At 41.4% G+C, this 72,089-nt stretch overlaps 4 protein-coding genes across 4 annotated transcripts; 1 reads left to right on the forward strand and 3 right to left on the reverse strand.

Moving 5' to 3' along the window:
• Positions 1–25,397: 25,397 nt before the first annotated feature.
• Positions 25,398–31,606, reverse strand: LOC119007737 (eukaryotic translation initiation factor 4E-1A-like). Its single transcript, XM_037077593.1, has 7 exons — positions 31,551–31,606; positions 29,592–29,695; positions 29,195–29,290; positions 28,862–28,925; positions 28,230–28,343; positions 26,741–26,880; positions 25,398–25,919 (listed from the first exon to the last, which is right to left on the reverse strand). Exons 1-7 carry the CDS (start codon positions 31,566–31,568, stop codon positions 25,805–25,807), a joined length of 651 nt encoding a protein of 216 aa, XP_036933488.1. The 5' UTR covers positions 31,569–31,606; the 3' UTR covers positions 25,398–25,804.
• Positions 31,607–33,501: 1,895 nt separating this feature from the next.
• LOC119007447 (alcohol dehydrogenase class-3) lies at positions 33,502–38,308 on the reverse strand. Its single transcript, XM_037077147.1, has 9 exons — positions 38,191–38,308; positions 37,605–37,706; positions 36,896–37,037; positions 36,701–36,788; positions 36,280–36,499; positions 34,807–35,067; positions 34,464–34,599; positions 33,855–33,993; positions 33,502–33,711 (listed from the first exon to the last, which is right to left on the reverse strand). Exons 1-9 carry the CDS (start codon positions 38,206–38,208, stop codon positions 33,687–33,689), a joined length of 1,131 nt encoding a protein of 376 aa, XP_036933042.1. The 5' UTR covers positions 38,209–38,308; the 3' UTR covers positions 33,502–33,686.
• A 791-nt stretch (positions 38,309–39,099) lies between these two features.
• On the reverse strand, positions 39,100–42,175 carry gar1 (GAR1 homolog, ribonucleoprotein). The gene is made up of 7 exons (XM_037077148.1): positions 42,055–42,175; positions 41,577–41,794; positions 40,369–40,523; positions 40,177–40,236; positions 39,965–40,076; positions 39,713–39,838; positions 39,100–39,630 (listed from the first exon to the last, which is right to left on the reverse strand). Exons 2-7 carry the CDS (start codon positions 41,776–41,778, stop codon positions 39,620–39,622), a joined length of 666 nt encoding a protein of 221 aa, XP_036933043.1. The 5' UTR covers positions 41,779–41,794; positions 42,055–42,175; the 3' UTR covers positions 39,100–39,619.
• A 36-nt stretch (positions 42,176–42,211) lies between these two features.
• Positions 42,212–48,951, forward strand: LOC119007446 (alcohol dehydrogenase 1-like). The gene is made up of 9 exons (XM_037077146.1): positions 42,212–42,372; positions 42,682–42,783; positions 43,447–43,597; positions 43,705–43,792; positions 44,625–44,844; positions 46,440–46,700; positions 46,777–46,909; positions 47,415–47,550; positions 47,995–48,951. The coding sequence occupies exons 1-9, from the start codon at positions 42,355–42,357 to the stop codon at positions 48,053–48,055; spliced, it is 1,170 nt and encodes a 389-aa protein (XP_036933041.1). The 5' UTR covers positions 42,212–42,354; the 3' UTR covers positions 48,056–48,951.
• The last annotated feature ends 23,138 nt before the right edge of the window (positions 48,952–72,089 follow it).

The raw sequence follows: 72,089 nt of genomic DNA on the forward strand, positions 1-72,089 counted from the left end.
GAGAGTATAAAAGTTCTGTAGTGACAGACAGTGTTGTTCTACTTTGGTGTAAAAAGGGGTCGTGTCTGGCAGAGGGAGAGGCTATTATGGCTCCTTTATGGATTATGAGGCAGGAGTGTGACCCTTATCTCAAGGTGAACGTCGGTAGCTGCCCTTGTCGCAGTCCATCACAACACTGTTCCCTATTACATTACAGGTGATGGCCCTGGCAGCACCTCATTGCAAACAGTATCCATCTTAACAAGTCATTTCATCCGGTAATGATCCTTACAAATCTGATTTCCCTTAAAACAAGTGAAAAATCCGAACAGTAAAGAAAGGTGATTTTATTTTCAGACAATGCAGTTTTTTCCCGCAACAAGAGGCAGCGTCTGGGAAAAAGGCAGATCACTTAGTCTCAGATTCATGAAAAATTCTCAACACAAGGTGCTTCAGACGAGAAACAATTGAGGCTGAACCACCTCACAGATGGATTGATGACTTCTGAAAAGGAGGCGTTGTAAGGCTAATTACTAGAGTGACCTGTTGAGATGGAACACGAGCGCACACACACTGAAGAGTCTTCAGATTATCCGGTTTTCGCAAGGACATGTTTATTCAGAGAAGTAGCACACACACACACACACACACAGATTTTTCAGTTCTCAGATAAACACACTCACACTCACACACACACACACACACACACACACACTCATCAGGTTTAATTAGCAGAATCTCAGAAACCTTCATGATCTGAAAATTATGCGTCTCTGAAGACATTAATTAATATGAGGTATTTTGTAAGTGTGTGACCTTTTTCTTATGCTACATACAGAGACTTGATACGTGTAGGGTCTGTTAATAAAACAGTATGTATTTGATTTGCCACCACAAAGCCTGTATTGTGTTATTTGTAAAAAATGGCCACCTGTCAAATTTATACTGCAAGTAAATGGAGTGCACCAAGGTAGCTGGAGTGTCCACACCTATCATGAGAAACAAGGAGATGTACCTAAAGTTTGAGTCTAGAAGAAACATTAGACAGACCACCTGGAGGAATAAACACCCACAGTCACATGGGATTGTGCTGTGATTCAGAGTATTTTACTGATGGAAGGAGAGCTCAGAGACAGAGAAGAGATCTGATTGCAGCAGCGATCTGCAGAGATGACGATCACTGTCGGGTGTTTATGTTCTGTGATGTTTACTATGGACTGAGGAGAAAATGTAATCTACTTTGTAAATGTAAGGTGCAGAGAAAAGCGGGGAGAAGAAGAGAGAAGTGGAGTCTCTGGTGAGTGCTCAGTTCTGTGATCGGCCTGAATCACCTGCTAGTTTAAAGTTATCTTAAAACAGAGACATTATTTGCAATCCAAACAGTAGCTATAAGCCTCCAAATGTAGAATAAATGCCTTCATGAAATTAAAGCAAAAACATTGTGGCTGATTTTAAACCTGCTGGATCAGTATGCCAGCTCTCATTAGAGCAGGATACTGAGTGTAGGCAGGTTGTTCACTGAAGGTAAACTCCCAGGAAAACTAAGAGTATGTCCAGGTAACAGACAAGACACCTATGAAACTGGAACTCATGAGGTGACGTCGCTCACAGCGCTATTGCTTTTACTTTTAGTCTGCATGTGATGAGAAATCATAAAACACTCACTGGAAATTAGCTTTAAACTATGACCCTCGTTGGCGTTTTCTGCATACTAAGTCCTTTATTTACCATAATATTTATATGGAAACTGTAAAGTCTGTGAATGTATGTTCAGTATTCACTCTTGCAGAACGTTGCAGTGAATCTAAATACTGTTATTATATATGTCCTAACCTCAGTGAAGAACTTTGTTTTATTTGCATATCCAGCGCTGTAATGAAGTCCATCCCTGCCGCACAAAGTTTCACCTGTTTACTGCAGAACAATCTGAAACGATGAAGCTCTAAAACTATGAAAAACTCTGTTGAGCGTGAGTATCCGTCAGTGGTTAACCTTGGTTGACACTTCCTGGGGCTGCTTCACAGGAAAAAGTCTTCAGCAGCATGTCCTGCACTTCTCCAAAACTATGAATCAATTTTTCTTTAGAAAACAAAGCCCCCTGTTTGGACACGGCCGACTGAATTGTGATCTGATGGCAAAATATTTCTTTACTTGTCTAATACTTTACCTTCACTTTTTTACGAGACTGGCTTTAGATATTCAGAGTGGAGTCGCATGGAATGACAATGCAACCGCAGGCCGTAATGGGATTATCAAGAAGGCAGTTAAAAATAAAATAAAAGGTGAAAAAGAGAAAAGGGAACCGACAAGGACGCTGCTGGAGACCAAAGGAAAACATATAAACGTGGAGAACTCTCCACTTACAGTCACAAGATCGAGACGAGCTGTTGGGGGCAGAAACGACTGCATCAGCTTCTCGACACTGCTCAGCTCGTGAGGTAAAAAATTGTTTTGTCATGACATATTATTAAAAAGCTTGTCGGTTATAATGACGGACCATTTGGGACGTTTGGGGTGCAGGGATTGTAACATTTGGTACCAATGGATGAAAACTTGGTACAAGACAGAACAGAGAAGTTGCTGCATCAACAAAACTGCTGCCCTCAAGGCATTTTTTAAATATTTTTTTATTTTTTGACTGTATATTTCTTTATTTGGCTTTTCATAACTTCATAATTTCTTGTGGATTGAACTGTGTACGTTTCAGACGAATCACAGCGGAGGAGCTTCATAGACGTCATCTAGACAAACAAATGTGATCAGGCAATCGATCCGATCGCTTAAGAAAGCCTTACATTCAATTCAACGTCATGTCACATAATTGTTCGACAAGCTTGTAGCATACAGACCAGACAAGCAGCAGAAAAACCCGCCTCAGCACTTCGGAGACCTGACTCGGTTGTGGGCTTTTAATCGACACTGCTCAATTAAAATGTCCCATGTGGATTATGTGCCGAGGTGACACCATGATGGAATGGCAGCACTCTTTAACCCCACAAGCAATGGTTTTCCACATCAATCCTGGAAAACCACGATGTCTGCAGTTTTTGATTGTGGTGCAGTCAGACATAATGCTTTATCGAGTTGTGATGGGATTGCTGATGAATCTGCACCGTAAAATCTTACAATGCCGACTCTGGATCTGGAACCTGATTACAAGGACCGAGTGGTGTTCTTCCAGTCAAAAGGCCAATATTATCGGAAGATGGTGATGATAATAAACCCAGACTATTGAGCCTGATCACTTCTTGTATAGTGATTTCACCTTTTGTTCGTTTGACCTCTTTGCAAGTGATATTTTTCAGGAAAAAAAAAGAAGGAGAAAGAAAGCTGTCTGACGAAATGAAGGGTTTTAGGGTATTATTAGTCCATAGTTAGTGGAACAAATGAGCAGCCAGCATTCGCAATTTATCTCTCAATCAAAATCCTGCTCAGCTCCATCTAAATCCTCAGCCAAGACAGATTTCTATTAATATCATTAAGATTGTGAAGGCAGAAAGTTTCCTCTCTTTTTCACCGTCTAGATAAACCATATACAGTAGTTGCAAAAATCAGATAACAACCCCTATATGCTGAGGAAATAAATAAATAAAAAGGTTTTTGAGTTCAGGTACAGGGCACCTTTGTTTTTACTGCTGTGTGGCTCTGAATTTTAGCAGCTGGCGAGATGTGCTCTGAGGCTTAGCCCCGTTCAAACCAGCTCCAGAGGTCCGGAGAGCAGGCTGTCTATCAGCGCCGGAAAGAGAGCCGGCATAACCTTTTCAGTCCATCACTCGTCTGTGTTGCAGCTTTCTGTCCGGAAAGATAACTGACCACTTCGTTTACCAGTTAAGGTAAAGAGATCTTGCCTTCACTGGTGGTGGAGTGCATTTACGTGAATATCCTGTTGTTCACACTGTTGAGTAGGTGAGATGTTTGTAGGCAGGGTTCCAGCTTTTGCTTTGGATACACATTGTTTTTACTTCTGCACTCTTCACCGACATGTGAAAACTAAAAAGTAATGTTCATTGTCAAAAGTTAATCCAGGAATTGTTGAGAATCCTTCACTGAAAAAGACGAGGCCAGACGAGGTATTTAGCAAGTACGTCAGCCAACTGTATAAGAAGGTGAACACCTTAAACCTGCATTCATTCTAATGGCCAGCAGGGGGCGACTCCACTGGTTTCTAAAGGAAGTACGATTGTATGAAAACTTATGTGAACAACTCACTTGATTTTTAACCTCTGTAAACAGTTTCCTAATGAGGTCACAGTCTAACCTGCTTCTCCTCACTTTCGCCATTATAGCTGTAATACTCACTTAAGCCACTGCAGGTTGCCGCCAAACAACAACCATGAATATGAATTTCACTGACCTCTTATTTTCTACCGATATGGGCTTTTTTCTGAGGAGAACAGGCTCAAAGTGAAGCAAACAAACCTGTTTCCTTGCATGGAAGTTTATGAGAATATGAACCTTCTTCTCACTTGACTCATTTTAGTGAATAGTTTACAGTCTCAATCAGACTTCTTTATAACAGCATGAAGTTAATTCTGTAAATGGGGTTCCATTGATAACAAAAACAAACAGAAAATAAAGCAGGGTATGTTTTAGGGTGTTCTCAGTCAGATCCGATTGCGATATCGTTCCCAGCTCCACCAGCTCATCCAAATCACTCCTGGCTCCAAAAAACAGAATAGTGACGGCACCAATAGATGGCTTCAGAATATGATTATAAACAAATTAAATGAAGTTCACAGAAAGCTCTTGCTTGGTGGGAATACATCGTACAGGGACAACACATCCTCGTAAACGTCAAACCAACATAAAATATACATCATTTACACATGACACTGAAACACATGTTCGTTTTTAGTCATGCATTAAAGCAGCATGGCATGTAGCTAGTGTGCAGCTGCTAAAGGGACAGCGATGGTCCTACAGTGTATTTGAGCAGCGTACCATGAGATAAACGTACAGAGCAGAATGAATTCAATGAAAGCATTCATGAAATAAGTCATGAGGCAAACCGTCCATGTGTCCTCTCCAGCAAATCAATGTGAACGCAACACCTGTATGAAAAGCAATGTGAGGTTGCCACTTCAGAGCAGGTAAAACCACACAAAGGAATTGTTTATTTGCTAATTGCCCGTGGACATTGGAAATTAAACAGTGGGTTGTTAACAGGTTTGGAGGGTGGTACTTCTAAGTCAAGGAGGTAAAAACTAAGCTGCAAAAACATGAATTCTTTCCACGATGTTAGCTGCAAGCCAACAGCTCACAGTCTCAGATGACTGCACACATACAGGCACACATTCTGCATGCTCACCGCCGTAACGGACGTGGTGTAATATTTTAATATCATCAAGCAGCATATTGCAAAAGGTGTCCGCTGTGCTGACGGAACAGAAACGATTCAAGTGTGCAGCAGCGTCAGTGTTGTTCTGAGCAGTGCATGCCCAGTGACAAACATTTTTTTGGACAGAATCACTTCTTCGCATGCTAATTCAACAAATCAAGTTTGTTGTGTTTTTTAATTAAGCGAGTCCGTGTGCTTCCTCTGTCTTTCGTTGGCCGCAGGACAGAAGGAAGCGGTTGAGGAAGGGAAGCAGAGTCTTGAATGCAGATTGAAATCCCCAAACAGAGGCTGCCCTGTGCCTCCGCAGCCGACACGCTTAACCTGAATTGTCTCTCCGTACAGTTTCGGGGACATTAGTCCTGCAGACAAGTCCCACGATAAAGGCTTGAGACAGCCTGCAATGCACACACTGCCAAGAGCTAAGAATGATAGAGTGGTCTGTGTATTCACACTGTCTCTCTCACTAGTATTATATGTTTATTAGTCCGTCTCGAAGCCAGCCTTATAAAACTGGCCAAGGCCCCCCTCTGTCATACAAACCATTTTTCACTCCACGCCGCGGCACCGCTCTTATCGTGTTTCACTTCCCCTTAGAAGAAACAGTCAAAAACATTCAAATTCGCTCTCTTTTTCTGCTGTCAGGCAGCAAAAGGAATAGCTTAGCTCCCAGTTGTTTGAGATATGAGGTCACTGTCGCAATATACTGCAAGTCTTCAGTGTCACTCTATCACAGTTTTTAAAAGAGTAGGTTGCAACCGGCTCTTTTGAGACTAATGTAAGACAGATGCATTGTGAGGGGCTTTTACCTTCACTATCATTGTAGTATTAATGCAGTATATATGTCAGGAGGGGGCCTTATCACTGCAGTATCAATGCAATATAGATGAAGGAGCTGGGACCTCTACCATGGTTCCTACTATGGTATTAATGAAATATAGATGTAGGATTTTATCACGGTTGCCTGCCACTGTAGAGGTAATTAAGCACACATGCAGGATTTGGTTGTGCGTTAATTGGCCTCTGGCTATAGCTGTTGGGAATTGCTTTCAGCAGAGAGTAACACTGAGGCACCACTGAGAAGTCAGCGAGGGTTTTTTAAACACAAATCGATTGTAATTATTGCGAAAACTATGAAAACATCGCCCAAGTTGAGAATATTCTCTTCAAATCGACTAAAGAAATAACGTCTGACCCGGGTCGAATGCCCAGCGAAGAGCCATAAAGCACTGTCACTCTCTAAATGAAAGGAAGGGAAATGATTTATCTTCGCTACATAATCCTGATCACCCACATCATTAGTTATAATAAAATGCTAATACTGTATCATATGTCTTCGAGGGAAACTCATTTGTCAAACATTCATTTGAATAAGACAAGAATCTCTGCATACATTCCTCTAACCTTTTGCAGCGGAAGAGATTATTACTTCCAACACTGCAGCAATACTAGAGCTGATGTAAAGAATAGAGAGACTCTTTATTCACTTCATTCATGTTTCTGAAAGAGTACCGCAAATCTGTTGTCCTTAAATGAAATGTATATCGTTGCTGGTGGTGTGAATACATGAAAACAGAAGAGTGAGAGAGCGCAGTGAAGAATATCCACCACAGTTTTACGGTTCTGAGGGATTCGTTTGTCATGATACAATCCAGGAAATTACATTTTGTAAAACCCCTTCATGACACATGGAAATATAACATACACAGTTATTAATAAACATGTCGATAACAGAACAAGTGCAGTTTGTGAGTTAGCAGCAGGGTGAATGTAAACAGAAGTAGCAGGTGAGGATCCAGTTTGAATCCACCTCTCCTTGTACTGAGTTCTCAGCTCAGAACCCGGTCGACCCTTCGAGTGCAACAACTTGATCTAGGATGTTGAGGCGTACGCGGGTCTACGTGGCCACTGATTTCCTCTCATTTCCCGTTGCTTATCCAGCCTGAGTACAATTTGTCTACCTCGTTTTTCTTCCGACGAGACATTTGCCAGGAGCAGCCTTAAATCCACGCTGGATTAGTTTGGCTCTTATCCTCTCCCCTCAGAAAGAGTTGTTGAAGAGGGGGATCAGAGTGGGGCACGATAATGCTAGCTTGGTTAGCAAGCTAGCAAGTTGGTCTGGTTGGTAAACTAATTAATTCATGATTTTGTCTCGAAATTGTCCCGTAATTGTCTAAAGACCATGTGACGCTGCCTTTACTCCAACAGAGGAGGTTGAATTAAAGTGGATGTCACATAAATAACAGATAGCCTTTGATAGCTCCCTCCAATTTGGACTCGTCTTTATTTTTTCAAGGCGCTTTTCCATCGATCAGCGGCGCAGCTTTGTGTGAAGCTAAACTCAACACGAACGATTATTATTTGCTGCTGTAAGGAAACCCATTGACAGTCATTCCACTGTAAAGAATTGATTTCACAGAATTTCCACGTTTTAAAAGCTGCCGTTGTACTGCCGCTCTTATCCGTTATTTCAGCTCTGCATTCTAAAGTGCTGCTTACAATAATTGAACAATTTGTGCTCGGTAATCAGCAGCGTGTCTGAGAGTGTGGAAGGTTACAGGAGCACAAACCAGAGACATGAGAGAACACGCAAGAGCAGCTAAATTATCCTGGAAGACTTTATGAAAGATAATGTGCTGCATACAGTAAAATCCACAGATTACAAATGTGCACATTCGGTTTACCAGCGTGACACAAACAGAAGAAGAAATCCCCAGTGAAGCAGCCTCCGTCTGTATCAAGCCTCTGGCTCCCCATTTTTAAACCACTCGTGGAAAATGAACAGCCATGATAGGATATATATTGCTGCTTCTGCTGTTGTCAGTCTGGCTGGATGTACAGCCATGTTATCTATTACCTCCTATAAATTCCAATTATCTCCTTCGTCAGATAAGATCACACACACACACTCACGCCCACATGTCAGCAGAGCAATACACACACAAAGCAGGAGGCAACAAGAATTCAGTGTTAGCAATAAAATAATCCCGTCCTTGAATCTAATCTCTACTACCTCGACTGTAGACAAACTCCACTCCAGTGTAATTAAAGCTGATTTAGCATGATTTACACGCTATGGGCAAGATAAAATAAACATGATTAGGTTGGACAAATACTGAGGTCAATATTTTTGAAGGCTTGGAAATTAATAATACATGTGTATGATAAACACTTGCACCGTGGGCTCCAAGCATGGAATGCTAAACAGTTGGGTGGCTGCACCAACCAGGGATCGAGGGCCCCCTGCTGTTATCCACTCAACCTCTTTGTTAATTGCTGAAATATGTCTCTTAAGGCACTTGTAATGTCTGGAAAATGGGACATGAGGTGCTTTGAATTTGCAATATCAATGATTTTCTCTGAGACAGTGTCACTCTTTTCATAATTTATATTGTCATTCTCATTTGGAGCAAACATTTTCCACCCACCATGTCAGTCTTGTTTGTCAAAGGGAATCTGCTCTGATTGTTCTGCATACGTGCAAACACCACAGTCTTCATCACTAATGCTGTAAGACGCTGCACCTTTAAACAAGAGGACAGGAGACAGACAGTAGATACGTGCCAATGGCATGCTTCAAAACTTATGGTAATGATGCAAAATGTGTTCTGCAATTTCTACAATCTGCAGGATCTGGGACATGCTGTGTTTACAGTGATTTCCACCTGAGAAGGACTGGAACCTGAGAAAGAAAGAAAATAATGTCCTGCTCATTGTGAGCTGCTTATCGCAGGCACTCAGCAGTGTCATCCTCTAAAATTAGCTTGTGCTGGCTGAGCACTATCTGGTGAAGATAAAATAAGGGGAGGGGAGGGGGGGGATCAGTTATGCTGCATTATTAATCTTGAGATGTGAAGGGAAAGAAAGAGAAAAAAGAAAAGGGAAGTGTAGAGAGAATTGAATGGAGGGGCAGACGTGGTGTGAGGAAAGGACAAGATAACTTCCCTTTGAACTCCTTTTACAAGCTGGAAAAAAAGAAAGACATTTATCTAAATGAGGTTACCGCTCTCACCTGGCACAGCTGCAGATTTAGATGCCACTTGCTTCGGGTAAAGAGAAGTCGAGGGGATGACTGTCCCCTCGAGGCTGCTGGGAAATCACTGCAGCCAGGGACACACACATGTACGCTGGTTCTGTCTCTCAGACACAATCACACACTGCAGCAGAAACACCGCTGGCTTCTTTTTTATTTTCTGCCCCAAGAGAGATTTCGGATGGCCCCATTGCACCCAATCCCACCTCTTACTCCGGTCGCTGCCACATCGCAGCTCTATATCTATTCTTGAGGTCAAAATTCAATTACATCACAATATAAATGCCTCAATTCGGTACAGCGTTTATTTTGTGATAGGCCGCAGCCTGAAAGTTGATGTGTGGTTGTATTAGACCTTGACTAATAGCGCGGGGTCTGGGGATCAACTTTGCTGTTTTTTTCTCTCTTTCTAACAGAGTACCTGTTATATAAGGCATTTATATCATTTGATATTTTGGTCGTTCAGTAAATAGCTACTTATCCGGAGCAGCTATACAGGAAGTGGTTTCAAATGAGGCTGACTCAACAGACACCTAAGAGCATATAACCACGCACACTCAATTAGTGATGCACATGCATTTGTCTTCCCACAAAAAAAGCATTTGCATTGCAGTCGGGGGAAATAAACCATGTGGGCTCGGTATAAGATATGCAAAACAGTCAGAATTTATAGGGAAAAAACACTTACAGTGTTATATTTACCATGAGAGGTGATGGGGTGATGCTACTGAGCCAAAATGACATTTTCCAAGAGTGAGCCACGTATGGAAATGTCATCACAGGAAACAAGAGAGTCCATCAGTCTTCATCCACAATTTATGAATTCATACATCTGGGCAGGTCAGAAAAAAAAAATGCCAGCGTGGCACTTCATCCACCAGTGATGAAAAGTCCAACCATGATCCAGCGGGGTGGTTCAGGACAGGAGAGGGTTTTCAAGATAAAGCTGCTATAAAAAATGAATGACTATTTGCAACAAACACAGTGGCTCCTGAATCATTCATGGGTCATGTAATGGAAAAGTATGTAGGAACGAGTGACAGAGGAAACCCTTTACCCTGACAAACTTCCCTGGAACAACAAGGGTTGGATGTCATTGAATCCCAGCAAGCACTCAAACCAACATGTTTTCCTTCTTTAAAATGTGATGTGTGTGTGTGTCTACATGTCCTCGTACCTTCCAGTGACTAATCAACATAAGTTGAAAGTTTTGTTGTGTTTAATCATAAAACTGTTTGGTCAAAGTTAAGACTAGAAAACTACTTGCAAAGGTTTAGGCTCTACAACAACTTGGTTAGGTTTCGGAAAATATCATACTTTGGTTTAAAGTAACTACATCACATATCAGTTGCAGTATGAGCGTACCTAAATTATGTATATGACATAATTTAACTAAGTCAGTGAGTTAGAATAACTCATCACTGACGTTCTGATAACAGCGACCTCCCAAGTGAAAGTCTGGTGTTTGTTGGACGCAACCATCCATCTCTGACCGTCTTCCTGTGCAGACTTGTCGACTTCCATTGCCACCAGATGTCGCAACCCAACAAGAAACATACATATGGGTCGTGATAACCGGCTTTTCCAGTCAGAATATATGGTTGTTTCCCTGATGAGGACGGGCCGGTACCAGCTGCCGTGTTCGACTGGTCGGCAGTGAAGACAACACTGTATTAAACTGCCTTCCAAGTAGCTCAGGGATGAAAAGATCGGCAGTAGACAGTGTTATGGCAATGGTGTCCATCTCCTCAGCGTAATTGGATTATGCTGCTGTGTGTATGTTTAATGGATGTGTGGTCGGTACTGTCACTGCTCAAGGTCCTGCTCTATGTAATCTACACTGTAGATCCTCACCGACACGAACACAGAGACACACCACGTGTTTCTCTGCTGGCTTTGAGATGTTGCTCATCTGTTCCGAGGATTCTTATGAATTAGTCTCTTAAACAAAAGGTCACCGCTCTGATTTCATCGCTGTAATGTTTGTCTCCTTCTGTCAATTCTGAACTTCCTACACACAAGCTTAAAGGGATATTCTGCCATAAATTTAATCCATGGTCTAACAAACAGTGACACTGAGTAAGACCCTGCCTCGAGAGATCAAGTTTTCCGACCGCTAGCTTATGTAGTTTTAGCAACCAAACATCTGCTAGCTACACACAACACAACACAACACAACACAACTCACCACTCTCCTGCAGCAGCTTTGCTCGTTGTGGGGAAGCCCTGACAAGTCGATTACCGAGTGCAGTTAGAAATTAATTCCATTCTTTTCCCTGTCAGCTCTCAATAATAACTGTTGTAAACTGGTAGGTAAGACACATATGAACTTTGATTGCATTTCCATGGAGTAATAATCATACATTTTCATCCTTGAGCTGCGGAACTCTACTGCACTCGGTAATCGACTCGTCAGGGCTTCCCCACAACAGGAAGCTGCTGCAGGAGAGTGGTGAGCTGTGTTCTCTTTTCAATAGAAATCCGACTAAGCTAGCAGATGTTTGATGCCTTGAACTACGTGCTGGGACCCTGTTTGTACTGTTGCTGAAGTTTGGTGCTGTTCTGAGCATTATTTGTGGCTTTTTGAAGGAGGTTTCTTGCAGGAGACACAGACTGCAGTCTATTGTTATTGTGCGGTCTTTACTGAAGTTGCTAAAACTATGTAAGCTAGCGGTCAGAAAACTTGATCTCTCGGGGGGTCTCACTCTGTGTCATGGTGTGTTAGACCATGGATTAAATTTATGCCGGAATATCCCTTTAATCAAGATGTAGTTGTCATTAGTTGTCATTTTAAAAGATCGTATGATGGAAATGTTGTTTTTAGATCATGTTTCCCGTCAGAAAGCTTTTTATTGCTCCTCTGTAAAAGTTGCCAAGACCTTGGAAAGAATTTATAAAATAATGTTCCATATAATCTCTTTTATCCGGGTCATTTCTCTGTTTACATCTACTTTCCAAGTAAGCAGAAATAATGCAGTCATCGCTCTGATAACTTTCTGTTTCTAACTTTCTTCAAGGCAAGCCAGTGAAGTGGCTCACTGCTTAAACTTCGGCCATAACGAAATTGCTTTCTTGTTCAGAAAGTGAAAGGATATACTTCAGCTGACCAGAAGCCTAAATGCAAGAGATTAGATTGCCATAAAGATCCCAGCTTCAAAGAGATGAACGCCGCCTCGCCAACACCGAGGACACACAAAGCTCGAGATCCGTCTGAATCGCTCCCTCAATTATCATAGACAAAAAGCTACAGGAGGATTCAAGGTCCTTCCACAATAAAGATGTCAGAATAAGAATAGCTCAAGTCACCAGGAGCAATGAATGGGAGTAGAATTTTCTTTGTGACATTGGTGCTGGAACATGCAATAAATTACTGTCAAAGTAGTCGAAGTACATAAACGTACAACTTCAAGCACAACACAACTTACTGACAGCACCACACACACACACACACACACACACACACACACACACACACACACACACACACACAGCTGCAGCAGTCCTGGGCCCATTTAAATGTGTGTGGGGCGTTTTTCCTCTTCCTGTCGTCCGTTGTGTGCACAAAGGTTTTCTATAATTCTGAAAATATCCTGTAGCTGCGTTCACTTTCTCATTGTTGATGCTGAAACAGGAAATGTTCAAACCCTACACGTAAAAACCAAAATGCTAATGGAAACTGCTTTCATCTACATTAGCATTGCAGTTATTGTTAATAAGCATGTGATGTTAATGTGTTAAACTGCTGGATGGAAGCTTGATCATATACAAACGGTTGTTGTAGTTTTTGAGTCATCCTGATGACAAACCGACCAGCAGACAAACAAAAGGTCACAGGTGAAGGCAGAACCTCCCTGGCAGAGGTGATAACAACAAGTTACTTGTTTTTAACTGCCTTCAGTTTTCCAGGCATGTGGTGGAGACTCCAGGAAGTCTTTTCCCAACTGGTTTCAGTCTTTGTGCAAAGCTAAACGAACTCTTGGCTCTATCTTGAAGCCTAATGGACAGATCATAGTGGTATTTACCTTCTCATGTAACTCTGAGCGAGAAAATGAATGAGCATTTTTACCAAAATGTTGAACTACTCCTTGTAGACCTGACCTTTTCTCTGAGCCAGTGGGAAAAATCCAAGAACAGCGAAGTTGCACAATGTCTACAAGTATTACAGCCCAACATGGCTGCAGATGTGGAGAAAAGAATTTCTGTCTTGTTAATATGATGTTCGTAAAGACATGAAGACAAAATCTACTGTGTTGAGTTGTCACTAACTGTCTGACTAGAGAAACATCAGAGCACCTCTGGTTTTGACTTGAGTTGAAGTTTGATGATGAGATGAAATTCAACATCTGTCACTCCAACACACGTGCGCTGTAGTAAAATGTGCACACTGACACATGAGCCTCTTCTCAAGGTGAAGCTTTAATCCAAAAGGTTTTCACATGTGCAGCAGTTTCATGATGTTAGACTTTGTTTATATCTCATTTCAAATACGAGGTGGCTTTTTCCTTTTAGCAGCAGAGGGAGAAAAATCAATAGGCAGAATAATGATGCTGTTGTCTCTACTGCTTCCACGCCTTTACATTCACTGTCATCAATTTACGACACAGCCTTTAGACCTCAACCTCGGCTTTTATTCATCTGCTCTCTTATTTATTTGTAACAGCTGCAGGTGTGTGGGCGAGAAAACGTGTGTGTGTGCAGCACTTGTGTGTTGTTTGCATGAGTGTGTGTGTGTGTGTGTGTGTGTGTGTGTGTGTGTGTGTGTGTGTGTGTGTGTGTGTGTGTGTGTGTGTGTGTGTGTGTGTGTTATTAGAGTTGCAGAAGCCACAAGGTATAGTACGGACAGGAAGAAGAAGAAGCTGTTGGAAAAGTAGAGAGGTGGTACTGAAAGAGATCACAGAAGAAGGTAAAAGGTTTTTTGTAGTTGTTTTTTCAGGGATTTCCTGACAGGCCGTGTCAGCTCAGCACGGCTGTGAGGAGGAACAACACAGAGAGCTGAGGTTGGTCGGAGAGGTTTGGCTACTGGTCCTTCTGCTCGCCAGCCTGCATAATGATGGGAAAAGAGGAAATGTTCTCACTCCGAGCCGAAGATAAAAGGATTTGTAAGGGTATGTAAGTACAGAAGAGGAGTCGAGAGAGCGATCAATAATTAATTTACTTTCAACAGTCAAGGGCAATTAACACGCTTTTTTGCCCATTACCCGCCTAAAAGGGCCGACTCTGTGGCTCGAGCCCATAATCTCACTGACCATTGTCACAATCGAGGATTACACAGCTAACAAATCGATGCACGCACACACACACACACACACACACACACACACACACTCTCCTCTTAACGGCGGAGACTTGGATTAGAGGCAGTTTTGTATAGTTACAAATGTCGAACATGCAGGATTTTGGAGCATTAACCTCCGTCCTGAAGAACAGGACGGTCGAGCGAGACGCCGTCTGTTTTACAAACCGTGCTGTGCCGCTGTTATCCATCATGAAAATGCAACTGCAAAAGATGTAATGGCATATCAATATCTGATGCAGCCTGAATATGTAGAGCAGAACAGTAAAGGTCTCGGTGGTGGAACCTGGTGCAGACACACGTTTCTGGGAGGTTTTGCTTCTGTTACACCAGAGAGAGAGATTCTTCTGAGAAAAGAAGGTGAGAATTAATGTGTTCGTCCCTTTAAATTGTCGAACTTTAATGTTCTTCATGAACTATCAGAGGAAACCAGTAGATGTTTGACTGTGTTTCTTCTCTCCTTACATGTTCCCCCCCCCGGTGAAAGTGTGTATACATCTGGAATTACAATCCTTCATATTTCAATTATGTCTTAAATTCTGAAATATTTGTCCTCTGAGATCATCATCATCATAAGCTCTCGCAGCCAGTGAATGATTTTCGAGATAGAAGTCTTCACTCCGCTCACTCCACTGCGTTCATCAGCACTTCTCGTATAGAATATGTTGCCAGGGAAACACCATTTACGCATGATGAGCTGACCTCAGAGGCGAGATCAGACTCTGCATAAGAAGCATATTTCAGCAGCGTATCCTGCCCCAGTAGCACCTCATGTAAATGTGTTGCAGAATTTTGTTGGGGGTCTTTTTTTTCCAAACTGGGTCAGAAAGACCCAACTGGTCGAGGGATGCAGGCTCAGAGATGGATGATACCCAAAGCTTTGGGGAATAGATTCAACATAGGCCGGATTGTGGAGCTGTGACACCAGTGATTACTGCTGAACCGGCAGCAGGCAAAGCTCATTTAACTAAGTTACTGCCAGGGGATCTTTCTCCTGCCCAAACTGAACATGTGTACCAAAAATGACGAAAGGGGGGGATGATAGCTTTTTTTTTTTAAAGAAACTTACTCACTTTCACACACTGACGCACACATGGCTGTTTCACCAGATGGGTCAGAGGAAGAAGCTGCCAGGAGCAGGTAGGAGTTCAGTGTCTTGCTCAAGGACAAATCAGCATGGATGGAAACGTTGCTTTGTGGATGACGATACGGATGAATCTCTGTTTATTCGTCCTGTATAATACGAACCTGAGGATGTTTGTTTTACAGCCTGACTCTTACAGTCTCATTCCTTCCCTCAGAGACTAATCAGACTCTGTTACTGTTAATTACTATCTGTTGTAGATGGAGGGAGGCCATTTATTACCGGTGGCTCTCTTTTTAAATAAACAAAAACCGGCGCCATCACATTTCATTACAGTCTTTTGAGGTAGATGTTGAGGACCAAACGTGAAAGTAGATTTGTAGTATTTAAAGACGACTTGTGGTTCTGTGAAAATGTTTAAAATAATTAAGAAAGGATTTAGCAGCAGGCTCAATAAAGAAGCTGCTTATATGCTCCGTTTAGTCGAGATCCCTGAAGGCTTCGCCCTGACCTGCTTTTGATCTGCTGACATTTTGAAGGATGACTCATAGCCTTTTTTTCACTTCGCACTTCACTCGTATGTGATATTTTGTTTCTTTCTGCCTCACAGGTTGTAGCATGATGGTTGTCTGCAGCCTGCTGATTGTGATGTTGCTTTCCCGTCGAGTTCTCTTGACTAATGCATTATTAAATCGATGCAACTGCCATGTCAAGCAGCAGTAAAAAGGGTTCTTGAACAAAAAACAAAATTGTTGATACAAAATGTCAAATTTAGAGTGACCTGATAGACAGATGTGGGTACAGAGTCTCATTCTTGTGATGAAGCACGCAGACAAATAGCAAAATAAAGCGTCTTATTACAACCTGTATTTACGTTTGTTGTGCAGCAGCGACCTCCAGTGGCCGTGGTGATGATTACAGCAGGAAAGGAGGAAGTGAGGAGAAGCAGTTATAGAATTACCGTCATTTTTTGTCTGTTATTTTACGTAGTTTTAACTCAGACCTCAGTGTTCTCCTAAACCTAACCAACCTGCAACCGTATCACGAATGTGGATTTGTTGCATTCTTGTCCTGCACTTTGTATAAAGTTTCATTATTTAGCTTTAGATTTTTTTATGATGATAACTTGTGTTTCTGAAATCAAGTCTAAAAAGGAAAAAAAACCCACTGAACTGCAGCTGGATATTTTTGTCGGTGACAGCAGCGTAGGCGCAGAGGCAGCTGTCTGCCGGTAGATTACATCACTGCCGTAGAGGACGAGCCTACTGTACTCTCACACTACGACTCAGTGAACTGCTAAATAAATTAGCTTACAGTGGTTGCTCACTTCATCGAGCAATGTCATTTTGCAAGCACTGATACACATAGTCCCTTTTTTTTGTGCAGGGTCCAGGCAGCTTACTAGGGCTGCCATCAGTGTGTGGATTACAGACGTATTAGTGTTTGCCATTTTGCAGTCTGTTCACAGAGGAGGCTGAGAAACCTGTGACGGACAACTGTGCCATATTTTAACACACTGGATTTACTTGTGATTAAAAAATATTCAGCGTTTGTCTTCAGGAATCGTGAGAGGCTGTAACACCGTGGAGGCTGACAGTCTCCAGCCATAACTGGTGAATCACCGTCAGCTGCTCATTAGGTTAACACCTTCGGTTTAGTAACAATTCAGGGCGACACTGGTTAAATTCCTGAAAGATCGGGGATCTGGTGCTGCATTCCTGAACATGGTTCTGTTTGAAGCAATTTTGAGTGTCAACACGAGCAACACCCCCTGATCCCCCCGGCGTCGGCTGCTTTTAGCCCCTTCAGCCCACCCGTTTCCAATGAGTCAAGAAAAAGTTTAATTTATTTGCGGAGCCTTTTTCTGTCAAACAAGTTTGTCACAAAGTGGTTTACAGAAGAAAGCGCATCGGTTCAGGTTACATCAGGAGACAAACACAGGGGAGAGCGAGGGAAACACAGTTCACAGGATTTTACATGCAGAGTCAGATCATATATCAATCATCATCGTCACTGTTTGACTTTTGAGTTAAAGGACCAGTGCGCAGGATTTAATGGCATTTTGTCTTTTGCTTCAACCTCCTCTAGGCTGGATGCTCAGAACCTGAGAGGCCCCGTCTAGAGCCGGTGTTTGTTTGTCCTTTCTGGGCTAACATGGCACTCGTATTTCATTTCCCTCCCTGAATCCCCCTAAATTCTACACACTTGTCCTTTAACTTTAGGTGTCTCCAGGACTACCAGTGAAGTCAACTGGCTCTTTCTCAGTGACTGTGCACAGCAGTCCTCCACACTATCGCTGCTCAGCCAACCAGTCACAAATATCAAAAATAGCTCAGCCGGCTGTCTCAGGTAAAGGTTGGAGGATATGACGAGTCCACATGCACACTTACAAATGAACCATTTTCCACTTAAAAGCCTGAATACTAAAGTAGCTATTAGCTAATATTTTTTAAATCATGATACAGAGCTGTGCCAGTTCATTGGTAATTCAGATGCGGTTTGTTTTGTTTTCAGACTCGCATGTCGAAGGTCACCAGATGTGGAAACCCAGCTGCTGATAACAGAACAGGGCCGGTGGACTGCAAAGCAGCAGACTGAAGTCACTCAACAGGTTTATGACAGTAATTAAATAATCAAACCATACAGACGTAATTTAAATATCGCTTGACAGTGATTAATATCGTAATCCATGTTCATGTAAACATCTTTTTATATATGAAATACATTTAAATAAGCATTAGTCACAACTAAAAATGGAACTCAATGCAGCTTCTTGCTTGTTACTCTCGTTTAGAAGCTGTTGGGGAACACGTGTGGGTGTCTGCGTGATATCAACCCGCCTGCTCGTCAAATTAGTGGATTCCTTCGTCTGATTCAGAGAGAAAGATGACAAGATTATTATTGACTCGGGGATACGGTCCGCAGCGCCGCGGATAAGAGCCTACCAACTGAGCCCGGCTTAGACTCCTCAGAGGCAGCCGCTGGTGAGGTGCTGCGAACGAGGAACGGTTAAGTGACACGTCTGTCATGAAACACAGAGGGAATCGGCACCTCCTGCAGATGGAAGGAACTATCTGCAACCTCTTGTGCTGCAGCCTCGTCCAGAGCGGTGTCATGTCCCCGGGTTTATAACTCCTGCACTTGTGCATAGAAGGTGGTACAAAAACATCAGTCAAGTGCACGGCTTGACTCTCCCTGTCCCCTTTGTGTGCCGTACAGGGGCTGGTGAGCAGGAGGTTGACAGTTGCCGAGGGCGATATGGGGGGAATTGTAATGTGGATTTTTTCTTATTCTTTTTCTTTTTTTTTGGTGATGGGTGGGTATATAAATAAATAAGACACACAGCTGCTATTTACAGATATCTTCTTTCCCTAGTGTGTGCAACAGACACACTCAGCGGAATCCCAATTCTCTCTACCAACGCAGTAAGTGGAGGATTGAAGGAGTGGAAGCTGCCGACAAGATTGAAGCTTTACTGCCTCCCAGTGGAAGAAGAGGGAATCATCGCTGGCACAGTTACACTGGCGCTTTGGCTGCTCCATGAAATACAATCTGTGGAAGTGAAGGTACGATGGATGGATGGATGGATGGATGGATGGATGGATGGATGGATTGGCATTGTTCAGCTGACACGGTGCTGAAGTTGTGGATGTGAGTCATATGGACGAGTGCTGGTTGAACATGTCTGAGCCCAGGCTGTTGCTTTTTAATGCCCCCTGGTGCATTTTTCCCCCTCGGTGAGAAGATCTACTCTGACCTCGCGCTACATTTCATCACCTTAAACTACATATGTTGAAGGTCTTTTCATCTGAGGCTTTTATGTTCCCACCACTTTTCAATGCACCACAGGCTACATTCTGCCTGCTGCACCTGTAATATCAATATAAACATATTGATATTAAATGTTTCTTTTTAAACATATTTTTCAACCTGTCAATTTTTCTGAGAATTAGACGATTTAACATTTTTCACAGACGTATTTGGCGCGTCTCCCCTTTCCGCTGCCATTTTGAATGTATGATGCCATAACTCAAAATGACAGAGATACACAGATAATGTATTTATGTGTTTATTATTATTATCACAGGGACAGGGCAAAGCCTCTCAGCCAGTTTACATCTGTAGACCCTGTCCTAGAGACTGAGACAACATCTCTGTAATAAGTGAGTGGAACTGTGGATCAGGCTTTTGGGGATCCACCTCCTGGTGATTGGTAAACGGTACTCCAGCTTACATAATTCAGAGTTTGTGAATGAAAAGGATGGATAGAGATGGTTTTCTCGTTTTGTCGGGAAAAGAAATTGAAAGGTCTGCAGAGAGCTTTGACCTCAGCCATCCAACACCTCTGGGATGATTCAAAATGCAGACGGCATGTTGGGCCTTATCGCCTGACATCAGCTCCTATCTTTAGTAATGTTCTTGTCACTGAATGGGAGCAAATTCCTGCAGCCAAGTTTTAAAGTCTTGAAAAGGCTAAAACTAGAAGAGCGGAGGCTGATAAAGCAGCTTCCTGATGCCTCTGGTTTTGTGTTCAGATATTTAGTAATCACTTAACACACGCATGTACGAGCCTGACTAAGACGACTAAAGCGGGGTCGTGGAGAAGTGGCATGAGATGGTGCAGCGCTGAAGCTTATGTAAGGCTTTGTATGCACGGCAGCCAGTTATGAATCATATAATTCACTTAGCATGCACATGTGGGGAAATAAATTCATATACGGCCCAGGCCTATAGTGTGGGCTTTGATCCGTGCACGCTCGTAAACAGACTTCTTATCAAAGCATCCTTTGATTCTATGGCCAGTGAACCCAAGGCTACTCATTGTAGGTCACGCTGAGAAGCTGCATTAGATATGAGTGAAAACTGACAAATTAATTAAGTCAGTCCTCAGTTTGAACCCAATTTTGAGGCACTTTGACGTCAGCAACACAATGAGACTTTCTTGAAACAGTCAGTTGGCTGTTGAGCCTCATCCCCAGGTGAAATAATATGAGAGAACCTCCAAAGGTTGTCATGAGCCTGGATTTTATTCTCTTATTTCCTGTTTTATTTTGAAATTGTGTCCTCATGTGTCACATGTTGCTTTTCAGTTCCTTTTCTCCCTCTCTCCCTTCTTCCAGTGTTTTACCGTTCCTTTTCCCTCACCTGTTGTTTTCCCGCCTCTCTCCATCTGCACCTCATCCCCTTGTTAGTGTGAGTGTGGATAGTCTTTGTTCTTCCTCGTGTCTTTGTCAGTTCCTTATGTTTTCTCCCGTGTTTTTAGTTCCTTTTGTTGCTACCATGTGTTTTTGTTCTTTTGACTCATTTTTGGTTTTCCTGGATTCTTGGTTTTTGTGTATCATTCAGCTTTTGTTTGGTAAATCTCGCCTTTAGTTTCTGGATCTTGTCTGCCTCTCAAGTGTTTCTGCAATTGGGTCCTACCCTTCTCTCGTAGCTGTAACAAAGGTTCCTATGGTCCCTGAGGGGGAAGTTCCTGCAGGGGGGGACATGGATTTTGAGTGAATGGGCCTGTAATAAAACTACACGTCGATATGTTTCTGTAACCTTAAAGCAACATTATGTAGAAATTGGCATTTTTGTGTGATTTGGCGCCCCCCCATCAACACAGAGTTATGTGTTGAAAATGTGTTAGCTGAACTAAACGTGTGTAACGTTGTGATCCGACCCTCTCACTGAAGTTACACAGTGCAGAAACAAGTGACGGAGGCACCATTCATCTTGTTACAAGACGCTGTACCATCAACATGATTCATAAGCTGTTAGGAGGTAAAAGATAGTTACATAATGTTGCATTAAGAGCGGGATCACATTAATGTTGACAGCCTCAGATATTGGCTCATAGTAGCTCTTCCATCTGTCAGGACATCAGGTTCAACAAATCCACAACTCAGCTGTCAGCTACAAGGTAGTAATCAGTGCAAAAGGACCAAAGAAGGAAAGCAGGTTTTACACAAATCAATATTTAACGCTGCTGCCGATGGATGATCGCAATCAGTCTGCATCATCGTTTCAATGAAGACTTAGAAATGTCTGGCAGAATCAAAGAAAACATAGACTTCTTAATGGGTGAATAACAACTACAAGATTATTTAATAATTAGCCAGAATGTGATAAAATTTGCATCGGTTTTTACATCTCTTTGATGCAATAAATGAGATGTATGCTTGTACTGTATAAGCTTTATTATCAGGGAGGAAAATAATTAAATTATCCATCAGGAGATGTTATTACATTATCGGGCAGTTAATTACATTAACATATTTTATCACATTCTGTGCTCATCATCTGAAGAGACTATAAATCTGGCACGTAATTGCTTTGCTTGGTGCACACACACACACACGTAAACACACACACACACGTAAAACACACACACATACACACACACACACGTAAACACACACACACACACAATAAATGGACAAATAATCTCAGTGACCCAGGAGGACATCTGAAAACATCTGAGGCCTGAAGGATTTACTGTACCTGCAGTGAGTTAATTTACCTGTGCTCAGTTTACAGCTGAAAGGAGGAGAATAAAAATCCACCAGGCGAAGTTTACTCCACCCACACCATGTTGGATTGGTCTTACGGTTGACTGTTCATTAACGAAATGCCCAGTACCAATTAATCTTTGCTATCAAAGTTTACAGGCTATATAAGAGCAGAACATCACTGCATTTTAAGAAAACAGCTGACATCATGTGTACATAAAGTACATATTTGTCTGAGTTCGCTGCTATGATTGGAAAACTAGATCACACTACCTTGCTCAGCATGCCCCGCCCTACTCTGCCTCTTATTGGCTACATCCTGCCAAGTAATGCACATGTGCAACTCTCACCAAAGGTTGAAAATTAAAGTATGTAAACCTGTTCTACCAGGAACCCCAAATATAAAGTATAAACCTTTAAGTTCACATAATATGACCTCTTTAAGTTGTTTTAATGCTGCCGGATGGATTCAGCTGTTTAGTGTGAATCCCCAGCAGCAACACAACCAAACAAAGGCTGCTTGTTGTGTTTTGCATTGTGAGGTAAACTTTTCACCTGCGACCTCTGGAGACATTTCTGAGGCTCTCTTCTAATTTCCTCTTAGTTGTCTCCGGTGTGAAAATGTCCCTTGATTGATCGTGTCAATTACAGGAGCTTATTTCCAGGCACGGGCGGGGCTGCTGTTGTTGTTGCTCTCAAGTAGCAGTCAATGGATGTCATAGATTACTTAAAGCCCTTTTAAGTCTTGCTGCAGTTTATATAGCCTAATAACAGGACGAACCAACTGGGACATAAATTACTGAGGCTACAGCTGCTACAGAAGGAAGCCAACAAACCATCTGAACACAACTAAACACACCATGTCTCTGCAAACAGCAGCATTTTAATTAATGTACAACATTATGAAAACCTCACATCAGTCAACCTTCACTTAGTGTCACACATGACATTTCAGATAGATAGATAGATAGATAGATAGATAGATAGATAGATAGATAGATAGATAAGTTTATTGATCCCTGAGGGGAAATTTGGTCATCATAGCAGCGGGTACATTCAAGTACAAATACAATCAAATATAAGGGCAGATATAGAAACGATGATAAACAAAGTACAATATACAATAAAATGCTTAAGTAGTTATGGAATAAAGTAAAATATTGAGGTATATAAAATAAAATGCCGAGGTAAGTGGAACATGAAGTGCAGGAGAATAAGGTGCAGGTTTATTTACAGATAATAATTATTTATTTACAGATAAATAATGCAAAGTGTGTGTTGCTGAGTGGGCGTTGTAAAGTCTGAATGATTTCTGAGCTGTTCTTTGAGGCAGCAGGTTGAATGAGTCGGCTGCTGAAGCTGCTCTTTAGCTTGTCCATGATCGCCAGCAGCCTGTCCTGCACCACGTCCTCCAGGAGGACAAGCTTACAGCCAACAGCAGACCCGGCCTTAATGAGTTTGTTCAGTCTGTTTGCGTCCCTCACTTTGATGCCTGCACCCCAGGACACCACAGAAGAAGATGGTGCTCGTAACAACAGACTGATAAAACATCTGGAGCATCTGCAGACATTAAAGGACCTGAGCTTGAAAAGAGCTTGAAACAGAATGAATTTTTAGTTTTCAGAATTTTTTTTTTCATGTCATAAAAATAAGTTTACAAAAAAATAAGTTAGATATTTTACATATTTTTCTGAAAAATCAGAAAAAAAACTTTTTTGAAAAAGTAGCTTTTTCTGTTAAAGTAACTATTTTTTAAAAAAAGTACCTTTTTTCTGAGGAACAATTTTGAAAAATATTTATTTGGCAGCTGGTGTTCATAAAGCTTTATAAAGGGTTAATGAACACTTTATTTAAAGAGAACACGTCACTGTACATGTTTATTTACAACCCATCTGTTGTACATTTACTGCCTAGAAATACAGGGCAGGCTGTAACATTCAAGGCACAGTTCAATCCTCCACACAACACAAATGTGTTCATACAAAAAAAAAAAAAAGGTTGGAATGTAAATAATGACACACGGTAAACTTTATCAGAGCACTTGAACAAAAGACATTTAAAATTAACACGTTAACGTTTGAACTGGACCTCAAAATATACAACCCAACAATGTTTATTTGGAAAATATCACTGGTATCTTTCTATGCTCCAAATTTTAGGGACAGTTGTCCAAGAGATAAACCAACAGCTCTGATATGAATCACAAAATGTACATACTTAATACATTTGCTGTACAAGTGGTAATAGGCACCAGATATTCAAAAGCTTCCTTCATCCATTTTGATGTAAATCTTTTAGTTTTCCCTGGAGTGATATAAAAGTCGACGTCAAAATCTTTTCCCCAGTTCTCAAGTCGTAAAGACAGGAGAGACGTAAAGAAAATGGATCTTAGCAAACAAATTCAGGAGAGAATAAAAAATGATGTCTGAAACCAAATGAAATATTTTTTCTAAAAAGGGTAATATTTTCTGAACAATGTGTCCTTCTACAAAAAGTTTTAGAAAAAAATATCCTTTCTGAAAAGAAGTTTCACGTGTGAAACTGTGACACAATCAGGACGGTTTTTGTGTGAAACTGAAATGTTTCAGGAGAGAACGTTGACTTCAAGACTTAGAAATCGGATCTCACTGAATTCAAGACGGAATAAAAAAATATATAAAAGGAAAAAAATATTTTTATGATATTTTCTTATATTTTCTGCAAAATAAATTGTGGGAAAAAAAAATTCAAAATAAGATTATGGAAAAATAATCTTCCCCCAAAAAAATGATTTAACACCAAAAATATTTTCACATTAAAAAGAAAAAGTGAATTTATATATTAATTATATTCAAACAGAATTTTTTTTTTTTTTCATGTCTCAAGTCACAAAAACAGGAGTGTGTTTTTACAGATGGAAAAAAGGATCCTGGCAAATTTTCACAGAAACCATGAGCACCTTTAAGTGTGTTTTCTGCTTCTAATAAACATCTGAAGTTTAACTCTTCACATGAAATTGCACAAGCTGCTTGACAAGAAACTTGAAGCAGGTCAAACCAAGACTTCACATCTGTATAACTGGCTATAAGGAATATGTCTAACTGAAATACAAAACATGGTTAAAAATCTGACCATGCAATTCATTTTAACTGTAAAGTGACTGACTTGGATGTAAAATACTAACAAAACACTACAGCTTGTACCAAAGTAGAAAATGTTTTACTTCGTTTTCTTGCCTTTAATGTTAAGTACTTTTAAAAAAAACGTAAGAGGTGGATAAATTAAATAAATTCACAAATATGCAGCCGAATTTAAACAAGAAATCAGGGCATCAAAACATCTTTTACGCATCTTCAGCCCTCCATACTCCACCACAAAAACAAAGTTGTAAAGTCCTGAAACGATGGTGCTGCATTGTAACGTCACACTCTCACCACAAACAAAAGCTTTGGTGAAATGTTAAACAGACAAACAAAAAGGAAACCGTTTTATCTCCACTTTAAATGTTTGTTAGTGGATTTACAGGGCTGTTATATTCATAGAAAAATTACAAAAAATCTCTGCTGGCAACAGAAAAGGCACGGATGATGATTCTGTTTTATGGTCCTCAGGCAACAAACTTGTTCTTGGTGGTGGAGCCGCTCTTTGTGGCCGTGTCGGCATGCGACTGGTATCCAATGATCACTTTTGGCGGAACGCCTAATCTCTCTTTATACACACGCCTACAGAGGCAGGGAGAGAAGAAAGACGTGTAAAGCACATTAGCAAATGCACACAGGAAAACATTTCTAAACCTTCATATGTGACAATAACCGACACAAGAAGCCCTACAGACCTACAGAGACGGGCCTATATATTAAACTATCTGTATTCTCCTTCAGTAGCACAGTAGTCTGCTGATGCTGGATCTGCAGACATATTCTGCTCAACAGGGATTTCCTGCACAGCTCTGAAATACAGAAGAGTATCAGGGCCGAGAAAAAAAATATTTTTATTGTGCACTTCAAGAAAAAAAAATCCTCTGAGTGAAACGTTCTGTGTGTAGTGTACCAATTTCTTCAAAGTACTAATAGTGACAAAAACTATACAGTGTTTGAGCTAAAAGAGAAATTATTTCTGTTACTAAAATCTGTTCTTAAGTACAGTTTCACCAATTCAAGATATTTTGTTGAGGCAGTCACATTCGCTGTGATGTGGTCTTGAAATATTAACTTTACTTCTCAACATCTCGATTGAATTGAACAATTGTATTTCACCATTATTTGACATTTTTCTTGAGGTGCATTATAATTTTTTTCTCCTCACCCCTGGCCTTAATACTCCATACTGACAGTCTGAGAGCTGGACAGAAAACCCCAGTGTCATATTTAGGGCTAACTGAGTATCCATCACTGTACAAGAGTGTAAAATTCAAGTAGCTTATTTCAGCTTCTGGGGTTAAAACACTTGTGAGTGAAGGTAACACACAACATGTGTGCATGTATAAAGAGAGCTACTGACATGTTAAAATTTGCCACCAATATTTGTGGCATGTCTGAGTTACCCTATGTGTGTGATGGCTTCTTTGTTTTCGTAGTCTGTGGTCCATATTGCAATTTTGTCTCCTTTGGCTCGGATGTTAATGACGGCTCCACAAACATCATCGCTGTGATCATCAAAGGCTTCACCGACAAGACACAAGAGCTGCAGGAAAAACACACGTTATTCCTAAATGCCTTGTTATTGCCGAGCAGACATTCTGACTTCTCACAGGAGGAAAAGCACAGGTGCCACACTTAACAATAACTCAAGTGTCCCAGGAAGCCATGACATGCTACAGTGAATCAGCATGCACTCTGGAAAATGACAGCATCTTTCACAGAAGATCATGCTGAGCTGGGTGCATGGATTGAGAGAGGTGTGCTGCTGTGTATGAGCGCCTCCTCCTGACTTCATTTAGTTATTATTCCTGCTGGCTACAAGTAATGTCAAAGCAATTTCATTGTGCTTTTTTATGCCAGCATTATCTTACAACAGACATATTGAAACAGTAAATCCCTGTACGTTATAAGATATAAAAGTACCGCCTTGAATTATGTTTCTGTAATTATTTTGCATATGCTCCCAAGTGTGTTAGACACTGTGGGGGTTACAGCTGAAAGAATAAGGCTAAGCTCGTCACCAGTGCCATTAAAGTACATCTCAGCAACACTTTAATGGAATAAACAAATGTAGTTATAGTCAGCTCCACTCGTGCCCTAATGATGGGGCTGTGGAATTACAAAGCCTATTAATTTACATATTCACAGTAGTTGATGTTTTTTTCCTGGCAGCTGTAACTGTGCTGCTGTCAGCCTGGATTATGTGTTTAACTTATTTCTCTATTCCTCTAATATATAGCTCACTTTTTGTTTGTCTGCTGCTGGTTATAGTCCATGTTTGTGAGTATTCAAACACTGAAAACACTTCCTCTTTTACGCAACCGTGCGCATGTCTTGATATGGAAGACCGACTTATCGACTTGATAACCACCTTCATGTGAACACTTGGTGCAATTCTTTGTGAAGTCAGATAACTGAAACATATCTCAGTCATGCTGAACACACTTGGTAGTACAGAAACCAAAGCAGCTATAAAAACATTTTATTTACACAGGTGCTTTTACCGTCTTCCCTGGGGGGAAAAAAATAAAAAAAAATAAAAAATACAGGTAAATCAGAGATGCACCAATTTTTAAATGTTGGGCCAATAACAACACCAATTGTTTGTCATTTTGTTTTTCTCATCATTTATTCACCTTTTGTGCTTGGAAATAAACAAAAATAACTTTGAGAGCAACTGATTCAAAAGCACATTCATTAATATAGCCTTACAAATAGATGTAGCTCGTAAAAGTGCCGGTGCAGAATTGGTATATCACAGCGGATACACACTGGTCACTGCCACCATTGAATTTCAGTTAATTTGCCGATAGGGGGCGATATTGGTGCATCACTAGATTAGACATAAAAGACATCACTAAAGTTATCTGTACACAACAAGACTGAACATACCGTCTCCAACCAGAACCGATCCAGGTCTGCTTTACGCTGCTGCTTGGACAGAGTTATCAGCCAGCGGCCACCTCGTCGATTCTGTTCATCCTCCCACATCGGCTCAATTCCATCCTGCATCCAAATAAAGGTCAGAGTTTATGATACCATAAATATTCCATGATGAACAAAAGGCTTTATTTTGTCAGTTTCCCTTTAGATCACAACCAAATGTAGATCAGTTCTCAACTTCTGTTTTTGTTCCTCTAAAAGCATAATCTGAATTTAAAAATTCATCTGCTGATCATGGCAACAGTCAAGAAACAGCTGGTCTTTTTAAATATGTATTTGTAACCATGTTGGCATGTAAATGTGGCAACTCAAGTAGCATCTGACAGCAGGAACTTGTCACCACCACACTGTATTACAAGACGAGCGGAAGTCAAAGTTTTATTTGCCATTTCACTGGTACAGAATGAACAGGAGGTGATATTCGGCACTGTTAATTTCTTGAATGTGTGAGAGGGCTCCAACACCGTCCTGTCCCGCTAAATGAATGTGACTATCTATTAACAGGGGACGCTGAGACAATTCAGGGTTTTAAGTGGGTATAATTGTACAATGTTGAAAGACAGTCATAAGAGAACTCTTACCTTGAAGAGCGAGTAGTCACAGCCAGACATCAAGTTACTTGATAGCTGAATGTGATTGTATAATCTGTGAAAGATGGAGGATATTTTATGGATTACAGTATGTTACAGAAAACCTTTTAGCACCCAGACATGCAACATAATCTCACACATCACAAGCAACTGTCAGTAGGACCGTGAGGATGTAAGAAAGCATTGATGTTTGGTACACACCTATAAATCTAACAGCCCCATTTCAGTGAAAATGTAAATTATAATGCAACAAATATCATTCCCATTAACTGTGAATGATCTTTTAATGCACACATGTGCAGTATATGGCAATAATGAACTTACGCCCAGAAGTCTTCCACAGTGTCAAATTTGGAGATGAGACGAAGATTAGCTTGCCATGTTTTGCTTTTGTCATTCTTGAAAAACCAAAGAGCCCACCTGCAAATCAAAGAAGAGTCAGACTGACAGCAGGGCTCCCCTCATTTGTCAAGTGGCTCATCAACAACTTGTTTCACTGGAAGAGATTTACAATGAAACTGCTGAACCTCATATTGGGATGAGATAAACTTGCTCCAACCCAAGCCCCTTCACTGATTAGACATATCTCATATAACCAATAAGGACTCTTCAATGTCCCATCATTAAAATTCTAAACTGTAGTAATGCACTTGTTCATCATGTTATCTGCACAATAACTTCATGACTCTACTTGCTGGGGGAAAACTAAAACCAGACTTACTTGTTCTGTAATGGATGCTTGATGTACGATTCAGGACTCACAACCTTCTGAATGGCTGCATTGCTTTGTTCCTTCTGAGGATTTGTAGCAACTGAAGAGGACACCTGAGAAACAAGACGTTTGCAGAAGACGCATTAAAACTTTTAGAGAATTGTCCAAAAATGTTGGGATGTACTGCCGTTTGATGACAGCGGCTGGCACCGTTATACTCCATTTAATCATCTAACTTGTCTTCAGTTTCAGATTTGGGAAAACCTATTTTTACTGTTGAGAGTATATGACAGTGGATAGGAAGTATAAGGGGTGCATGTAATGATTATTTTCACGGTCAAGTAAACTATATGTCAAAAATGTTGAAAAATGCCATAGATGGAACCTCATCTTGTTTTGTTCAATTTACTGATGGAGAAAAAAAAAGGGCTGAAATGGGGATTTTTTCCAAAAAATTTAAACCATTTGATCGATTCTCGAGCTAGTGTGTGATGTGTTTAATAATTAAATGCTGACTGATAACTCATTGCAGCTTTAAGGGGTATTTTTGTGTATAGAGGAATGTGTTTGTATTGTTTACTTTTGTTGTGCATCTCTGTTGTTCTTGTCTGTATTATTTCAGTGCTTCTGTGTATTTTGGATCAAATGCATTGATAATGAAGTAAATTTGATTTGTTTTGAACCTCATCCATGAGACCAATACTGAACAATATTTAAATTTACTGTGTCTTAAGTTTGCCTTTGTGTTGCGGTCTTTGGTATGCAATGTCCACGACGATATTGCACTTTTTTTTTGCATATAACTTGACTAAATCCCACCAACCAAATGTAACAGGGACACATTAGGATTCATTAACCAACCAGGCTGGTGACCGAGGGCCACCAGGCTTTAACCTGGTTAGATAACACACTCCCTGTTTTGCTTAAAACATACTTTTTTTTTATTTTGATGTGTAAACTCCACCGTGTTATATATTTTATTTGTTAATTTCTATTTAAATTCAGTTAGAGAACTTTACTGCCGACCCCAGCTCAAATAAAAGACAAGATGTTACTTTAAGTGGACAAACTAACTCACAATAAAAGAGCTTTTACTGTCTCACAAAAAGCTTACCAACTGGGACGGGTGGTGTGTTGTGTCTGGAGAAATAACTTCAGACACAATGAGGTGGCAAATAAAATTTTTCACAAGATTGCTTAAAAACAGATGGGAACGTACTGACTCCTGCTGCAGTGAACATTAAAAAATACTATGGTGGCCTGTGTTTTTAATTTTGCTTTATTTCACTATATTCTCTAGAGCTGCCAATCTTATTCATTCTCCTTGATTCTCGTGTGTTCTGTGTAGTTTATTTCAACCTATATTTCACGTGAAGCCCCTTTATAACCGTGTTTAGATGAGCGCTGTATGAATAAAGTTACTATCATTAACTCAACATGAAGTTCAGGAGAGTGGAGGGCGTACCTTCTAACGTTATGATAGTAACTTAAGTCAGCTTTAAACTAGCACAAGTTAAGTTTTAAATCCTGTACCGCTCTGCTCACGGTGCTAGCTCACGTTTAGCTAGCTGTCGGCACCGTGTTGTGAAGCAGTGCCCGGAGGCGGTGGACAGTTAACGTGCACCGCCTCTCATTCATCCGAGCATCAGAGTCGGTCTCTGGGTACCGACTCGGGTCTCCGCCCCGGTCACTCCGGGTCCTCACCCGGCGTCACTCCCCGGGTTTGACTACACTTCCGCGGCAGTTAGTAACACCAACGTTCTCAACGGCGACTAACGGCTGTGTCGCCGCTACGTTAACGACTTCTGTTACCTGCCACAGGTAAACAAATGGAAGTCTACACAACCACAGAACATGGCAGCCTCAACAACCCGCCGTTGTGTGTTTATAGTTCATGATTTCACGGGGGATAAAAGTAAAACCAAAGCTGAGGCTGACTCAGCCACCGCTGTGCTGCTGTACACTCACCACCAGGGCGGTCGCCATCTTCTAGAAATCACGCTCGCGTTTTCTGTCGTGTCTTAAAATAGTGAATGTGATTGGGCCAGCTGGAACTCAACATCGCGCATGCGCAAGAGGGTGGACAAAAGTACACTGAGGGTTTGTTTGACTGATGTTATCCTGAAATCATCGACCACAATCACCAAGAGCAGATCATCAAAAAGTCCTCCTGTTACCTGAGGAAGTCAGTCTGCAGGTGTCAGGTGATGAGCAAAGTTCACATTAATTAAATTACATGAAGTTGAATCAAAATCAAATACATTTTCTTTACATCACAGTCACATTGCCTTAGTGGGCTTTACAGTCTGTACAGTGAACAATCTTCTGTTCTTAGACCCTCGAATCAAGTGAGGAAAAACTTTCCATATTAAAAAAATATATATATACTATTGACAGGGAGAAAGATGGAAGATACCTCATGAAGCCTCTCCCAGAACGTACAGGAGAAGTTTGCATGTACAGAACATCCATCCATTATCTGAAACCACTTATATTATATATATATTTCATAGGTATAATGCATGATGCAAGTAAGTCATATAAAATATAATAGAAGCGACAACTGAGTAGGTCGAGGCATCACCAAGTGAGGCCCACATGACCTCCACTCCACGATGGTGACCTGGAAAATGAAAGGTCGCATGAGATAATCAGCAAAAATAAAAACATCAGAGTGTAAAAAGATTTAAATTTCACAGAAGCACAGATATAAGGGGACAGTCAAACTGAAGATGGCAATGATCCATGGGAGCCCGGAATAATGATGATCCAGACCTCTCAATGGGTGAGGCAGCAGGGGGCAGGAGGGAGAGAGGGGCTCCAAGAAAGGAGCCTGAATGAAAAGAGGAGGAGAAAGCTAGAGAGAGAGGAGAGAGTGATGTCCATCATACCAGAAGTATTTCCTCAAATTAAAAGTGTTTAAAGTATTTCTGATTCTGAAAGCAAGAGATTATTAATAAAATACCATGTGTATAGAGAACTAAAACTGAGTGAATCTGTCTCTACAAGGTGGTCAAGCAGAGGATTCTGAAGCCTGTTTGACCAGACAAATATGGTAATTTAGCATTTTGACTGAATCATCCCAGTCTTTTACCAATATAGCTGATACTAATCAGGAGATCGGGCTGATTTATTTAGCCCTCGATCAAAGTCACAATCTTGAACGTTATCACACTAGACTCAAAAAGAATCTTAATTGGCACACAAACGAGATGATAAAGATTCAAAAATACACTGTAAGCCTGACAGTTCACCTTGGCAAAAGACGTTAATGTCTCGTGTTACTGCTCGTCTTGTAGTTAACATACACTAATCTATTAGGGACTTAGGGACATTGGGAAATGGGTGCATAAACCCAAACCCCATGTTCTCCAAGGCTTGAACTCATCCTCAACACTCCACTGTCAAATAAAAAAGAAAAATATATTATATCTTACATCTAGCTTGTGGAAAATTGCACTGCGCTGGAAATACTTCAAAATGACCCAACAGGCTGAGTTAGATGAAATGTTGCACATTTATTCTACAGTGTGCACGCTTAGCAGAGATATGCACTGATGACCTGTGCTGCCTCAGCCGGGAGGCTAACACAACAGCAGAACACTGATGGTGGGTGATTGTAATTATCTTTGACACAGGATGAAGCTTGTGATCCAATCAGGCTGTGGTATGCTATCTCACAGTTTGTGATGACTTTACCGAAAAGTTCATGTAAGTGCAGTCTTCACCAGAAATATTCAACTAATTCTAACTGGGATTATTTATCGCGTTTATGTTTTGTGATATTCAGTGTCCATCTCAATACGTGCATTAAGTATGAATGTGGTATTGTTTACTGTAGCTGTCGTGTAATATGATTAAATGCTGCGATCATGCGTTGAAGTGTTGGAGCAGTGAATAAAACAGGACTGACAGAGACTCATAGTTTCAAACAACTTTAATGACAGTTTTTGCGTCAAATAGTTAAACTGCTGTTGTTCTAATACTGAAACCTTTGTCATCTAAACAAATTAACAAGTGCAGAGAGAAACATTAAGTGCTGCTGCAACCATGGAGGGAGCTTTTTTAAAGGCCGGATGTGAAAGAGGTCGTGTTTCAGGCACTTCAGAAGGTCAGCACTGTGCGGATACTGCAATGAGAAAAACAAAATAATTACCAAAAGAAAAACTATTTTAAAAAAAACTAGTCAATACAGCAGCAGAAGGGTTTTAGAAACAAATGAAACTGGAGCAAACACTGTTATGCAGACCGGATAATTCACGTTTTTCTCACCTCTTTCCAGCGTGCATGAGCTCAAATCCTTCATTGATCTTCTCGAAGGGCAGCGTGTGGGTCACAAACTCATCCACCTTCAGCTTCTTACTCATGTAGTCTTCCACCAGTTTGGGAACGCTCTCCACACTCTTCCACCCTGGAGATAATTATCAAAACCCGTTTAACAACTTGCATTATTATTTAGCCAAAAATGTTTGAATGGCACTGCTGTCTCAGCAAAATTCCTCCGTCACTGGCGAGTCACCCAGTTAACACAAGTAGCTGCTCAGCCTTTACCTGGTAGAAATGCTCATAAAATACTGAAGTGTTTCACATGCTGAAATTTAAAACATTCAATGATCACCACAAGGCTGATAACACACCGCTGCAAATACATGCATTTTCATTGGAAATCAGTTTCTGTATAGATCATTTGGACTGAAAGATGGAAAAGTTTGAGCTACGTTTTAATAAAAAGTTACAGTTGAATATAAAGTTTAATGACCCATAATTAAGGGTAATTTTGGTTTGGCAATTTGAAAGGTTTTAAACTTGCAGAAAGTTGGAAATGCAGTTAAACCACATAATGCTCTTCATGACAAGTCATTTTCTAACGCAGACAGTCACCTCCAAAGGCCGTGCCCCTCCACACTCGGCCTGTCACCAGCTGGAATGGTCTGGTCGAGATCTCCTGTCCAGCTCCGGCGACACCGATGATGACACTTTCACCCCATCCTTTATGGCACGCCTCCAGAGCAGCTCTCTGAAACAATAACATGCTCATTTCTGAATGCTAATTTACATGCGGCTTGTGCCTCCTGTTGAAATTCACTCAACACTACGTGCCTGTTGACTGGCTCTACCATGTTCACCTGACAATCAACCCGGATGATGAATCAACACATCCTGACAGTGTTTTCTATGTTGTTTACTTCCATTTCTGTAAGATGGTTTGATCACAAAGTCTCACCATGATTTGCACATTTCCGATGCACTCGAAAGAATAGTCCACACCCCCGTCAGTCATCTCCACCAGAACCTCCTGGATGGGCTTGCTGTGGTCCTTGGGGTTCACAAACTCAGTGGCTCCGAACTCCTTGGCTATCTCAAACTTGGCGGGGTTGAGGTCTATACCAATTATCCTGGTTGCCCCAGCAACCTTGCAGCCCATAATAACAGCTAGGCCAACAGCTCCAAGGCCAAAAACAGCACATGTAGAACCGGGCTCGACCTGAATGTGCATGAGGAAGAATGGCAATGTGAGAACTCAAGTATCACTGAATAATTCTGCATTCAGCAAGTCTGTGAAAGAACTTTAAAGTCAGCTAGTCACATTTAATTATACAAATATCACAGTTGGGTTTTCCTGTATTTCAATTTCTTTCTTTTTAATATATGCAAGAACCAGGGAAGATAGAGGAGAACAAAACTTGGAAGCGAACACCAAAATTATGGGATTCCATGTCATGCTTTCTGAATACATGCCAATAAATAAATGTTTTTTAATTTTCTCGTGAATTGTTAACATGTCAGAAACTGACATTTCTGGGTCAAAATAATGTCACAACATTAAAAAACAACAACAACAACTTGAAAAGAAAGCCCTTTGGCAACAGCTCATTTCACATTATATCTTGCATGAGTAATGAGGGTGACCCATTTCAGAGTGAAACCTGCAAACAATGAGAAGAATTTCATCCCTTCATTGTGTCCTCTGGGCGACAAACTTGTTCTGCATAACAAGCTTTAAAAAATAAAATGTGTCACAGTTATCTTACAGCACTTTTCTCACTTGAGAAAGAAAGTCAGGAAACAATGCTTCCTTTTTTGATGCAGTCTTCAAAGCCTCGCTCCACCAAAGTGCTTTCAGTGTCGTAACCTGTACGTCACCTGTAATCAATGTACACATATCCAAGATTGTTTCTGTCTTTCCGCTGCATACAGTGATGAAGGCACTTTAACCATCGGTTGGGAAACAACAGGGGAAGCTCGTCTTAGTCTCCACTCATGAGAACACTGCACATTACTGCAAGACTGACAACATATACAAACCGCTGACCTCTTATGACATCTGTTCACTCGCATTCACTGCCTTTGCATTGCCACTGTTTGTCAGTCACTCAACCACACACTCCCTTCTCACAGCGCACACATTTTGTATACATTTTTCTCCCAGTATGCGGTTGTTTATAACAACAAGTAAACACGTTTTGTTTGAGAAAAGGCTGCAGGCAGAAAGATGTTGGGAAATCCTGTATCAGGGTGCAGATGACGAGATAACTCGGGTTGTTCTGACTGACCAAACTGTGGTCTGCGGTGGAATCGTTCACATTTTGTTAAAGGAAATGCAAAAATAACTGTTCTAAAGTGTAAAGAACTGAACTGGACTACTTGGTGGAAACATGGTTGTAGCACAGCACGGCCTACATCCTGTGATACCCACCTTGGCAGTATTAAGAGCAGCGCCGTAACCTGTAGAGATGCCACATCCAAGAAGACACACTTTATCCATTGGGGCCTTCTCGTTCACCTTGGCCAGCGAGATGTCGGCCACGACGGTGTACTCCGAGAAGGTGCTGGTCCCCATGAAGTGAAACACCTGCTTCCCCTTGCAGGTGAAGCGTGAGGTCTTGTCGGGGAGGAGGCCCTGGCCCTGGGTAATTCTGCAGGGTGCAACCAAAGAGAAAAGGTGATTTCTTTTCATCAGTGCACGATGAAACGCTCAAACTGATGATGACTGAGCTTTGATTTGTCTGAGGTGCAGGGCATGACCCTGTGAGTTCAACTACTGAAGTCACAAATAAATAAACAAAATCAATTTCAGTTTTATATCTCAAGGATGCATAAGTTAGTCACAGTATTACCGAATTTTCTGGCACAGGTTGGTCTTGGGATTTTTGCAGAATTTGCATTCACCACACTGCGGCACATACAACGGGATGACAGTGTCGCCTGGGAGAAGAGGGGAAATGTAAATAATTAGAAATTACGCAAGAAATGTTTATTCACATAAGCATACAGATGTTTAAATTCCAATATCTTGCCCGGCTGCTTCGTACCTGGCTTGAACTTGGTGACACCCTCACCAACGCTCTCCACTGTTCCAGCACCCTCGTGACCCAAGATGACGGGGAAAAGCCCCTCGGGGTCACTGCCGCTCAGAGTGTAGGCATCCGTGTGACACACCCCGGTGGCAAACAGCTGAGAGGCAGAGAGTCGGTTCACTATCGGTTAGACACAGCTGCTGCACGCAAGAAGTCAGTCCTAACATCAACACTGTTCTTATCACCGGATGTCAAACTAAAGCATCCCTGAGACTGTAGGTTTTAGGCTTCTCACGCTGATATAACAGCCCCCTAAAAAGGGAATACTAGGCTAAACTGAAGCTGAAAGGCTCCACAATATGATAAGAAATATATACTGCAGTTAACTCGACTGATTGCGACATGATTCATGATTACTGAGAATCATATTTATTGGTCCAAAACTTGATTTTAACTGAAGAAATATTAAAAATCATGATGATGCGACATTTGTTGGGGTCTGCAGCAAACAAACATGTTTTTCTTTACATCTGGATTTGCAGACCAGACCATCTTCACAGCTCTGTGGTACTTTCATCACTCAGTTTAACTGCAGCTTCTGTGATTTTTAATATTTCACATATCGATATTCCCTGATGCAATCTTTCTCACTGAGCTGGACATACACATGTTTGCAGACAGGATTCTTGTTAGTATTATTCATGTCAGGGCTTGTTTGGTTTACCTTGATGCGAACTTCATGGGCATTGGGTGGAGCCACCTCCACCTCCTCAATGGAGAGAGGCTTCCCAGGTTCCCAGGCCACAGCTGCCTTGCACTTGATCACCTGAGGGCAAAGTACAGCAGTGAGGAGAGTCGGTGGGTCGGCTGCAGCTGGTGTGTGGCAGCTCCAGCTGGCTGCACAGTGGAGCTGACCTTTGAACTGTCCGAGTTTATGCGAAGCCCCTGAGAGCTGTTCCACTTCAACTCCTTTAACCCTTTAGAGCAGTTTTCAGCTGAAACTGAGTGGTGACTGGTTTTAATCACTCTTTATTTACCACTGTTAAATACGTCTCTCGGGATCCGTATTACAGCTACTTACTCAAACCGGTGTTTGCTGAGTGACCCGGGTCAGTAGCGGAACAGTGATTCTTTGCACTTGTTCATTCAGCGCATGTGAATGTTTGCACGTCAGTTTGGAGAAGCTTGTTTTATTTTTCTGTGCTACAAGTTAAATGTCTGCCACCGTCACGACACATACATGTAGAATAATGCATTCAAAACGACGCATTTCTTATATTTCTGGCGCACTTTGTGTGAGGTCTACTTACTTTCCCAGCTGTCTCCATGTTGGTTTCTTCAGCAGAGAGGAGAGGAGGAGGCGGCGCGCGGCCGTAAAGGAGTTAACCCTCCGGACCAATCAGAAACGAGAACGAGCGAGCGGCCGCATGACGTAGCACAGCGGAAGAAAAGAGCTTAATTTGTAATCTAGTTTTAATTATTTCTTTAGTTTATATCATGTTTGTATTAGAGGGAAATCTCAAGAGAACACTAACATTATAAATTATTATTTCTTCTTTTTTAATTCACAGTAATTTTATTGCTTTTCATGTGGTGGATATAAATACCAACATTAAAGAGTTCTTAGCCTTAAAAATAGAAGTGTGACAAAACAAATTAAGTTGTTTTAAAGGTAGAGCAGTGAAGCTACAGCAACACCCATGTAATAATATGTAAAGATGCAGAATGTGGGCCAGTAATGTTTTTAACAGAGTTAACTGTGTAGATTTCAATGCTGATATCACATTCAAAAATACTGTATATTGTAGTTCACGAAAAAAGATCTGTCATAAATTACACTCCTCAATAAGCTAATAAGTCAAAATGAAATGTGCACCAAAATGATTCACAAAACACTCAATAGAAATTCTGATATCGCATTATAAACAATCCACTAATTTTGAGTAGCGTGTATCTTCTTTTCCCTCATAAAATGTTGCAGAATCTATAAAGAACAAAAATACTTCATCTAAACATGTGAACCACTGGACACAAGGTGTTCCTTACTTTACTTAAGGGTCCAGTACTTGTGTGCATCAACAAAACTCAGATTTAAGGTGAAACCTTGTTGCCTCAGACATCCTATCAAAAGTAATGATCTTGGGGAAAAAAAACTAACATTGAGCAGCACCTTCAGATAACATTCTATTATGGATACCTGAGAAATTAAATCAATGACACCTGTTACAAAGCATCCTTTAATCAAGGTCAACAAAAATGTGACAATATCCTGTTTAAGATTTTACAAATGATGGGTATTAAAATCTTAACAAATAGCATAAAAGATTAATTTACCACACATGTTCTCATCTCAGGAAATTAACACATCGAGGTTTGTGAAGCATCTCTTGACAAAATCTGTCATGGCCTAACATTTTAACACAGTCAGCACAGGATCATGACATGCCTGTTAACAAAGGGGCCCAATAATCCTCCCCAACAGGCAGAAAAGGTCCTCGTTATGTTACATAACAAGCATACATATGAACCTTTTTAAATACAAATCATGGAGATCCATCACTCATTCAAGACTGGTACAAAAATAAAACAAAAAAAAGAGAAAATCCACTCAATCTACAAAGTGAGGCAATGTCCATATTCGGAGTCCAACAGGCCAGCAACTGGTATAAAACCCAGCCTTTGTTACTCGTGTGGCAGAAGACTGGAATGGGACCGTCACACCAGAGAACCTCGGGCAGATCATCTCCCACCTGCAGGGAAACAACAAAAAATGAGTACCGTCACATGAGGACACACAAAGATCAATCTGTAGATGACTGAAAAAGGACAAACCTCTGAACCCACGTCCGCCTCCTCTTCCTCCTCTGAAGCCTCCGCCGCGTCCACCTCCGAACCCTCCACCACGGCCGCCAAATCCTCCGCCGCGACCACCTCCACCTCTGCCACCTCGAAAACCGCCTGGGAAAAAAAAGCAGCCAAACAGAATTTATCAAAAAAATCTGGTTGTCTTTAGTGTGATGAGCTACATATGAATAAACAATAGCAGACAGGATTTATTCAAATGACACAAAATGGCCCCCTCACCTCCGCGACCACCGCCTCTACCGCCTCGGCCTCCTCTTGGCGGACCTTTCTCTCCGGGCGGCCTGGGGAGGAACCTCTGTAGCGGAAGGAGCTTCATCGGATCTATATAAAACTAAACAGGCATTGCAAATTAAATAGTGTCACACACAGAGACTCTGAAATGCTTGCAAGGATTCAAATAAGCCATTTCAAAATGTTGTTGTCCATTTTACCTTCTGCATTTTCTTAAACGACGACGCCTTCATATTTTCAGATAGTTTGACTGAAAAATACTGCATGGGTGGGTTAAGGAAACAACAGGATTTTGAGCAGCAACAATTACACTTAATCCTGAAAAAGTGACCTTCGTTTTAACCAAATTGTTGTCAGAAGTCCAGAGAACTGAAATACAACAGAAAGGATACAAAGTCCCGGAGCTGGCCGAAAATCTCATCCACCTTCCCGATCTGCTCCTTGTTTTCCAAGTAAACTGGAGCGTTGAAGTAAGGAACTTTGTTTTCTTCTGTTGTACACTTGCACACGATGTCATCTTCACATGGATGGATGAACTCTCCCAGTGCTGCACAGTGGAAACACAAGAAACCACAGTGAGATGTGTAAAAGCTGTTTTAACAGACTTTGCTCACAATTCATGCTGTTCGGACATTAAAAACAGCAAAACCAAAAGACTTTTAAACCTTAAAAATCCTCAACAGGCCATGAAGGAAATTCTAAGACAGATTTTGAAACCCTGAAGGCATAAACACAAGTCACAAACAAGGACCACGTGTGCATGTTTGTCTTATGACTGCATGATGACCACTTCTCAATAACGAAAATGAAGTTTCCTGTTCCTCATTCTACATCTGGGTTTTTCAGTGTCACAGTGACATCACATGGTAACAATGGTGGCCACAACATATTTTCAAAACTTGTTAACGAAAAAAAGAAAAACAAGGCTGCAGTTTGTTGCAGAGCATGAAAAGTTCTGTGTATTATTGACAACACAGTACTGGTTACTGTGACTAACAGACTTTGCCTTTTTCACTTTTCAGGCACATTTTGAGCCCAAAGTCTGACATAATAGTCGTAATTAAAACTTGTTGGGCCGGGTGGTGTTTACCAGCTCTGAGGTCTTAATTAGGGTCATTATGGTAACGTGAACAGTGGACCACACAATTACGTGTTCAGTGGCAGGTTTGGCTCCTGGAAGTGGACCCAGCTGATTATGACCTCTGCATGCTTTCACCCCTGACTGACTGTATCTAGTTAACATCCTCTGCCCCGTCAAAATAAAAGCATCTAGGTGAAGTTTTGTCACGAAGAAATTCAATCTTAGAATTTTAATATTAACAGTATCAATGAGACAATAACACAAACTCTGAAATATGTATTTAAAACACCTGTCAGAGGAAAATGAGGTCCACAGAACACTGTTTGAAGCTAGAAAGGTGGCAGGGTCCGCCACATACAAACAAGATGTGTTGTCCTTTAAAGTCAGTTAGTTTATCAGTTAATGAAGATCGTTCTCTTCTAGTTAAACTACATACTGCTCCTTTAATCACACAGTTCTCTGTGTGAACTTCTGCGACATCTTTTCCCCACATCACCGGGTCTGTGCCTCGTTTCTTACCGACAACATATTCAGGAGGACCGTAGTCTTGTTGTCGGAATCCACCTCCTCTGCCTCCACCCCGTCCGAATCCACCTCCTCTGCCTCCTCCGAATCCTCCACCTCTGCCTCCACCACCCCGGTTAAATCCTCCGCCACCACCTCGGTTAAATCCTCCACCTCGTCCGCCGCCTCGTCCTCCTCCTCCTCCTCTGAAAGACATGTTTTCTTCAAGTCGTCTGTAAAACAAAAGATGAGGAGACGAAGAGAGAGAGAGAGGGGAATCAGTCAGAACAGACGCTCACCCCGTGGCTCCAGCAGCACTATACAGACGTTAAGCTAACATGCTAACATGCTAGCTCGCTTAAAAAACACATTAAAACTACAAAACTTCCGCCGCGTTCACGTCCATAAACAAACACGTCGTGACTTCACTTCTGAGTTTTAACGCTGATGAGTCTTCAACACTTTCTACACACAGTTACAGCAAAATACTCACTACTTTGATCCGCGAGCTGCAGCTATTTACTCCGACGGACGTCCATGCGATGACAACACGTGTGGACGTGAGCTGCCGTAAAGCTGCTCTGCAGTATCGGCAAGTGTCGTAAAACTCCCTCTCGCATATTTAAAGGCGCAGGCAGCGAGCTGGCGACTCAGACAAAAGATAACAGGCTCGGCCAGTCTGACCTGACAGACTCACAGTGACTCTGTGAACAACTTCTTCACTGAAACTCGTGTGTAAAGACACCAATAATTTAACAACTTTGTACTGTTTGCTAATAAGGACCCGTCAGCGATGACAACAGCCGGACAGGTAAGAATAAAAACACTAAAAAAATGTTTTGCTTGATTTATAATTAATATGTTGTTGTCGCTTTGAGTTTGTTTTGATGAGACTGTTGAACATCCAGTTTGGATCCCTGCTTTGTGCCTCTCACTGATGTAATTGGGATTACAGGCTGTATGAACAGACAGCGGCCGCACCCTGCTCAAACTTTCCTCCATGACGTCTCCTCTCATCAAATACGGGTTTAGAAAGAAAGAAAGAAAGAAAGACAGAAGAAAATCCCATGTTACTGCCACTCGTGGACATGTTCACTGTTGTTGTCTGTTTCTGTCTCAGGTGATAACGTGCAAAGCAGCCATCGCATGGGAGCCTGGGAAGCCTCTGAGCATCGAGGATGTGGAGGTGGCCCCGCCGAAGACTCATGAAGTCCGCATCAAGGTGAGCTGCTCATCCCGAACCTGTCCGTCTGTACTGCAACAATTATATATTCATTAGAAAAAAGCATTTTATTCCCGTACTTCGGCTGAGCACTGGTGAAGCTCCAGTGGAAACGTTACAGGTGATATTGTTCAACATCTGGTGTTGATGATGAAAAAGGAATAAAGTTTTCCTCAATGACAAACTAACCAACATTATGGTGAGACTCTTAGTACATGAAGTGCATTCCTTCAGTCTACAGGTGTTAAAGGTGCACTCTGTAGTTTTGGTCCAAGACATTTATTTATATATTTATTTATTTATTTTAACGCCTAAAAACAAACTAATTAAACTCTTTTCATTTTCATGACTCAATAAACAAACGACACAACTGCAAACTGTTTTACTTTGTGTATATGTGGCGGACCCTGCCACCTTTCTAGCCAGGACCTTATTTTCCTCTGAGAACAGCCTGTTTATTCACTTATGGGGAAAAATAAATCTGTATTTCTGTATTATATTATAAGCATCGATAACGTAAATATAAAATGTCTCCTCTACTTTGAATGTTAAGACCAAGCGTTACACTTCCTCTGTCTCTGTTGTTTCTTCTTGATATGACTAACAACCATGAGCTATTTCCTGAGACAGTAACTTGAATCCACTCACTGCATTTGTGCGCAGGTTGTCACCACAGGTGTGTGCCAAACGGACAATGAATACCTGTATGAGACGGAGCAGAGGATGAAGTTCAGACCGTTCCCACTGATTCTTGGCCATGAAGGAGCAGGGATAGTGGAGAGCGTCGGCCCAGACGTCACCAAATTCTCACCGGGTAAAACCCACACATAGCTCATCTGACGTGGGTTTTCTCTTCCTCTTATTGAGTTTTTTTTCCTCTCTGACTATTATGGTTTGCCTGTTTTGTTTTTGTTTCCCCAGGTGATAAAGTTATTCCTCTCTTTCTGCCCCAGTGTGAGGAATGTGAACGATGCCGGAGTCCAAAGACGAATCAGTGCAGGAGGAACTGGTGATTTCATAGCCTTGTGTTTGCACAGACACACACCCCTGCATACCTTTTAATACCGGGCTGGAAGAAGTATTTTCATTGCTTACTTGAGGAAAAGTACTGCATGTCCTACCTTCACAATCACACACCTACAGGGCAGACGTATTGTCAGCGTCATGTTCTGAAATTATCAAAAGTGAAAGAGAATTGGTTTCTGTGACTGAAACATTGTTATGTGGGACCTCAGAAGCTGATATGCAGCGTTTTGTTCCACATCGCCAGTTCATCTCCAACAGAACTGACTATAATGACGTCATGTCCGGGTCGAGAACGCGGTCAGGACATATTCAGCAGACACAGTCACAGAGTAATTTATCAGGAATCTAAAAGACAGAAGAACGTTCACATGTTTTATAGACATTTCTTTGAAGCAAATCTCATTTTCCTTTGGAGAGTTTTACCTCTTTATGGAATGCTGTGATTAAAACCGAATGAGAAGTGAAGGAGGGGAAATGACTGTTATGGTGGAAATTCCCACAACTTTTTAGACATCTGAAACCAGATGCTTTTTTTATGACTGGCTACAAACCATCATGTTGTTGTATTTTATGTGAATCATAATCTGAAAAGTATCTATAGCTGAGACAAATGTAGAGGAGTAAGAGGTACGATCATTGCCTTTAGAAACGCGATAAGTAGAAGTACAGAATAAAATAACATTTAATAATTCAACTAAAGTACAAGTAAAAGAAATATACAACAAATCAATATTCAAGTCAATTTGCTTTCTTAAATATCGACTATGATTTCAGCGTCTTTAACGACTTTGTGTTTCATTTCGTGTGGTTCTCAGGGCAAATACACAAATGGGTGTGTTGGCTGATGGCACCAGCAGGATATCCTGCAGGGGCCAGCAGGTGTACCAGTTCCTGGGCGTCAGTTCTTTCTCCCAGTACACCGTGCTTCCCGACACCTCGATCGCAAAGATCAGTCCTGATGCGCCGCTGGACAAAGTGTTTCTACTCGGCTGCGGCGTCTCCACTGGTTATGGTGCCGCGATTAAAACAGGCAAGGTGAGAGGAAGCTGATCTCCGAAACTCGTTCAGTCAGAGTTCACGTCTGATGAGAGCTCCTGGCTGGTGTGTGAAGAACCTGTCCTCACAGATTTATCCACAGACACAAGCACTGATCTTATCGTAGTAGAACTGATTTACTGTTTGAAGGACGACATCTGAGCTGTAACTGGTGTTGGACATTTCCCTGAGCTGCTGCCAGGTGATGTTTACAGTGGTTGTGGCTGAGCTGTAGTTATTATTTCTCACACACTGGATGGCAGTATTTAACATGAGCGCCACATAATTCCCCCCTCTGTTCTTCTGCTGTTATGTTGTTTTTAATGCATATTTAATCTGGAATGATTGCCGCCAGCAGCCTCCTTCATCCCGATCAGACTGCACTCACTCAAAGATACCAGCCACCAAAATACGCGTGATTTATAAAGAACTTCCTAAAAAATAAAATGTTAAGTGAAGTAAAAATAAAAATCCTTTATCCAGATTAATGGGGACTATTCTGGAGACCGATCCTCCATTCAGCGTTTGGGGAAACTCAGTTTTTGTGTAGTAAAACAAATATTACCTCCTCGCAGTGATAGATGTAACTAAGTACATTTATTCAAGAATTGTGACAAAGTGCAACTTTAAGGTACATGTAGTCGAGTATTTTCTGCCACTCCATACTTCCAATCCACCACATGTTGAGACTAATATTGTGGTTTTTAGTCCACTACATTTATTTATTGTATTATTTATTACTTTGGCTCTAATGAAACATTCAATCTGCAAAGTGGTGCATTAAAAACACTGATTCTGATGCACAAAAATATTATGAATATTGGATACAACAATCGGGCGACACATTTAAATTTTAAACACACATATACTTTGTGCTTTTGTTACTTAAGTGCATGTAAAATCAGTTGCTTTTGATATTTATTCCAGAACTTTCTGTATGGCTGAATTTGACTCAAAAAAATGAATATGTTGACATGATATCTACATTTTTACTCGCGTGTGACATTGAATCACTTTATACATCACTGCTGACTTGGCAGAGATCAAATGATCGATACAAAACCGAGCAAAGGAAGTTTTCAAACTTGTTCTGATTATGAAGTAAACAAAGCACTCTCGTCTGCCTCATGACAATCTGCGCAATCAACATACTCCAGCTGATGGAAAGTTTAAGTGAGGTGAGTGTAAGAGTGAAGTTTAATTTGGTTTTAGTTCATCATATCATTTTATTTAAACAGCACTTTTCAAATCAGGCTCGTAAAACTTCACATACTTAAATAAAAACCAACAAGACTTAAAAACCTGATAAATTGAAAACTTATGTAAGAATCAAATGTGCCAATACAAGGTGAAAAATGTGTAATAATAATAATAATAATAATAATAATAATAATAATGATAATAATAATAATAATAATGATGATGATGATGATGATGATGATGATGATGATAATAATAATAATAATAATAATAATAATAATAATAATAATAATAATAATAATAAGTGTATAATGGATATATTTTGAGGAATGAATGTATCTAAACAAGTAATCTCAACAGATGTGTGTCCGACTGACTTCTGTGTTTGGCTGCAGGTGGAAAAAGACTTTAAGTGTGCCGTGTTCGGGCTCGGAGCTGTGGGACTGGCTGCCGTCATGGGCTGTAAGGCTGCTGAGGCGAAGACGATCATCGGGGTTGATGTCAACCCTGCCAGGTTCGACACAGCCAGGTTGTTAGGAGCCACTCAGTGTGTCAACCCCAATGACTACAAGAAGCCCATCCAGGACGTTATCACGGAGCTGTCAAAGGGAGGAGTGGACTTGGCTCTGGAGTGTGTCGGGAGTCCAGCTGTCATGGTAGACATGTAAAACTATGACGCTTTTATTCCATAAGAAGTATCAGTTGAGATAACCGGTGTTTTTGTCGTTTTAGACCGCAGCGCTTGAGTCTACAATCGATGCCTGGGGCGTCTGCGTGATCGCCGGGTGGACGGAGACAGAATCAATGAACGTCGTGGTTGAAAAGATCCTGATGGGACGCACCTTGATGGGGACTTATTTTGGAGGTGAACTTAAATGTACCAGGACTGAAATGAACATTTTACATTAAGTTGATATTGTGATCAGTTGAGGTTCCAGCTGTTGTTTTGATGAGAGTCGCCCACAGTCGGAGAGTAAAAGCTTGTTTCTTATTGTTCAACAGGTGCACAAAGATAAACTCACTGAGAACAGAGAGGTAGCTAATAGTAGCCTCAAGCTAACTGGCCCAGAGCGCAATACAGCCATGCATGTTACACATTAACTTAATATTCATAAGTGCAGTGAGTAAAACTAGGTTCACTTATGAAGAAAGAAACAAGCCTGGTGCTGTTATCTGATCAGATATGGAACACAGGAAATCAGTAAATGAAGAAGGAAATGACAGACCGAAATAAACTGTGTCCACGAGCTAACATCTGATATGCAGCAAACGACAAAGTGTTAATATGTGTAACTTCATGAGAAGTGTCCACATGGGGGCTGAGACTTTCTCACAGGCTCACTAACATTTACGCTGTGCTTCTTCTGAAGGTTGGAGTGTGCAGGATGTGCCGAACCTGGTGGACGCCTACATGAACAACAAACTGAAGCTGAACGAGTTCATCACCCACAGCCTCCCGCTGGATCAGATCAATCAGGCCTTTGACACTTTGAAAAATGGGACAAGGTACGAGCTGGTACACCTGCAGCTCCTGGCTCTTAATCTTTAACTTTCTTACCAATCTATCAAACAATACTCAGCTCAAGCATGTTGGGATAAAACACAAAAGCACCAACAGATTTCTCACTCAATGATAAGAGCATTCTGTAGTCGTGAGTTTATTGACTCAGCAGTGGTTTGTTGTTCATCTTTGCAAAAATACACGTGTTGCTTTTTAAAAATATTTTAATAGTATTACCACAAATGAAGGCAGAGCTGATATTGAAATGACATTTACTGTGGGATTCAGGACAGGAAAAGTCTTGGAACTCGATTCAACTCTTAGAAAAATATAAAGAATCTTTGGAGATCCACATTAAATATGGGGAAATTCTGTGCCCTGCCTCGTGGTAGCTGTGTGACATCAGTTGTCCTCATAAATGTTCTTCTTTTTCTCTTTTGTTTTTCCAGCATCCGTACTGCGATCAGTCTGTGGCCACAGGAGGCTCCACCTGAAGCAGCCGCCTCATAAGATGAGGACCAGGACCAGACGTTGCCAAATGATGCCTGAGACACACAACCTCCTCTCCACTGTGGTGACCTGCAAGAGGCACATGAGACAAATAAAAAGAAATGAGATTAAAAAAAAAATACAGATATAAATAGATGTTATCACAGAGGAGAGTCAACGATACAGTATTAATGATGTTTTTTGTATAATATACGAACACTTCAAATGTTTCCCTTTGCTTCACTTTGCAGTAAATTACCTCATTGGCCACTAGGTGGCAGTCTGATGCCATATGAAGCTTCTATACCTGTATCCATGAAAACCATCTGACTTTATAAAGACATTTTCTATCTGCAGAGACTTCTGACTATATATATATATATATATATATATATATATATATATATATATATATATATATATATATATATATATATATAACATTAAAGCATTTACTGTAACATCAAGACAAATGATCTCTTCGTCTCGGTGTCAAGCTGGCAGCTGCTGTGATTCTGCTTCTGATATCAATGTGAAGTGATACTTGCAATGGAATATCCTTGTATAGAAGTAGAAGAGTAGAAGACACAGGAACTAAATGTCTGAATCTGTCATCAGCAGTGGAGAAGTATCTGCTTCATGTGGCCAGGCTTACCAGATTTCGCCCTTGGTAATATTATATATTGATTTAAAAGGGAGCCGGCGAGCAGGAGGAGGGCTGAAATGACAGTTGTGGGCTGTCGGGACGGAAGACAAAAGGTTGTTCGGGGAATGCCTCTCGCTGACGAGCTGAAATAGCTGTTGAAGGAATTTGTTTTATTGAAGTTCCGCTCAGATCAAATGAACACATTCTGGCAGTTTCCCCTGCTTTTCCATCTTTGTTTAAAATGGAAAATAAATTTCTGCTCTTCCTCTTATGTTGGTCGTTTCTGTCTGTGTGCAATCAATCACAGATCGTACAGCTGAGACCCCCCCAGCCCACTCCTCCTCTGAAACAGTCTCTAACTTTATAAGTTTTTGAGAAAACAGAAAGCAGAATGATGATCAGAAGGAAGAGGAAGACGGGTTCTGACAGGTGGTGGAGGTGACGGGGCTCCCTCATCAGTACGATGCTGGACACGCTCACAGATTTATAAGGCTTCTTGGGGACATGTGTCCGAATGTCTGTCTCATACATGGGAAAACTATCCAAAGCGACGACCAAAAGTCTGCTACCTTTTTTTTCTCCTCCTCTCTCTCTTTGTGCTTGAACTCTGCAACCTCCGGAATTGTCACAGCATTTTGCAACTGATACATGGAGGACGTGCTATCCTTATTACAACCGCAGCATTGTGCACATTTTTGAAAGTCTTTACTGTCCATCTTGTCATGTTCCACATACATCTGTGCAGCATTTGTGAGGATATCTACTGGATAGGAAACTCTGGCACAGAGCTGAACAGCTAGCATTCACAAATGGGGGAAAATTATATTTACATTTTTTATTTCATTGTTCTTCTTCTTCTTTTTTTCTGTCGTCACCTCACTGCAACAGCTCCGTCAGACCCGAGTCTTCATGGAGGTAATTGACAAACAACAGAAATGCCAGATGAGCTAAATGCCATCACACAAATAAAGGCATGTCTGGGAAAAAGAATGTCAAAAAGTGATGTCATGCCTCTCACAATATTTAGATTGGGATCAAGAGATTTCCTCTTATTTATTAAGCTTTATTCCTGAATGACTGACAGACAGACGGCGGCACATTAAATATGACGAGAACATAAAAGCAGGTGGGAAACACCCAACCATAACAAACAGAGTGTGTTTGCTAAAAGAAACACAAAATATAATACATCTACATCCATTTATAGACATGTAACAGTTACAATAAAACGCATATAGTAAGATTCATCCACCAGGAAATTTAAATCATATGATCTGGTCTAAAAATCCAAACTTCAGGAAAAGACGTAAAACACATTGGAGTTTGTTTATAGGATTATTTAAACGCCTTATGACGTCTACATGTATCTCTCTCCGTGCAGCACCGCCAAACAACCTCTGAACCCTGATTCATGTGATTTGTGTTTTCTTTACATCTACATATTATGATTTTATGTCACACAGGAGTTATAGAAAAAGAGTTGCTGCTGCAGAGAGAAGGAGCTGGTATATGTTCTCCAGTGCTGCATGTCCAGTAATAATGGAGGCCATCTGTTTTGTATTTGTTTAGCTTTACCTGATGTCATTCATGATCACTTTGGCATTCTGGCTGTGAAATGTGATGTGATGAGAAGTTGTTTGCTGCAGATACCTGAAGACTATATTCGTATAAATAGTGACGAAGTACGTTTCTGCTAAACCACCTGTAACTTTAAAGTTTAGATTTCTTTACATTGCAACTACATTTATTTAGGTTGAAAAAATGCTCGGCTGGAGTTCGGAAGAGATTGTATTTATGGTATGAAATACCTGTTTTGGTCACCACAAACACGGCTGGAAAAGTGTGAAATTGTCAGAGGATTTCCTTAAAAAATATCCAGTTGGGTCGCACATGTTGACACTAATACGTCGTTTTCACAGACGACATTTTGAAATGAACGATGGCTCCGGGTCCTCGTGTGCTGCCTCACTCTGACCGTCACCAGGAACATTTTAATCAGTCACAACTGCACTTTGGTGAAAAGTCAAAATGTCTGCCAGCCTACTAGATGTAGGAACACAGTCTATCTTAATCAGTTGTTATGTTGATGCTCCTTCCCTGTTTAAACCCATTACAGGACTTATATTCACTACATTTATGAAATGTCATAACCGAGCTGTCAAACACTGTTTTGTAGACTTGTCAGTCTGAACGTTTTGTGAACATCATAAAACATAAAAACACATCAACCATTAAAAAACCTCCAACTGTATTAACATCTCTGAGGAACAAGGCAGAGGGGGAAGCCCGACTGACAGAGACACTGAGCGAGACAGAGAGATCGAGCGGTGGATATACTGTATAGCCCGACGGCTATGGAAGAACGGCCCACTTAAGTCACTAAAGACCGCCAATGTGAGGCCCCTGTTTTATCAGCAAATCCTGGCCATTATACGACTAATGCCAGGCATTGCCTGTGACATCCCCAGCCTTTCTTTGACACGGTTAGCTTTAGCTTCTGTGTCAGTGGAATATACCCAGCTTCACTGGAGGACAGCACAATACAGTACTTAGTGTTTTGGAAGGGTGACTAGTTTTCCGCTGTATTAGTGCACTGTGGTGACAAATCTGACACAGTGGGAAGATGTTATCAACTGGAAGATGGATTTAGCTCCGACATTTCAATATTTTTACACACTGAACAGCTGTTTTATCTTGACATCAAGGCATTTTGACATTGTAAATGCCCTTAAAGGTGTTAGAAACACTAAACATGTTGTATGATTTAAGTTTTCAAAGGATACTTTTTAAGTATGTTTCCTCTACTTCAGTGTTTTATAAATGTTCTTGTGCATGAAAGGAAAATTAAAGAAGGTCAAAGTCCAAACCAACACAGTGCTCCTGAAACGCCTCTTCAGTAGCCCCGCCTATATTCTGTGACTTCGTGACATCACACAAGGTCACCATGTCTCGCATTTGCATAGCTGAATGCCTAGTGGCTAGTCTGACGGGTATCAGAGAGGGGAATACAATACTGCACAACTGGACAGTACGAGAAAAACGATGTGTTTTTGAGTGTTACAACATGTAAACCTATTCTAGTGGTAAACCAACATAAAACAATGACCCTGAAAATGAACTTATCTCCTTTACAAGTGCCAGAACAGCGATCTGCTTTCACAATACTGCACAGATGTACCCAAGTGGTGCGAGATACAAAAGCCCCTTTCCCACCAGATCAGCTCTGGTTCTTGAAACGGATCCTACTCAAGAATCTTACAGCCTATGTGTTGTCGATGTCATCAGTGGAGCACAAACCATGACGATCGGTAGAATCTGGCACAAACACTCGGGTCCAACTTTTGTGTTGAGAACGGTACCACTTCCATGTTGGTAGAAAAAATGAGACACGCTTCTTTTGTAAGATCCTACATGATTTATTTCTTTTGGCATTCCCCGTTGATACAAAACAAAAGGCTATGATGCAGTTCAGAGGCCTTGTTGTAATACAACACCACGATAATGACTGAGCCGTGATGTAGCTTATGTTTTGTATTTTGTAACCTGTCCATCATATTGAGTCAGTGTTTCACAGTTTAGTTGCAACAGAAATAGACAACAAAGGGCACGATTAGACAGACCACACATGGCTATTACAAAAGAGTGACACACACAAACACACACACACACACACACAGGGTCTGTATGTGTGACGGCTCTAAGCTTTTGTTGTGTTTCGTCTGACAGCAGCAGTAAAGTGGTAATTGAGAGATTAGCTCTAAGGTGCTATCAAGACGCTCCTTTGTTTGGTCTCTCCCTCGCTGGTCACACAGAATACTTCTAGCATGCGTGGGAAGGAGTCACGCACTGGGACAGTTTGTGTAGTTTGCCTCATTTTAAGTTCTTTGTGAATCCGACATGAATGCCCTGTTTCAAAAACAGCAGCCTTCTCTGGTAGATTTCACAGCTTGATAGTCGAGTTCACAGCCCTGTCTTTAATCACTGTTGTCATCTCAGTGAAAACACTGAATGTAGTAACATAAAAAAAAAAGTGCTTTAACTGTCTCTCAGAACATTTGACCTTGTGGGCTTGACAGAACTCATCCATGACAGACTTGGACTCTGCCACCCTGGTTCCCCTCCGCCGTGCCAACACTGAGCCAACAGAGTCATTTCATGTGGTTCTGGGCTGGAGGTGGGTGGAGATATTTCTCTCAGACCTGGTGTGTTTACCCCCTAATCCCTGAGAAGAAGTTCACAAGCGTGAGGAAAGTACTGGGAGATTTAGCCACCTACCTCCCAAACCTGCTCAGTTTACCGCTCCCCTGTTTTCCACAGCCGCACGGGTTCAGGTAACTCCTGGGAATGTTTGGGAAGGGTTTTACCGTGTGTGTGGCTGTAAGAAAATAATTGGTATAAAATTGCAGCTTGTGTCCTGATGCAACAGTCTACAATTGTCTATTCACTGTACAAGAGGAATGTGTGCAGTTTAGTAAGGAATGTCTTCATTTCTTTTTCCTCTGTGATGCTAACATGTGCTTTAAAACATGTGGGTGAGTGGTGACTTCTTCACAAATAACATTATTAAAAGAAAACACAGACATAGGGAGCAGCAGTGCAGACTGTAACATCAAATACATCCATGGCAGCAAATTTAGTGTTGAGAAACTGCCAGAGGAGATTTTTCCTATCATGTGAGCTGAGAAGGTGAGAAAATGTCAGGCCTCTCCAAGCGATGAAAAGCATTTTTTAACTGGAAGCCAAAAGATGATAATAAAAGTGATAATAAAATGTTGTCATGTTTTCTCTCTCTTAGTCGCGTTTTGGATCAAAAGCAGATGATTTAGTGTTGAATTAAAGAGTTACAATAATCAGAGCAGATTAAGTGAAGACGAAACGCTTCCGTTTACGGCAGACAGAAAAGGTTTAATTTAGAGACGCACAACTCATAACTCAGTCCAGAGAAAATTAAGACTTGTGTACGCAGAGGTAAAGAAATTTACAATATATCTGTTATTGGAACTATTCGCTGGAGGTCAGCCATCACAACACACATGTACTGTTCCTCCATGTAAGCAGACTTACAGCAACACTTTGGTGTTATTATCATCATCATAAAAGTACATAGATGTGATCTACGGCGACATACTGGGGCCAATACGATGCTCGACACACCTGCAGCACAAACCACTGTCTGAATAGTTTTATTACTTTGCCCAGTGAAGGTTTATATTTGAATAGCAGTGTATGTCTGTCCATCAGGATGAGAGCAGGACTAATAACATATCAGTATCATTACAGAATTGACCTGATGTTCTCTGCAATCAGGTGGAGGAAAGTGTCAACATATTTCACTGTCGGCCATCGGAAAGAACGTGTCGATATCAGAGAAGATCCAACACTGCCTCCCTTGTTTGATTCCATGACCTCTCGTACGACGACACCATCATAATCACGGTCACGATTATTATAATGATAAATACAAGCAGGACGAACTGCCACATGTTGCTATGACAACCAATTAAATGCATGTCTGCTGCTCTTCTCACATTAAGCTGCTGTGGACGAGAGCGAGATCTAAATGTCTATAATGCACATGAACTCTATGAATACGATGAATAACAGCACTTCTGTCTTTGCACCACTAAGACAAACGTGTTTGTTCTTGGCCCCCGAGAAACGACGGCGCCGACTCCTCGGTCATGTCAGTTTATCTTCTCCGACACATTTCTGTCCTGCCTGATTAAATCCTCCCGCGTGGCCTCAAACCGAGTCTCAGGGTTGCGGCAGGACGAGAGGAATCCGAGTGAGCGTGTTGAGGTTGAGTCACAGTTACCTCGTTACAGCCGCCACAGTGAAGCACATCATTCTGTTTTTCTTCTTCTCCTCCTGACAACTCACTGCTGTCCAAAGATGAGGCTCTGACAAATCATCGCTGTGTGGCCCGCCGCCAGGCCACAGAAGGATTGGGCCCATACCAAAAAATACACTTCGAAAACTGAACACAGTTGAAACACTTTTCTTTGGCTGGTGTTCGTGGTGAAAAGAAAAGAGACCTGAAATGATCCATTATAGGTGCCTGGACTCATTACTCATTCTCAAGCATCCCACAGTTTTCAATTATACACTGGCAGCAGGACTGAGGGGAGAAACGCTCAACGTACATTTTCGTATAATTTAAAGAGTGTAGCTGGAGCTGGAGGCCTGCTTGAGATCGGAGAACTTCACTGGCTCCAAACGTACCGATGAAAGAAAACTCAGTACTCAAGTATGATTTTAAGAGTAACTGAGTCGATTACATGGAAATTCAAACTTAAGTACGAGTAGATTTACAGGCCTGGAACAATTTTCATACCCAAAAAATGTCTTCATTACATTAATTTGAGTCAATTATTCTTTGAACTTATCCTGAATTTGCTCACACTGGTTGTTATAGTGTTTCCTAATATCTGATATAATATATGTGTATAAGAGAGTCGTTGAACATATACTCAGGAGTACAAGGTGCTGTTATGTTGTTTGCAGAGTGTGCTTGGTGAGTAAGTAAGTTATTGAATTCATCGTTTTGCAGCATGCACGTGTAGTTATTTGTCATTTTGTGATCCAAATGTTTCCCGCAGTGTGACCTCCTCCTCCTCTCTTCTAATCTTCTCTTAGAGGCGCAGCAGAAATCCTGAATGCCTTTGGGAAGTTAGTTTTTTAAGAAGGTTCACATTGTAAGGTCAACTTTGCTGCCAGCAAAACACACAGATTTAAACTTTAGCGACGGATTTAACATCAAATATGTAATCCCGACCGGGGAGGTTTGGACATGGACAATATTCCCACAGCCTCACACTGGGAAAGCCAACAGTTCGCCGCCACTGCCTCGGCTACGTCGCTTTACCAAAAGTCTCTCTGTCGCCTCTCGTCTTAGCTGCAGTCTCTGCGTGCTTCGTGTTTGCCTATACTTCCCAAATCCCTGAGAGCAAACAGGAGCATGGGCAGATTAGCTTAATATCATCCTTGGAACTAAATACACAAAAGTGAAATGTCATTCGAGTCCCAGGGTATCGTCAAAATAAGAAAGTCAAACCAGAGCTGCCATGATAGAAAGAGCGCAAAGGGCAACGTGTCAGTCCGACAATAATCACAGATCTATCTATCTATCTATCTATCTATCTATCTATCTATCTATCTATCTATCTATCTATCTATCTATCCGACAGATGCATTCCCATAATAAGATTAAAGCAGAGAGAAAACAAGTCAAAATGGATCTCGTCAATAATCTGGCTACTTCTTTGTGGATGCCATGCGAGTCCTGAAGAAAAGGCAAATGACTTGGAATGAGAGCTAAAGCTAATAAGCAGGCCATCGCTAATCTCTTAAACAAACCTCCTCTCTCCCTATGTGGCCTTCTTTCTTGCATTATAAATAATGTATAATTTGCCCCCCCCCGCACACACACACACACACACACACACACACACACACACACACACACACACACACACACACCCTCAATGTCTCTTTTGACTTCTGAGTTGCTGGTAGAGTTCAATCTGGTCCCTCCCCCAACCTTATTGGTTTACTTTAATTAGTGATATTGAAGGCAGGGGCAAACGAGGAGGGGTGGTGGTGGTGAGGATGGTGGTGGTGAGGATGGTGGTGGTGGGTGGGAGGGGGATCGGTGGGGGGGTGGCGTAAATACTGAAAACAAACAAGAGAGCTGAATGGGAGGATGGCGGCGGGTTGCAGTCCCGATGCCGCTGCGCAGACGGAAGGGGACACATGGTGTAAGCAAACACTCGTAATTGCATTAGATTCCCCTGGCACATGGGTAATCTAGCCTCCCTCCTCCCGCCCCCCATCCATCCAAGAACACAACAGGACACATCTCCCGCTTCTTCTGGCGCTCTTTGTCACTCTCTCTCCTCCACAAATTATTAATGTAAAACCCACAGCGCCGTCATTGATCATTCAGCAGGCATGACCGAGGACTAATTATCATTTAGGGGACTGAGGTGTGGAGTGTCAGCGAGTGTGTGTTCAAAGATTCACTCGCCTGAGAAATGCAGCATGGGCGTGTGTTTGAATGCAAGTACAAGTGTGTGTGTGTGTGTGTGTGTGTGTGTGTCTGTGTGTGTGTGTGTGTGTGTGTGTGGCAGCGTGCATCCCATTAAACAGTTGTCCTGTTTGATATTTCATTCCTCAGCCCACATGTCTGGAGAGTATGAGCAAACACATTTGCTTGAATGGGATGTTCCCTGAGCAAACGCAGAAAATCTGGCCTTGATATGAATATCAGTGACAGTCAATGATAATTGGGACGGGATGTTGTTGCTGCTTATTGAGATGTCCAGCACACAGACACCTTATAAAGACTCATTCATGGCTTGATGTGATTTTTTACAGAGTGACTTGGTGCTGACTTCTCTGACTGCCCTTTCTTTCTGCCTTGGCTGTAAAAACAACAAGATCCACTAGATGGTGTTGTGACATCCACCATGACCGAGATCCACACATCCACATTATAAATACCCCGAGCTTATACTATCAAATCTTTTTAAAACATTTGTTTGCCACAGCAAATACAGCAGAACTTTTTAGAGTAAGTACAACAAAAAAGACCAGATTGCCATGTTTACTTGAATTCAGCTTGTTAATCAAAACTATATTCAAGTGCTTATGTGCTGTGTATTTTGACAGAACTCGAGCTTTACATCGACATTTCCCAGATATTCCTTTTGTATTTTTCAGCATTAAATAACTACTCTTAACCAGACTAGTATAAGTAACAGCAAAACAAGTGACAAATCCTAAAGTACGAACACTAAAGCATCAGAGCCGCAGCGTCTTGACGATAGGTAACAAATAATCCCCGTCCCTGTCGGACAAACTCCATCTTTTTTTTTTTTGGTGCATAGCGCAGGCTCGGCTAATGCTCCGTTAGCGAGTGAAGCCGGTGCCGGAGAGGCCGAGTCGGGTCAGACACACAAACATTAATGAAAAGGACGGTGGAGGAGGAAGAGTCTCAGATCTCGGATGGTATTTAGCGGATATGTGAGGCTTTGAGGGAAAGCCGCAGTGCCAGAGGGTTTAAATTTGTGTGGCCCCGGGGCCACTGCAACAGAAAATAAACAATGCCTCCCAGTGATTAGGACTTTATTAAGGCGCACAGACTCCCCGGCCTAGATGGGCTTTATGTTTGAGGAGTGGGCCCAGCAGTACTTCTGCCTACAGAACGCTGCAGACGGCTGTTTCTGTGACAAACGCTTTTATTCCTGAGAAATAAAGTAAGAAGGCCTCGTGACACAACGTGGGATGGCTTCATCATTTAAAGCCGACTGATTATGTTTGTGTTATTAACACTGGAGTGCACACAATTAGCTCCCATTGACCTCCCCTGTAATCACTACCATTCGGATTAAGAACTACTACCCACACAAAATGCCTGATCTCTAATGACTGACAAACAAACAACCAAGAGAGGACGGGGGAAGGTGGAGGAGGGAGAGCACCGGGAACACCCACCTAGATGCTTTTAAAGTAAAATCCCTAAGCCGTGGACACCCCAACAAAGTCTGTCATGTCTAACCTGGCTCCTCACCTGTTTGGGAGCAGCCAAATAGCCCTGGGTAATCCCTCATCCCCGGGGCACTGGAGGCAGATTTACCCACCCCAGAGCTGTGTTCTGCCCTGACAAGTAGCTGTACTGCAGGAGGCCTTCAGAACACCCACAGCCACCGGCCTGTGTTCACGTCAGGGCATTCATCTTAGCCAGAGACGACTGTGGAAGCTGCAAACACAGAATAAACTTTAATGACGGCATATTACAGACAATGAACAGCTTTGTCTGTCAGGCTGAACAGAGAAGAGGCTTGATAATAGACACATAAATGAATAATGTCAAACTACGACTCAGAGGTATCGGCATGAAAATGTGCAGCCCTGTTAACTTTGTTTTTACGTTTCAATACATCTACTCATCGAGCAGATTTAGCATGAATCATTTTATTGCCCGTGTGTTCCTTCCACCTCTCGGCTCATTAAGACAGCAGGTTTAACGGCTGCAGAGCTCAGTGGCAGAAGGATCAGCACTCTGACCGCTAACTGGACTGTTTCAAGGAGAGCGTCACCTGGAACATGTTGCTTAATGATCAAGTTGCAGCGTTGCTATTTGATATTTGCAGACATAAAGAGAGAAATCTGCCTGATTCTGCTTCTTTTAGTCAGTCTACCTGCTGAGAGCATCTTCATCATCATCAGTGTCTTACAGATCCAACAACAGGAACACCGACAAACAACCCGCTCTGGTTTATAATGTTTGTGAGCTGTGACTTCATGTCGTTGTGGCTGCAGTAGAGGTGAAGCTCCACTAGGGGGAGCAGTGGTGCACAAAATCATGTTCCACTGAGTAAGTTTAGAGACAAAGAATCTGAAAAAGCTGAAAGTACAACTGATCAAACAAGAAGGCATTTTAATTCTGTCTGATTCATATTCAGGGATTTATGATATTATTTTACTGTTGTTACTTTTGTTACAGCTAACTTTTGCTTTTATGTTAATAAACACAAATATCACTCTATATTTTAAATTATATACGAACAATGAACTTAGTCGGAGGGACTTTTACGGACTTTAAGTACATTTTCAGATGGTTACCGTCGATTAAAGCTGCTTGTCCATAATTTCCACTGAAAATGAAAATGAGCTCTTGTGTTGTGAACCACTTTATTGATGTTACACATCTGTGTGACAGATATGAAGAATACAGTTACAGATGTGTGATTTACAGCATTAATATGTTAACACACGTGCAACTTGATGTCGTGTGACTTGTTTTAACGCAATTGATTTAAATTTAGAGTTTTCAACTTCCTCTATATTTCACAGATGATCCAACAGACACAATTCATTTCAAAAGGTACTAACTCAGAAGACGAAGTGGTAGAAATGTTTTTTTGTTTGCACGATTGTGTTCAATCTAAAACTGTCGTAGTGTTGAAAATATAACTTGATGTGTTAGTTTGAGAGCTTCATCATGATTACAGGTTTACTGACAGAAACATCTTCACACAGTTTTCTCATTATGACGATCATATTTCATATTACAGATTGAGGGTGTAACTAAACTCTTGTAAATGTAAATGCAAAGACATGTGACTCTAGGTGTTTGATAGTTATGTTTCAGCATTTGTTTGAACTATGATATGTTTGTTTTATGTCTGTAGAATTGAAACTTTGCCGCTGTGCTCTCTTGAAAAACAGATTTTCATTCTAAATTACATTTTTTTTTCTGGCTACGTAAAAATAAAAATGTAGAAATTCAGTTTTATCGAAAGCTGACTTTAAAGCTGACATGTTTGCACAAAGGATTAATTAAATATTTAATATCTATTACTTAAAATAACTCAATTTGTGTCTCATAAATGACTTTTTATCGTTTTATAAATGCTCCTAATCATGTTCCATCGTTTATTTTCACATCAGTCAGTTACGTTGTGTTACGTTACGTGACGTTGGTCATGTTCACTCACATGCAGGTCAGAAACGCTGCAGACTTCACGTTATCTGTCAGGCTGCTGTAACACTGGCAGACACTCACAGTCGTTACTCTTCCTCTTATCTGCCAACTGTAACCACATTAATCATGCTGCTGCGTTCAAGCTTTTAAATATCATCCGAACCTTCATGTTCACAATTTGTTTGAATGGAGCAGCTCTGCTCAGATAAGAAATGAAAATTAGAGCAGCGTTAAATGGAGCCGGCTGAATTTGCTACAGTAGAAGCTATTTATCTTGATTAGCGTGAAAAGACCGCGGGCTCCTTCACCATGTTTTATCTTTTCAAAGGCCTTTTCTTTTTTTCTTTTCTTTTTTTCTCTTTTCTTTTCTTTTCTTTTCTGCGCTCGTGCGAGTGGATGCACGTGCAGAAACACTGTCGAAGTTAAAATTTCAGCTGACTTTGTTTTGCTCGTACCATGTGTGAAATTGATTTCCTTTCAAAGATTCTCCCCTCGCTCTTAAGTTCATTTCAACATTTTGTTTGTTTTGATGTGAATCCCTAAAAATCCCCTCTCACTCTGCTAAGAGTAAAACAACTTATTAACTTAAAAACAATAATTTCCCAGGAGCTTCCCATCGCGGACGCTTTTTTTTGCCAAGATATTTTCTCTCATCCACAATATTTCTTTGAGCCTTAATTAACAGAACGAGGATTTAGTGTCCTCCAATCACTCAGAGGACGAGTTTGAACCCTCGCAGCTCTCCAAATCAAAATGAGTAAGTTTTAACTGGGACCCAAAACATTTGAGCTTAATTAAAACGGCCTCGCTGCCAGAACGCTTTGTGGTGTAACACTTTTAGAAAACTGAATACTGAGTGTGTGTGTGTGTGTGTGTGTGTGTGTTTGCGTCAGAGGTGTGTTCTTATTCCAGTGTTACCTGTGTGTAGATGACTGTATGTTATAGAACAGGGTTTGATCGAAGCTGTTTATAACTGATGTTTTGTGCCAATATTGACTCTTTTTAAATAAAATGTTATAATATTATTTATCCTCAAATAAATGTGCTGCAGCCAAATCGATGTTTGGCAGCAGCAGAAGACCCTGAAACAACATTTAAACCCTCCATGTAAATTCCTACTTCCGGATCGGGTCATGACCTCAGCTGTTTGATAAATAAATAATAAAGAAAATGCGGAACCTTCTTCAATTTATAAATAATTTATGAATAATAATATTCAAATCCAATGACCATCCAATAAACAGGCAAAATGTTATAAAACAACATTTGGAAAATAATTAGAATATATTCGATTTGATCATTGTCTTTTCAGTTCCAGATAAATAACTGAGACGTCGTGGTTTAAATGTCCGGTGTGCAGGATTCAGGGGCAGATATGAAGCTTCACACTTTGCTTTGAACAGCTGTTCTAGATTACTGTGTGTATTAACACTGACTGACTATTAATTCATTTATCTAAGATATCATTACATAATCAATTCAAACCTTTACTTTAGCCTCAAAATAGCATTTAGTGAAGTGATGCAAGTGATGACATCACTTTAATGCATATTTTGGTCTTAATAACTATTCTGTTCTTTAGTAGCTATTTAATTTTTATTTCATTATTTTATCTATTTATTTTATCTACTTTCAGCTTCAACACTTACACTTATAAACTTTGCTCTTTGGTTGATTCACACAATGACACTCGAGACTTGAATCCTGAATCTTTACTGTAATTGTGTTGACATTTGTGTGTTATCACCTGAGACACACACACGGGTCGTCTTCCATAGAGTCCACCATGTTGCACTTCCATGTTTCTACAGTAGCCCAGGATGGACAAACCAAACAGCGGCTCTGGAGACGGCTGTCGTGTTTTATGCATGTTAGCAGCCACCACAGAGGGAGAGCGAGACGAGAAGCTGCTGCCCAGTTAACCTGAAAAACAAAATGAGGATGAAGCGACATGAGACAACCTGGAACTGACTGAAATCAACCCAGTTCATCCAGAACCGAACGCTGTCGACCAGCTCTTCTACATGTGCTTCACTTCTAAGTCGAAGCAGATTCACGGCAGAAGCTGTCTCGCCTGAGTTACGACCGCGAGTGAGTTATGTCTCTGCTGTCTGGTAAAGATGTGCTTAAAAAGTAGTCAGTGGAAAACACATCGTAAAATTTTAAGACATCAAGGCGCGGGGTGCAAAGATAGCACGATAAATCTGCGATCTCTCTCACAGGATCCATTCGCTCACCATATGAATCCGTCTGTCAGGTGCAGACCTCGCGGCAGGTGTGTGGATACACCTTAAGAAAATGTGTGTTTATCTCCAATAAACTCTGAATCAAACAATTAAGTTTTAAGGAGCACCAAACATTTATGAAGGGCGTCACTGAGGAGACTTCAGAGGGCTGAAATCCAGAGAAAAAAAGGCCGTGTTTTTTATTTCACAGCTGCAGCGAAGCAGCAGACGGATTTAAGAGAGTGTGTGCATGTTTCAACTTTATTTCAGTTAAACCTGGGGAGATTACCTTATTGTCTTTCTCATTTACAACAGAGGCCTAACAAAATTGCAGTCAAAATCACATAAGCACTGAGCTGAAAATTGCCTCAGCAAGCAACAACAAGCCGGCAGGTGACAAATCTGAATAGATCTTGGACAAACAAAATATACACAAATCTTTATTTAGTTTGCTTAAAAAAAAAATCACGCTTATTGCTTTGTGCTCTGAATGCTCAAAATATAAAGAATACTTGTGAAGTTGGAGCTCATTTTGGTGCTCATAGTTTCTACATACTGCACATTTCGCCCACGTCGACGCTGTTCCGGGGGGTTTCCACGGATCTTTTACTGGAGCACGTGATCACGTGGAGAGGTTAGAGAGGATCAGCCTTCAAAGACGGGAGCCTGTCACTGGGTATAATTATGATAATCTGAGGGGTTACAGTTCGGATTTGAACCTTTTCAGGCTTCTTGTTGTCATGAGGAGGTTCAGTGTCTTGAGTCAACACACAACAACTCAGCCAATTAAATTCCCAGCGAATCTAAAGCTGCTGTGATAAAACAAAGCAATTTAGAGATTTGAGTTTTTTTTTCTTTGAATGTTTATTCTGCAGGCGCTCACTTTAAGGTAATTAATTGGATTTGATACAAAGCAGAGTAAAAGCATTCTGTCTCTTTTAATTACACTAAGTGGCACTTTGATGGGTCCAAAGCTGGAGATGAACCTCGACATCAAGACGTCGAGACATCATTTGGTAAAACATCAACATGGATGGACTTTTATAGCGGTGCAAGCAGATAAAAACAGAGTTTAACAAAAGCAGCCATTAGCTTTGGGATGAACCCTCTGCAGGCTGAGCCGCCGTGAGCTGTCGGCTGAATCAGAATCAAACTTGGCTCAACAGAAATCACTGGGTTTTCTTTTCTGACAGTCAAACATTTAAAGCAACATCATAACAACTATTTTACATCAAAATAACAGAGCAAATTATAATGCTTATTAACTATAACTATGGATTCACAGCTCGCTTTGTGAAGAAGCTAGCTCTTTATTCTCAGTACATTATGGCAGAGGAAAGAGGCTGAAAGTGACCTTGATGGAGGAAGTGAGAAAGAGAAAAAAAAGGAGTGACAGAACAGACAAGAGGAAGGATTTCAGCCCTCACTACTCGTGCAGACTTGCAGACTTTTGCAGGTACACTCCCAGGAAGTCTGCACATGGTGAGGGCGCTCCAAACCCAAGTTTCATCCAGTCCACTGGGGGCCTCAGGTAGACCGTCTGCAGACCTCCAGAAAGTCCACTTGTGGTGCCAAACTTCACCAAACAAGTCACTGCTGATGGAAAAATAAATTTTTTTTTAAAACAATGGATTTAAAATAATATTTGAACTTGAATTATGTAGGTTAGAAATAATATTTAACTGCATCCTGCAACAGAAATATATATTTACACAGGTTACAGAGTTAATAAAAATGCATTTTATTAAAATAGTCTTTAGGCTTTTTTATACAGCCTCATACAGAACCATCACATGATGTTTGACAAAAGTCTGTGAGGGCTCAGTACACAAGTCCAGTGGGAGGACATTTAGATCCAGGCTTAATCTTCGATGGGCTTTTACTTGGACAACGAGAGAGCAATATCGCTCCGGCTGCAGGGTGACGGTCATAAATTACCTCATGCCAAGCTAGCATGGGACAAACGCCTCTCTGTGTGTATTATGTGATGTGATATATATTTTATCCGATCACACACATCCTCCACATGCAAAACCTGAGCAAACGATGTGTAGTCAGCATCTGTTATTCTTCTTAGTTTTATTTTGTACTGTTATGCTGGAGTTAATCGCTAATGTTTTAATAGATTAAACTATGCAAAACATATTTGTGTAAAATCATAAAAACTGTTCTTTGGTTTCTGACGTTATTTCTGCTGTTTCCAAATCCTTCAGCTTGTCAGTAATAAATGAACCTTCAACACCGTCCACTCAGAGACAGTTGGGGCAGAATAGGGCTTTAATTAACAGTTAATTTAATCAGACAAAATAAACATGTTATATACACAAAGCAAGGCCGAGCGGCAGGCACCTCGTTACAGCCTCTTCACTGACCTCCGGGCTGCTTGGAAATTTTTGGTGACATTTGTGGTATCACACTCCTGCTTGCCCTTCTGCGCTCTTGAAGGCCTCACCACTGACTAAACATGGTGGTACCCTGACAAATTCAACACTCACTCACTCACCTACTCACTCCGCCCGCTGCTATTCCAGCATGTAAGAATATACAACTGTCATGGCTAACAGCCACTCAGCTGTTGATTGAGGGATCACCAGCGAAAATGGGATGTTGCCAGTTCTAAAAGGTGCAGAGATCGAGATAAATAGATGTGGGGCTCCTCAACATTTCAGAGGTATGTCGCCCAGCATGCAGCCATCTGATACAAGCTTCCAAGAGGCGAAGCTTCTCCCCTGACGCAAAGAGGAAGAAGGATGTCAGCCGCCGCTTGACGACAGGTAAAAGACGCAGCTGACACAAACCGTCACCCAACTCCCCCGCACACTGGAGATCTGCTGTCAGCCATGTTGGCAAAGGACGTGAGCTTGATTAGTAAAAGGAGACTTCCAAGAGCGCTGCCATGCTGTGAAGTGAATGCTGCTGTAATTAAGTAAACACAGGGAAACATGAAAAGCCATTGAGATGTTCTTAACACTGCGAGCAATGTGAACGAGGGTGATGTCATCAGCTAAGAGGCCTCACTGCTGCTGCTCAGTCAGTTCCTTTAGGTTTTCTTAATAAGAGAATAAACTGTATTATTGCTCTTTGCGAGCGATGCGCCGCTTCATTTTTCAGATTGTAAACGTGACGCTCTGCACGCTGTATAATGAGCGCTGGCACTCGACTGACCGCTGTTGCTCTGGACGTTTTACTATTTGTTTGGCAGCGTCTCCACTCTCTCAACAGGCACTTAATCAACTGTAGATCCCTCTGAGGCACAATAGCATTGTTGAGCTAGCTCTCCTAGCCCTCAGGGACCCAAGTTGACATTTGCTGTGAACTGGACTGACCCTCGCGGCACACTTGCAGAGGTTCTGTGATGTGACGGATGCTGCAAGCATGTTGCCTTCAAAAGACGGACATTTTAGAAGGCCACCAATCTGATACACGCTGATGTTTTCTGATTTGAATTAGGATGTTTAAAGTCTTTTAGGAACAGCATCTCTCAGCATCATGAGCCTGTGTTTACATAGAAAATACTAAATAAAAAACCCATCTTGAACAAATTTTGCTCCATTTTTAAAGATTCAACATGTAAGAATTGTCGTCTTGTCAAATTCATAGCTACTCTAAACAAACTGAGGGCAACATGTCACCAGATCAACCGCTTACCGCTGCAAACTGTAACTGCAGTTAGCTGGTTAGCTCAGTTAGCTGTGCAGCTAGCAGTGGAGACTAGAGTTTGGATTATATAGGATGTGTTGGTGCTTAAATCGCTAGCAGAGTAGCTTTGGGACAGTTAGCATGCTAACTTCAGTAGATACGTCTTCAACACAGTGGCCAACATAAACGTCTCAAGGTCAAAACTGTTGTTTCTTCACACTGGTGTTGTGTCAGAGTCTGCTGCCCTGCTCATACGTGTTTCTCTTACCCATAAGACTTCAGATGGTTCAAAACCGACATTCTTTCTGCGAGGTCAATAAGTTATAAAACCTGCCTACTTATTAAGACAACAGGGTATTTTACTCATAGTGCTCTTACGGTTGTTTTTTGCTTTTTAACAGCAGCCAGAGTGCGAGTGGGAGACAAAGTGAAATCTATTTGCATTTTAAGTATTGACAAGTGAACTGCTTTAACCCAGTGAAGCATGAAAAAAAAAAACCACATAAGAATAGTAACAACACAACATACAAACACTTGTATGATACTTTCTCAGTGTGAATAGTTCGTAGCCTTTATCAGAATGCATTTTAAGCAGACAGCACCAGGCACTTTTGAAAGGTAATACACAAGAAACGGTGAAAATTTTGAACATGAAACCAGAAAATTTGAATTTAGAGTACAGCTCCTCCGTCTGTACTGTGTGTTATTGTCATTAACACGTATTTCACCCTTTGGGGATCTAAACTAAAGAAATAGGAACTCAAACTTTGGAACCGAGACGGTTTCATAATGAGTCTCTCAAACTAAATCCTAAAGATACAATGTACCTTGATTCCACTGGAATAAAAGCTTCTATTTGTGGCGGGTCTGTCGGATTAAAACGTTGTTTTCCTGGATTCAAAGTTTATCTTTAACACGTTACAGAGAAATGTGCCTGGCGCACCGTCCTCACAGTCCAATTGCAGAAGTGGTGAAGGTTTTCCAGTGCGGCTGGGTGAATTTGCAGATGGATTCCATGAGAGTCTGCTGTCTACAAACTCACAGAGTGACTGAGACGAGACGTCCCACCTGTGAGTGTTTGTGTGTCTGAGCACATGTGCGTCTATCAGTCTGTGGACGCACACACACACACAAGTCAACACAATAATATGTGCATTTTAAATCATTGCTATGAAAGACATTTATCGCTTCTTGCACATAAACTCTTTAGTTCGTGGATGATTTTACGCTTTGCACCGTGTTTAGGTCGAGACAATTCGTAATTTAAATTGCCCACTTCTCTGACATCATCAGCTAAATGTGAACAGGCTGCTAAGACGAGGGAATGTGAAATAGACTCGCGTCTGTCTGCACAACTCGATCCTAACAGCAGGCTAAGTGTCAATCCAGAGCAAACATCTTGGGCAGGTGTACCAAGAGCCAAAAATCCATCGTCAGCTCAGCGGAGGCTGTGAGGCTCTGTGCCGCTGCTCAGCTGTACAGCCTGCAGCAGGAAGGGAGGCACAAGCACAGAAACGCCCAAACAAAAATAAAATGACCTTATTGATCCACGATATCAGACAACAATACATTTTGTTTGTTTGTTTGTTTTGCACTCAGATATTCACCCGCTGGATTCTTTATTTGTTGCAGCGGTACAGTTTACAGAGCTCGTCACGTCTCAGCTGTTTTGTCCTCTTTAAAACTTGCGGCTCGGAGAGAAGACACACGCGCAGCCTCCGAACTCTAGAACCTTCCTCGACTTACATTCTGTCAGGTAGCAGCAGTGCAGACGAGGCTGACATCATCATGTCCTCTTCAGGACAAAACACTGACGGTCAGCTGACTTCACCTGAGCTCCTCCCAGCTCACCGACTCTACGCAGACGACTCTAAATTTAAAATGTTCAGTTCTCACGTCGGATGTCGACACAATATTACATAATAACTCACTTTATGGTTCCAATAAAAACAAAGTGTCATTTATTAACGGTGAGTTAAAATATCAAAGCTCAAGTATTTAGATTAAATTTCTGCATCTAACAGAAACACGTCTCAGTTTATTGTGGTTCAGTTCAACATCACTGCCAACCAGAACCTCAAAAACAAGCATGTAGTGAAATGAACCGGGTCAGAACTCAACAGAATTATTTATGTAAAGGCAAAATTCATGTCTGCATTATATCATACAGGTGTAGCTGATGAATTGGTAACTTATATGTGTTTTTTTTTAGGTTAAACCTTATTTTGTATCACTTCACACTTAAGATTTTTTATTTATTTTCAAATGTTTTAAACAACTTTCTCTCATTGTAAAGGTACGAGAGTAAATTTTTTTATTAATTCATTTGGTAAAAAATGTGAGAAATGGGAAAACATCTCACTTCAATCTTTGTTTGACAGCTTGCAAAGGTTTTGTGAATAATATCGTGTGTCTCTGTAAAAAAACCCAAACATTTAATTTCTTAAATTATTATCAGCTCCCTTGACACAGCTCTTCTTGTTATTTTAAATGTGGAGTACATAAGTTATCAAGTGTATGTTTTTCTAAATACATCCTGTTAAAAACAAATATAGTTCATAACTGCGTAGTGTCTTATATTTTGTTTTTAAGTTTTATATTTGTCATGATATATTCATGTCTACGGTGCACAGACGCTCTCAACATGTCACCTCGCGATGATCCTGTCGTCTCCTTCAGTCGTTGTTAAAGACGAAACAAGAGTGAGAATCAAGTTTTGTTACAGTAACAAATAGTGAAGTTTATTTTAAAGACGTATTTGCAGATTTAAAGCAATAAATCACATCGTCAGTGCCAGACATACAACTATGGAAATATTTGGCTCCTGATTTGTGAAACAAAATGGCTTCTTCTTTTCCTCACAGTAAATACAGAAAAGAAACCTCAAAACAAAACAGTCGAGAGGATAACCATTGATCCCCATCTAAGCCACGCTCAATCACACTTAAACGGGGCGGCTCTTCCTACCAGAGGAACCAGCACAAACCTTTAAGTCGACAGCTAATGCCCGGTTTAGTCCTCTCTCTCTCTCCCTCTTTCTTTCCCTCCTCAACACTGCCATGCTACAACTTAATACGAGCCGAGCTCACGCTGGGCGGCGGGGAGGTGCTATGGAGGCCTGACTCCACACACTCAGCCTTTTGCCTTTGCTCTCCATTTTGTTGTTGCCATTCTTCATCTCGCCCCCTTCCAATTTCTCTTGTGCGGGTCACCGAACCCCGGCACAAAGTGTGTCTGCCCCACCTCCTGATCCTCGGACGCCAACGCCGAGACCACCACGCCGCACACAACGCTGGAAGATGACATTTCCTCACCCCCGAGGCCACCCCCCCCCCCCCCCTCGTCACCCCTAATCCAATCAGCAAGGCCTGAGTTTTTCTAATATACTGGTGGTCTCATACTCTGACTTTATCCCTGCAGCTGTGCTGGACCGCTCATTGGCAAGATTAGGGCCTCCTCAGCTCCTCTGATCATGTATTTCAATATGAATGGGACCAATAAGGGGGTGGATTATGGCTTAGTTACTTTGGAAATCCAAGGCCCCCCTTTGATGCCCCCGGGTTTGAACAGCAATGGCAGAACCCTGCCTGGTCGGCATGGCGTGGCGGCAACGCCACCTGGCAGTCAAATGTTTGCTCATATGCGCTCATTAAACAACAGCACACTGGCAGTGTGGGTACTGACTGCGGGCCCGATGGCGAGCCTTGGCCGCGACCAGATGGCGCCGTCACCAGTATGCCAGGTGGGGTTCGTCGTTGCCACTCGCGAGATGCCTCATGGACGAAGGATGGGGGGAGGTTTGGGAGGAAGAGGAGCGTGGACGCAGCATGTTGCCAAGTAGGAAGAGAATAAACAAACACACGCTGCCGATACCTTCACCGCCACACACACTCCCTCGTTCACACACACGGTGGACACTTACACACACTTCACGGATGCAAACAAGACTTTAATGCAGATTTATCAACACTACATTAATCAGAAGAGGCCCCTCGTGTCCACTCAGTATCACCTGCATGAAGAAGTGCAACTGAATTTGAACACTACAAACATACATTCACACATTGAGGTGTCCCGAGAGCGTGGGCCCCACCGCGGCGTGGCCCCTGCGGGGGTTTTTCATTAGTTATTGAGGCCTGTGTCGTCTTCTCTGCCAGCCCCCCTGCCCTCACGTCTCAGGGCCCTTTGTGTGTGAAGTGCTGGAGGTGATTAATATTTGTTTTCCCTCCTCTGTGGGAGAGGAAGACCCAGCTGATCCACTGTGACCCCTCCGTAATCCCCAGCGGGTCGAGCCAGTCTCTGCGTTTCCTTCCCTCTTCTTTTGGGTTTTTTTTTACCTTTGCGGGTGCCTACCAGTGCTAACACTCATGTCAGACCTGAGGATCACACAGAACTCGGGCTATTTAATGCTCACCTCGAGTTTAGAGCTGAGCCACGATGACAAGTTTCTTTACGGGGGTCAGTGGGATTTTATCTGCCGTATCCGTCCTCCGTGAAATGGTGCTTATAAATACTGCGGTCAGGACAGGTGATGTTGAGTCTGACACATCAGACCGGGACAACTTCTGCATCCACAGGCACATTTCTTACAAAACAGCAGGATGTTTATCTCCAGGTTTTCCAAAATACATGTCTCAGTGTCGGGGTTCAGAAATAGACTTGGGTGTCATATTTTGGAGCCACAGCTACTAAATGGCCTCCTGTATCAGTGGCACGCTGCTCCCGGCTAGTTTGGACAGTTTGGAAATATCTTCCTTACAGAAAGTAGTCGGACTTCCTGAATGAATCGGGCTGAGATGGCCAGGTTGAGGGGTTTTGGGGCTTTGTTGAGGCCAGTAGAGAGGGTGTCTTGAAGGATTGAGTGGCTCGCAGGGTCTATTGAGTACTTGATCCTGTTGACAGATATACTGCTCCCTTTGTGGCCACATGGCTGTGATGGAAATGGCAGGTGCAGTATGGGTAGCCGATGGAAAAAAAAAAAAAAAAAAAAATCCTTTCTCGCGTTGTGTTTCAGCGGTTGTAAAAACACAGCTGTTTTCAGCTCTCTGAACCGGCTGCGCACTCGGTTTCCAATTCTCTCCAGCTCCTTGTTGCCTTGTTGGCGTAGTCGCTAAACTCGCAAACACAGTCTTATGGTCTTAGCTCTTTATAAGAGCTTTAGTTAGAAAAATGTACAGATCAGTATTAACGATCAACACTGGAGGATGAAAGCTCTTAGCGACTGGCTCCAAACCTGCCTCAGAGTAACTGATAGTAACGGGAAACTGCTCGGCTATTTAACACACGAGCGTATTAACACAGGACGAGGAAACAATTCAGTCGCAGTGAGAAGAGAAAAGAACAGGTAGCTTATTAAGATCCACAGAGAGAAAATATCAGAACATGACGGCATCCAGTCGACTAATTTGATGCTGATAACACTCATTAAAGTTTTGTTCTTGCTTGTAAACCGTTTGTGTGTCTGACTTTGTTCATATCACTGAAATAAATCCTCAAACCTTTCACACTAAATTAAAGTGACAACTGTCGCCCACAGGAAAACATTTATCTGAAGTTTAAATCATCAACATTAAAACGTGATTAAATAAAAAAATATATTTTGGGTTGATGTTATGATCATAAATTATAGAGAAAAAGAATATAAGTAGGAAAGGTTTTGCAAAAAAAAAAATAGAAAAAATGTAAATTATTTTTTATTTCTCTTTAATTTATTTAATTCAAATAATATTAGTTTCTTGCAGGGTCATGCCTGTAACTAATACAAATAATTTTATACATAATATGTAATAATTGATATTATATATAAATATAACATATCTATCATATATATTTTAGTAATTATTATTTTATTTTCAGGGACAATTTTGCACTGCACTTGTGAAAATACTTCACATTCGTAAGTATTACATTTTTATTTGTATCATAAAATGCTGCATCATTACAGTTTTTTATTATTGTTGTTGTTGTTATTGTTGAAATGTTCAGACAATATTAAAAAATATTACAATTATAATTTATAAAACCAACATTCCTCATGTGGGTGAACTTTGATATGAC

Source organism: Acanthopagrus latus, chromosome 18 (assembly GCF_904848185.1).
Source record: "Acanthopagrus latus isolate v.2019 chromosome 18, fAcaLat1.1, whole genome shotgun sequence".
Lineage (NCBI taxonomy): Eukaryota > Metazoa > Chordata > Actinopteri > Spariformes > Sparidae > Acanthopagrus > Acanthopagrus latus.

Bases quoted from the DNA above. Each gene is read 5' to 3' on its own strand.
- LOC119007447 (XM_037077147.1), bottom strand. The intron at 34,600-34,806 runs GTGAGACTTTGT...TTATTGTTTCAG, and splicing joins TCGGAAATGTGCAAATCATG to AGAGCTGCTCTGGAGGCGTG. The intron at 33,712-33,854 runs GTGAGAAAAACG...TTCTCATTGCAG, and splicing joins CTCATGCACGCTGGAAAGAG to TATCCGCACAGTGCTGACCT.
- LOC119007446 (XM_037077146.1), top strand. The intron at 43,598-43,704 runs GTAAAACCCACA...TTGTTTCCCCAG, and splicing joins CGTCACCAAATTCTCACCGG to GTGATAAAGTTATTCCTCTC. The intron at 47,551-47,994 runs GTACGAGCTGGT...TTGTTTTTCCAG, and splicing joins ACTTTGAAAAATGGGACAAG to CATCCGTACTGCGATCAGTC.
- gar1 (XM_037077148.1), bottom strand. From the start codon at position 41,778: ATGTCTTTCAGAGGAGGAGGAGGAGGACGAGGCGGCGGACGAGGTGGA. The intron at 40,237-40,368 runs GTATCCTTTCTG...CCACCCATGCAG, and splicing joins TCGGCCAGCTCCGGGACTTT to TATTTTTCAGTCAAACTATC. The intron at 40,077-40,176 runs GTAAAATGGACA...ATGCCTGTTTAG, and splicing joins CGTTTAAGAAAATGCAGAAG to TTTTATATAGATCCGATGAA.
- LOC119007737 (XM_037077593.1), bottom strand. The intron at 28,344-28,861 runs GTAAGAGTTCTC...ATTTGGATGCAG, and splicing joins GTGACTACTCGCTCTTCAAG to GATGGAATTGAGCCGATGTG. The intron at 25,920-26,740 runs GTAACTCAGACA...CTGCCTCTGTAG, and splicing joins GAAGCCATCACACACATAGG to GCGTGTGTATAAAGAGAGAT.